The sequence below is a fragment of the Pseudophryne corroboree genome, chromosome 1, assembly GCF_028390025.1.
Source record: "Pseudophryne corroboree isolate aPseCor3 chromosome 1, aPseCor3.hap2, whole genome shotgun sequence".
Taxonomy (NCBI): domain Eukaryota; kingdom Metazoa; phylum Chordata; class Amphibia; order Anura; family Myobatrachidae; genus Pseudophryne; species Pseudophryne corroboree.
In genome coordinates, this window is record NC_086444.1 from 680949096 (window position 1) to 681010043 (window position 60948).

General features: G+C 45.8%; 1 protein-coding gene across 1 annotated transcript; it reads left to right on the forward strand.

Annotated features, from left to right (window-relative positions):
* The first annotated feature begins 52771 nt into the window (after positions 1–52771).
* On the forward strand, positions 52772–56126 carry LOC134933939 (uncharacterized). Its single transcript, XM_063929503.1, has 5 exons — positions 52772–53289; positions 53366–53905; positions 53996–54124; positions 54200–55288; positions 56039–56126. Exons 1-4 carry the CDS (start codon positions 53022–53024, stop codon positions 54886–54888), a joined length of 1626 nt encoding a protein of 541 aa, XP_063785573.1. The 5' UTR covers positions 52772–53021; the 3' UTR covers positions 54889–55288; positions 56039–56126.
* Positions 56127–60948: the final 4822 nt, after the last annotated feature.

Below are 60948 nucleotides of genomic sequence, written 5' to 3' on the forward strand. Positions count from 1 at the left end.
AAAAAGGTTAATGTCAGGTCCCGTAAATGCTATATTGTTCCGAATCAGATTTTCCACTGCTTTCAATCCTTCCACGTGAGGAATGCAGGTATATAAATTCTGAACGTCAATAGTGACCAATAAGCAATCAATGGGAACTGTAGTGATGGTTGATAATTTGTTGAGAAGAGAGGTGGTGTCCTATAAACAGTGATCAACAGCCTGGATACACGGTTGTAAATAATGATCCAAAAAGATGGATACTTTTTGAAAAAGAGATCCCCTCGCGGAGATTATAGGACGTGCAGGGGGACACTGGCTGTTTTTATGCATTTTTGGTACCGAATACAAGATTGGTACGACAGGAAATTTGGTAGTCATAGCTTCGTATTGGGAAGATGATAGTAAACCTTCCTGCAGGGCTTGTGTTAAAACAGCATCCAATTCTTTTTTGAAGGTGTTTGTTGGATCAGAATGAAGCTTACGGTAAGTTGCAGTGTCCGATAGTTGTCGATCCAATTCAGAGATATAATCAGAAACGTTCTGTATTACAATGGCACCCCCCTTATACGCCGGGCGGATGACGATGTCGTCATATTTGCTTAATTTGTTTAAAGCATGCCATTCTTCCTTCGTAAGGTTGGAATGGGGAGGTTTGTCTTGTTTAATTGCAAGTTGTACTTGATGATTAACCGTTCTTGTGAAAGCTTTAATGGATTGGTTCTGAGAAACTGGATCGAATTTGGATTTGGCTCCTAATGCCGGTGGTAATGTGGTGGTGGTAGAAAAATTGGAAGGATTTTGTATAAAGTATTCTTTTAGGCGGAGTTGCCGTTCCAGTTTATACTGTTCCACCTTCCAGGTGAAGGGGTCAAATCGTGTTGTAGGGACAAAATTGAGTCCTTTCGAAAGAACTTGCAATTCAGTGGGGTCAAATTGACGATTTGAAAGGTTAAAGATCATCTCCTTTTGGAGTAATTTGTTCTCCTTCCTTGCTGTCCTCTGGCATTGCCCGCCCCTCCTCGTGATCTTGCGCTTGGGTCGGCAATTTGTGCCCTTGTGCGTGCTCCTAAAGGGGGAGGCGTGTACTTGTATGTTGTGTATCAGTTTCATTTGCTGAAGCTGTGCCCTCAGTAGACGTGTCGGTTTCCAACTGATTTATGTTAAAACGGTTAAACTGCCGTCTTCTCGATGGTCGGTTGGTTGTTGGTGTACCCGATACCCGTGGATACACCTGTCGTTTGGCGTAATCATTATTTACAGTGTCCAGTTTGTTTCTCTTGTACGCAATGAGGTCTTTTTGATATTTATCTAGTTGAAGAGTTAATTTTTCGTACCAATTAGTAGAGGTGTCAGATTGTAAAGCTGCTTTGTGTGATTTTTCAAAGATCTCAATCTGGTTACGTGTGGTCTCGAGTTCTCGGGTGACCTCTTCAATCAGTAATAAAATTAAATCGTATGAGCATTTATTTAAAATGGACACCCATTTTTTACAAAATGCTACATTAAATCTTCCAATTGTGGGTATGTTCTTTATACGGAATCCCCGGGGTATTTTGCCTTGTCGGTGGTAATCAGATAATGTGACTCCGTGATAATAGAAGTCTTTCTCACAACGTTTTAATTTAAATAGTTCCCGAAATAAGTGGATGTTTTCAGGCACACCACTTGTAGCTGTGAGGTCTTCCTTAAAACGGATATTGGTGGCATCAATGTCAGAATAACTGAACGTTTCTCCAGGTGTTAAATCCACTGCAATACATAGCTCTTCAATGTCAGTGTCCGTGTGTATGGACATAATGGATTTAAAGAAACACACAATGCAACTAAAATATGTGCTTGTGAAACCCAATGAGTGATAAAGTGTTCCAATAAAAGATAGTCCAGACGTATGAAATTTTTCTGGGAGAGGGTGCCTGTGATTAACCACGGACTGCAACAGCCCCAATGGTCATAAATATATCAAAGCTTGTTACACGGCACTCACTGTGTCCACAGCTGGAGTTGAAGTTGATGAAGTAGCCGGTGCCTTCCGATGGTTACAGTGTGCACTGTGTCCAATAATATATTCGGCGTGTAGGCGGCACTCGTGGCATGAAATAAGACAACAGACGCAAGTCTTGGTTGCTAAATCAACGTTTCAATGTCAAGTGAACATTTTCGTCAGGATTAACAAATATAACCGTGCCACTCACCTAAATACCCCCGTCTGATGGTCCATGTCGCCAGCGGCCCGTCGCGTCTCGCTCGCTGAATGACGTAATGCTGAGGCGCCGGCTTCAGCGTCATGGAGCACCCGGACCGGAACACCTCTAAAATGTGATAAAACAGGAATTATCCAATGTGTAAAAATGAATCCACAGTATAAATCTAGACAACATTATGAAAAGTCCAATGATTAGTTTGAAATAAACATAGAGCTAAGTGCTCGATGCTAACAGGCCTTAATTGTACCATTTGTCTGACTTTAACTGTTAAATGTACCACACACTGATAGGACACATAATAAGAAACATGTATACAAAGTAACAATCATGTTGTAACAAATGCTGTCCAAATGGAATCAGCGCATCAAAGATGGAATGATAGAAAAATGTAATAAAGGGAAAGATTAATATGTAACAATGGATGTTGGAGAAAAGACAGTATTTGGAAATGTATGTATTGAAAATGATGTTGCACATTGACTAAATGAATGCTGATAACCCTGCGTGTTCATTAAGCCCACGGGGGGACAGGGTGTCTAACAAAAATATCCATTTAGCTTCTGCTTTCAATAAAAGTTGGCCACGATCACCACCTCTCTTAAGGGGTGGGATGTGGTCGATTATGCGATGTCGTAAGACTGCAATCGAATGTTTAGCTTGTGAAAAGTGTTGTGCTACGGGTTGATCGCTCCGACCTGATGTTAAGGCGGCTCGGATAGATGTACGGTGTCCTGCCATTCTCTCTTTGAACATGCAATCAGTCTTACCGACATAGTGAAGCCCGCAGGGGCAACTTAGGAGGTAGACTACAAACCGTGTGGTGCATGTCACACGATGTCTGATCTTGAATTTTTTTCCCGTGAACGGGTGACAAAAGGTGTCTCCTACTAGCATATGGCTGCATGTAGTGCAGCCTAAGCATTTAAAACATCCTGGGCATGAGGATTTGAGAAAAGTGGTGGTTTGAACTTTTTTAGTGCCTACAATCATAGTTTTAACCACCATATCACGTATATTTTTTCCTCTCTTATACGCTGGCATAATGCGTGTATTGGACAAGGTGTTTAGTTTTTTGTCTGTTTGCACTATGGGCCAAAACTGTTTGGTGGCTCTGTTGATCGCATCACTCTGTGTGTTGTACTGATTAGTCCATATCAACCTGTCCACTTTAGTAGATTTGTCGACTGGGACTAAAGTCTCACTTCTTTTAATCTTGAGCACTTTGTTTTTAATACAAAGTAATTCAGAGTAGGTGTATCCCCTTTGTTCAAATTTTGTTATCATATTATTGCAAGCTAATTCAAGTTTATCGTCATCACTGATAATTCGTTTTAAGCGAAGCATCTGGGAATACGGAAGGCCTTTACGAAGGGATATGGGGTGATGGCTGGACGCCTGTAAGAGATTATTCCTGTCTGTGTCTTTGCTATATATATCAGTTTCAATTCTCTGTTTCTCACAACCAATCCATTAAAGCTTTCACAAGAACGGTTAATTATCAAGTACAACTTGCAATTAAACAAGACAAACCTCCCCATTCCAACCTTACAAAGGAAGAATGGCATGCTTTAAACAAATTAAGCAAATATGACGACATCGTCATCCGCCCGGCGGATAAGGGGGGTGCCATTGTAATACAGAACGTTTCTGATTATATCTCTGAATTGGATCGACAACTATCGGACACTGCAACTTACCGTAAGCTTCATTCTGATCCAACAAACACCTTCAAAAAAGAATTGGATGATGTTTTAACACAAGCCCTGCAGGAAGGTTTACTATCATCTTCCCAATACGAAGCTATGACTACCAAATTTCCTGTCGTACCAATCTTGTATTCGGTACCAAAAATACATAAAAACAGCCAGTGTCCCCCTGCACGTCCTATAATCTCCGCAAGGGGATCTCTTTTTCAAAAAGTATCCATCTTTTTGGATCATTATTTACAACCGTGTATCCAGGCTGTTGATCACTGTTTAAAGGACACCACCTCTCTTCTCAACAAATTATCAACCATCACTACAGTTCCCATTGATTGCTTATTGGTCACTATTGCGTTCAGAATTTATATACCTGCATTCCTCACGTGGAAGGATTGAAAGCAGTGGAAAATCTGATTCGGAACATTATAGCATTTACGGGACATGACATTAACCTTTTTCTTTCTTTATTACAGCTTACGTTGCAGAGAAATTATTTTTTGTTCAATAATCAATTTTATTTACAGCTTGCTGGATGTTCCATGGGCAGCAACGTGTCGCCCTCCTTTGCCAACAGTTTCATGTTGCAAGTGGAGGACTCATTGTTCCTGTCCAATGAAACAGTCAAACCCTACGTCTTATTGTATCTTAGATACATAGACGATTTGCTTCTATTTTGGACAGGCCCTCGTGATTTGTTAGAATCCACATTAGAATTACACAATAAGTCCAATTCTCCCATCAAGTTTACATATTACATACATGAACAGAGTGTTAATTATTTAGATGTATTGATTAACATCAATGAACAGAGAATTGAAACTGATATATATATCAAAGACACAGACAGGAATAATCTCTTACAGGCGTCCAGCCATCACCCCATATCCCTTCGTAAAGGCCTTCCGTATTCCCAGATGCTTCGCTTAAAACGAATTATCAGTGATGACGATAAACTTGAATTAGCTTGCAATAATATGATAACAAAATTTGAACAAAGGGGATACACCTACTCTGAATTACTTTGTATTAAAAACAAAGTGCTCAAGATTAAAAGAAGTGAGACTTTAGTCCCAGTCGACAAATCTACTAAAGTGGACAGGTTGATATGGACTAATCAGTACAACACACAGAGTGATGCGATCAACAGAGCCACCAAACAGTTTTGGCCCATAGTGCAAACAGACAAAAAACTAAACACCTTGTCCAATACACGCATTATGCCAGCGTATAAGAGAGGAAAAAATATACGTGATATGGTGGTTAAAACTATGATTGTAGGCACTAAAAAAGTTCAAACCACCACTTTTCTCAAATCCTCATGCCCAGGATGTTTTAAATGCTTAGGCTGCACTACATGCAGCCATATGCTAGTAGGAGACACCTTTTGTCACCCGTTCACGGGAAAAAAATTCAAGATCAGATATCGTGTGACATGCACCACACGGTTTGTAGTCTACCTCCTAAGTTGCCCCTGCGGGCTTCACTATGTCGGTAAGACTGATTGCATTTCAAAGAGAGAATGGCAGGACACCGTACATCTATCCGAGCCGCCTTAACATCAGGTCGGAGCGATCAACCCGTAGCACGACACTTTTCACAAGCTAAACATTCGATTGCAGTCTTACGACATCGCATAATCGACCACATCCCACCCCTTAAGAGAGGTGGTGATCGTGGCCAACTTTTATTGAAAGCAGAAGCTAAATGGATATTTTTGTTAGACACCCTGTCCCCCCGTGGGCTTAATGAACACGCAGGGTTATCAGCATTCATTTAGTCAATGTGCAACATCATTTTCAATACATACATTTCCAAATACTGTCTTTTCTCCAACATCCATTGTTACATATTAATCTTTCTCTTTATTACATTTTTCTATCATTCCATCTTTGATGCGCTGATTCCATTTGGACAGCATTTGTTACAACATGATTGTTACTTTGTATACATGTTTCTTATTATGTGTCCTATCAGTGTGTGGTACATTTAACAGTTAAAGTCAGACAAATGGTACAATTAATGCCTGTTAGCATCGAGCACTTAGCTCTATGTTTATTTCAAACTAATCATTGGACTTTTCATAATGTTGTCTAGATTTATACTGTGGATTCATTTTTACACATTGGATAATTCCTGTTTTATCACATTTTAGAGGTGTTCCGGTCCGGGTGCTTCATGACGCCGAAGCCGGCGCCTCAGCATTACATCATTCAATGAGCGAGACGCGACGGGCCGCTGGCGCCATGGACCATCAGACGGGGGTATTTAGGTGAGTGGCTCGGTTATATTTGTTAATCCTGACGAAAATGTTCACTTGACATTGAAACGTTGATTTAGCAACCAAGACTTGCGTCTGTTGTCTTATTTCATGCCACGAGTGCCGCCTACACGCCGAATATATTATTGGACACAGTGCACACTATAACCATCGGAAGGCACCGGCTACTTCATCAACTTTAACTCCAGCTGTGGACACAGTGAGTGCCGTGTAACAAGCTTTGATATATATATATATACATATACATATATATATATATATATATATATATATATATACTGTATAGTTAAAGAAAATAGAATAAAGTGGGTGCTAGACCAGTGTTTACTTCAAACACTTAAAAAGTCCACATTAAAAATGAAAGCATAGGAAGATCCACTAATACGGGATGGCCAGGCTCCTCATCCAGATGCACACAAACTTCTCCAACCTAAAATATAAAAAAGAGACAGGAGGTTAGGTTGTGCAATAATGTATTAGCACCACCAAAGTGTATATCTTCCAAATATAGGTGGACCCATACCAAATTACATATTTCAAAAGGCTTATCTGAGGAAGTCAGTAGAATGAGACACAATTCCTCCTAGACAAAATGCGTTGGGTGATAACTGCTGTATGGCGCTGTTCAGATAAGCTCTTATTTCTCCAAATATATGTACAGGTATTTACTTATGTTCCTGTGTCTTGTATGTTAATTGGATTACACTATATTCGTTTTTGTATTTTATCTTTTATGTACTCTGGATCTATTTTAAAATTTTAAACTTCATATGGCTGATGAACTCATAGTATCTAAGGTTGAAAAAAAGACAATTGTCCATCGAGTTCAACCTATTTGTTGTCTCCTATGCACGATTATTTTGTATAAAATTTTGACTGAAGTTGATGACTGCCGTTACGTTTTACCCCTCTTTTTTATAATAACCCTGGATATCCTTATCCATTAGGAATTTATCAAACCCATTCTTAAAGGTGTTGACTGAGTCGGCCATTACAACTCCCTCAGGCAGGGAATTCCAAACACGTATCGTCCTTACCGTAAAAAAGCCTTTACGCCGTATTGTGCGGAGTCTCCTCTCCTCTAACCTGAGCGAGTGTCCACGAGTTCTCTGTGTTGATCTAACCAAAAACAGTAATGCGCAAGATCTGTATATTGTCCCCTTATATATTTGTAAATGTTGATCATGTCCCCTCTTAATCTCCTCTTTTCCAGTGTAAACATGCCTAGTCTTGCAAGCCTTTCCTCGTATTCCAGCGTCTCCATACCCTTAATTAGTTTGGTCGCCCGCCTTTGAACCTTTTCTAGCTCCAGGATATCCTTTTTGTAGTAAGGTGCCCAGAATTGTACACAGTATTCAAGGTGTGGCCTCACAAGTGATTTATATAACGGGAGTATAGTACTCTCGTCCCTAGCATCAATTCCCTGTTTTATGCATGCTAATATCTTATTAGCCTTCTTTGCTGCAGTCCTACTTTGGGTACTACTGCTTAGTTTGCTATCTATGAGGACACCTAAGTCCTATTCCAGTACAGAATCCCCTAATTTTACCCCATTTAGTAGGTAGGTGTTATTTTTGTTCTTGTTACCACAGTGCATTACCTTACACTTGTCTGTATTGAAGCGCATTCTCCATTTTGCTGGCCAAGCTTCTAATTTAACTAAGTAGTTCTGAAGCAACTCAGCATCCCCCTCCGCATTTATAACTATACACAATTTGGTATCATCTGCAAAAATTGACACCATGCTCGCTAGACCTTCTGTTAGGTCGTTAATGAAAATATTGAACAATAGCGGTCCTAATACTGAGCCTTGTGGCACACCACTTAGCACTTCAGTCCAAGTTGAAAAAGATCCATTAAACTCATGTGGATCATTTCAAGAACCTGAAATAAGCCTTATACACTTTGGTGGTGTTAACACATTATTGCACAAGGAGGCGCTCATGTGTCTTTTTTATATTTTTTATATATTTTTTATATTTTTATGTATATTTCCAACAAAACCCCATTGTTTCTATATTTTTGTGTATATGCATCTCTATGTATTAATATGAACTGCCATGTATTTTGATGCCATTTGCCATGTAAATGTATGTGGGGGGACCCGCCAAAATCACCTATCCAGAGCTGGTATCGCAGCACCGGTGGGGTGGTGGAGCAGCAGCGCTGGTGTATCATGGACTGCCTAGCACTGTCGGCTCATAGAAGCAGTGAAAAGAAAAAGAAAATAATAAGTTAAGTTAGAAGTGAAAAATTCAAAGCTTGGGCTGCAGTACACTGTTCAATGGTGACCAGTTCCTGTTGGCACCAAAAAACTACTGAAATGCCTAAGGCTGGGGGTGGGGTATGAAAGGAGATGGATCCCACTGCATCCTGGGAGGATCTGAAAGTTTTGCTGTTCGGTGTCAATCCACCATTCATACCCACCGTTAACCCTCTGGAGACAATTGACTCTGAAAAAGAAATTATAGTATAGTACACTGGGGTACAGCGATGGACTGGGGATGCTTTTCGGCCCCGGCATGCACGTAAATGTGCGTGCCATGAAAGGGGCACACGGACACTGCTTACGGGGTCGTGGACTCGTGGCACACCCCTACATTTCTAAGGAACAGGCACTTTGGGCAGCGGGGGGACAAACAGAGAGCTGGGAACTGCGTGCCGCCTTCCCAACTCTCTGTGACTGGACCGGCCCACCAGGCCATCAGCCCTTATGGGATTTGCCAGTAGCTCCAGATGGGCAGTCCGCCCAGCTGGAGTATAGCCCAAAGTATATATATATATATATATATATATAATATGAATAGATATATATATAGATAAATATATATATATATATATATATATATATGAATAGATATATAGATAAATACATATATATATATAATTATTATTGTTATTATTATTTTTCAATTATATATCCTTTTCTTTTCTTGTACACTGGGGTCGCACCCCTAGATTGACAGAGCACCCCTGGATGGACAATGCAGCTCACCTGAGGATGGACCACCTACAGTGCCACACAATATGTGTATGACACAATGTGGTCTGAACAGCAGTGTCACAGAAGAATAATAGTATAGTACACTGGGGGTTAGCACCAAAACCGCCCCCCAAAAAAACATTATATATATATATATATATATATATTAATACTATAGTCATCGGTTGGCACACACTAGCAACAAGTTCCAATTGCCAGGGGTGCTCCTCAATGCTGCCAGTAGATGTAGCACCCATATAAACCAGAAAAGTCAAATAAAGTGCACTCACCAGGGAATTTTTTTTCATACAAAATAACTATGTGTTCCTATGATCATGTAAATGAGAGTAGTATTTATCTTAGATAAATACTACCACTCATTATGAGGGTGAATTATTTACTTTCTGGTAGTAGACGGAGTAGTGCGTCATTGGTTGACGCGGCAGGATTCACGAGCACAGCGATTTTGGCTGCTTGAGTATGTTTTAGTTTACTGTCTGCATATTGGGCCACTCAGCGCAATTTGCTGATTACAAACAGCTATTTGGAAATCTGTGACTATAATAATAAAATAGGCACTTTAGCTTGTTCTGATTAAAACAGGAAGTGAGGAGGTAATTGATTGGGGTATATAGGGAAGTACAGTACACAGTGTTTTGCCTTGCTATGTGGTACTCCTTGGGTATGGTATCCTGATGACGGCCGCATTCTGTGGTCGAAACTTCAACATGATGATATGACCTGTATTTGTGAGTTGGGGTAAATTTTGTCAGAAAAAAAGTCCCTGGTGAGTGCACTCTATTTGACTTTTCTGGATTATATTTTTTAAATGATATATTTTTTAGCTATAACTTGTGCAGAGCACCCCTAGATTGGCAGAGGAGCCATTTACTGTATGTACAACAAAGCATGGACCACCTACAGTGACACTCACAATACATGTATGATTATAGTACACTCTACACTGATTATACAGCAGTCCCTTTGTGGACAGAGAGAGTACTCCTGAACACAGTAGCCCTAGGCCCTTGATGGAACACAGCACCCTCTCGAGAACACAGGTACCTCTTTAGCAGTCCCAGACCCTTGATGGACAAAAAAAAGCACCCCTGGAGTGATACCGCATGGACAAGTCCGTTCACTACAGCCTCCACAGCCAGAAAATGGCGCGATCACTGGGTGCCTTATATAAAATCCAAGACCTGCAAAAATCCGACAGCGGGAGGATGATGTTCTGACACATTTTGGGATCCAATTCAGGTGGGAAAACCCAAACCGGACCCGGATCTTGGCTCGGATTGCAATGTTCTCTGAGAACCGTACCCGCTCATCTCTAACCAATTTGCTAACATCTTAAAAAAATGTTTTTACAAAGCCTTCTCTTTCTGCTGAAGAAAGAATATCGACATCAATTAAGGAAAATACATGTGATCAATCCTTTGCTCAACACCGTTTCTCAGTACCCAACAACCATACCAGCTATCAATGCATTCTCCAAGCTCAAGCCCTTCCATCAGCAGCCAACAAACAACAGAGCAGGTAGATGTCAGTATGCAGCGGAGAAGCAAGAAGCCGCTGCAAGGTGCGGATCACTCAGAGGTCATGACTCGCCAAATACTAGAGTCTGCAAACAGGCTCATGGCATTGGATGAGCATGACCATCTGGCAATCTCCTATGCCAAAAAACTGAGGGACCTGGACCATGTGACCCATTTCGAGGTCGAGCATATTATTAAGGAGGCCTTTTACAGGGCAAATATTGGAACACTTCTTAGCACACCCGCCTGACAGATGACCCCGCTATGCCCCAGCCACCTATGCCACACCCCACTCCACCCCAGTTTTTTTTAGATGCATTTAACATGATTTAGAGACAGATTGAATGTGTGGAACAAAGGACAGTTCAGAGTCAAGGATGACAGTGAGCTTGTGAGGTAGGGTGGATAGTCGCATTGTCAACAGTTATGGAGATATCAGGTTGGTAAATACTCTTGGCTGGCAGGAAAATAATTAATTCTGTTTTGGGAATATTGAGTTTGAGGTGGCGAGATGACATCCAAGACGAAATGACAGACAGGCATTCAGTGACAAGGACCAATACAGATGGTGATAAATCTGGGGAGGATAGGTAGATTTGAGTATCATCAGCGTACAAGTGATACTGAAATCCAAAATTGCCATCAGTTTCCCCTTATAAATAGATAACATAGTTAACTTAGGGGGACATTCCGAGTTGATCGCTCGCTAGCTGTTTTTAGCAGCCGTGCAAACGCTATGTCGCCTCCCACTGGGAGTGTATTTTAGCTTAGCAGAAGTGTGACTGAAAGGATCGCAGAGCGGCTACAAAATAATTTTGTGCAGTTTCAGAGTAGCTTCAGACCTACTCAGCGCTTGCGATCACTTCAGACTGTTCAGTTCCTGTTTTGACGTCACGAACACGCCCTGCGTTCGCCCAGCCACGCCTGCGTTTTTCCTGGCACACCTGCATTTTTCCGAACACTCCCTGAAAACGGTCAGTTGACACCCAGAAACGCCCACTTCCTGTCAATCACTCTACGGCCAACAGTGTCACTGAAAAGCTTCGCTAGAACTTGTGTGAAACTACATCGGCCACTGTGAAAGTAGGTCGCGCGTGCGCATTGCACCACATACGCATGCGCAGAAGTGCCTTTTTTTGCATCATCGCTGCGCAGCGAACATTTTCAGCTAGCAATCAACTCGGAATGACCCCCTTAGTGTCACATAATTAATGATTCAGCAACAAATACAGAGAGCCAACAGCTGTTTCACCAATAAGGCTTTATCAAGGCATCGATGGGAAATCATTGCAAAATGGCTTACCCCGCTTGTACTCTCCTGTGGATTTGTGATGTCCGACATGCCGCCAATATTGTGAGAGCATTACAGCTGGGTGAATTCCAACAAGTAGCCTGTTTTGCTCACTCAATTAATTTGGTGGTGCAAAATGTAAAAAAAAAATTGACTGGGGCGTGCGGGAGATGATCTTTGTGACCTGATAAATTTTGGGACATTTTCACCATTCAGCAAGTGCATGTCGAAGGTTGCAGCAGCTGCAACTAATGTTGCATTTGCACTGCTATCAGCTAAAGCAAGAAGGTATAGTAACTGTAAATGCATGCTGTGCATCATGGGAGATGATGTCATGCCGAGGTGACTCATTTCCTGTTTGTCTCCTGTTATTTCCACTGTGGGTCTGGCTAATGCTGAGTAAAGACCTGTATTACATTCATGCTGCAAGTGTCGTCCTGATTTTGTTGTTACACATCCGCAGTAACTAAGTGGAATTCTACCCTTTATAAGCTTCAGCGGATGGAGGAGCAGCAGAGAGCCATCTCTAAGGCTACACAATGACTTATGACATAGGGAAAGGAGAGAGAATGGACCTTACTCAAGTGCACCAGAGAATACTTGCCATGTTCTGCGATGTTCTTAAGCCCTTTGAAGTTACCACAGGTGAAGTTAGTTCAGACACTGCCATATGTATGTCCTGACAAAATGTTACTGATTAAAATGAAATGTTGTCCTGCAGTTACCTGGACTGGAGTGTCATGCTGTGACGATGTGAAGCGATATGTGTTCCATATAACCGGATTCAGAAGCCCTGAGAGTGCCACAGAACCTCATTCATTGCTATTTACATATTTCTGAGGGCATATTCATATGATTTAATTGGGAGTGCCAGTCACCCACTGACTTTCTCTTTCTCTCTCTCTCTCTCTCTCTATATATATATATATATATATATATATATATACAGTATGTATATTAATATATATTTCTCTTACGTCCTAGAGGATGCTGGGGACTCCGTAAGGACCATGGGGATAGACGGGCTCCGCAGGAGACATGGGCACTTTAAGAAAGACTTTAGGTATGGGTGTGCACTGGCTCCTCCCTCTATGCCCCTCCTCCAGACCTCAGTTTGATACTGTGCCCAGAGGAGACTGGGTGCATTACAGGGAGCTCTCCTGAGTTTCCTGTCAGAAAGTATTTTAGTTAGGATTTTTATTTTCAGGGAGCCTGCTGGCAACAGACTCCCTGCATCGAGAGACTGAGAAGAGAGAAACAGACCTACTTCTGTGAGTTTCAAGGCTCTGTTTCTTAGGCTACTGGACACCATTAGCTCCAGAGGGATTGGTACGCAGGTCTCACCCTCGCCGTCCGTCCCAGAGCCGCGCCGCCGTCCTCCTCGCAGAGCCAGAAGATAGAAGCCGGGTGAGTATGAGGAGAAAAGAAGACTTCAGAGGCGGCAGAAGACTTCTTGATCTTCACAGAGGTAACGCACAGCAGTAAAGCTGTGCGCCATTGCTCCCATACACCTCACACACGACAGTCACTGTAAGGGGGGGGGGGGGGGGCGCCATGGGCAGCATATAAACCTCTCCTTTGGCAAAAATACATATACACAAGTACAGCTGGGCACTGTACATGTATACAAAGAGCCCCCGCCAGTTTTTTAAGATTTTTGAGCGGGACAGAAGCCCGCCGCCGAGGGGGCGGGGCTTCTCCCTCAGCACTCACCAGCGCCATTTTCTCCACAGCACAGCGCTGAGAGGAAGCTCCCCGGACTCTCCCCTGCTTACTCACGGTGACAGAGGGTTTTCAAGAGGGGGGGGGGGCACATAATTGGCGCATATACATATAAAAGGCGCTACTGGGTAAACATTTTGTGTTTCTTCCTGGGTCATATAGCGCTGGGGTGTGTGCTGGCATACTCTCTCTCTCTGTCTCTCCAAAGGGCCTGGTGGGGAAACTGTCTTCAGATAAGAGTTTCCCTGTGTGTGTGGTGTGTCGGTACGCCTGTGTCGACATGTCTGAGGTAGAAGGCTCGCCTAGGGAGGAGGGGGAGCGTATGAATGTGAGGTCTCCGTCGGCAGCGCCGACACCTGACTGGATGGATATGTGGAATGTTTTAAGTGCTAATGTAAATTTATTGCACAAAAGATTAGACAAAGCTGAAGCTAGGGAACAGTCAGGGAGTCAACCCATGTCTGTCCCTATGTCGCCGGGACCTTCGGGGTCTCAAAAGCGCCCACTATCCCAAATAGGAGACACAGATACCGACACGGATTCTGACTCCAGTGTCGACTTCGATGATGCAAAGTTACAGCCAAAAGTGGCTAAATGTATTCGTTATATGATTATTGCAATAAAAGAGGTTTTGCATATCACAGAGGAACCCCCTGTCCCTGACACGAGGGTACACATGTATAAGGGAAAGAAACCTGAGGTAACTTTCCCCTCCTCACATGAGTTGAACGAATTATGTGAAAAAGCTTGGGAATCTCCAGACAAAAAACTGCAGATTCCCAAAAGGATTCTTATGGCGTATCCTTTCCCGCCAACGGACAGGATACGGTGGGAATCCTCCCCTACGGTAGACAAAGCATTGACACGCTTATCAAAAAAGATAGCGCTGCCATCCCAAGATACGGCTACCCTCAAGGATCCTGCTGACCGAAAGCAGGAGGTTAGCTTGAAGTCCATTTGCACACATTCTGGTACGTTACTCAGACCGGCAATTGCGTCGGCCTGGGTTTGTAGCGCTGTAGCAGCATGGACAGATTCCTTATCAGCGGAAATTGAGACCCTAGATAAGGATACCATTTTATTGAGTCTAGGGCATATAAAAGATGCTGTCTTATATATGAGAGATGCTCAAAGAGACATTAGTCTACTGGGTTCCAGAATAAACGCTATGTCTATTTCTGCTAGGCGAGTCTTATGGACCCGGCAGTGGACAGGTGATGCCGACTCAAAGAGGCATATGGAGGTTTTGCCTTACAAGGGTGCGGAATTGTTTGGGGAAGGTCTCTCGGACCTCGGCTCCACAGCTACGGAAGGTAAATCGAATTTTTTGCCTTATGTTCCCTCACAGCCTAAGAAAGCGCCACATTATCAGATGCAGTCCTTTCGTTCAAATAAAAGCAAAGAGTACGTGGATCGTCCTTTCTTGCCAGAGGTAAGGGCAGAGGAAAAAAGCTGCACAACACAGCTAGTTCCCAGGAACAGAAGTCCTCCCCGGCCTCTGCAAAATATACCGCATGACGCTGGGGCTCCACTGAGGGAGTCCGCCCCAGTGGGGGTACGTCTTCGACTTTTCAGCCACATCTGGGTTCACTCACAGGTGGATCCCTGGGCAATAGAAATTGTTTCTCAGGGATACAAGCGGAATTTGAAGAGGTGCCTCCTCGCCGGTTTTTCAAATCGGTTCTACCGACTTCTCCCCTAGAAAGGGAGATAGTGTTAAATGCTATTCACGAATTGTGTCTTCAACAAGTGGTGGTCGAGGTTCCCCTGCTTCAAAGAGGGAAGGGATACTACTCAACTCTGTTTGTATTCCCGAAACCGGACGGTTCGGTCAGACCCATTTTGAATTTAAAATCCCTGAACCTATACTTAAAACAGTTCAAGTTCAAGATGGAATCGCTCAGAGCGGTCATCGCCAGCCTGGAAGGTATCTTTATGGTATCTCTGGACATAAAGGATGCATACCTTCATGTTCCCATTTATCCACCTCACCAGGCGTACCTGAGATTTGCAGTACAGGATTGTCATTACCAATTTCAGACGTTGCCGTTTGGGCTTTCCACGACCCCGAGGATTTTCACCAAGGTAATGGCGGAAATGATGGTGCTCCTGCGCAAGCAGGGTGTCACAATTATCCCATACTTGGACGATCTCCTCATAAAAGTGAGATCACGAGAGAAGTTACTGAACAGCGTGTCACTTTCACTGAAGGTGTTACAGCAACACGGCTGGATTCTCAATATCCCGAAGTCGCAGCTGGTTCCTACGACTCGTCTGACCTTCTTGGGCATGATTCTGGACACAGACCAGAAAAGGGTTTTTCTTCCGATAGAAAAAGCTCAGGAACTCATGACTCTAGTCAAGAACCTATTGAAGCCAAAACAAGTGTCAGTACATCATTGCACCCAAGTCCTGGGAAAGATGGTGGCAACATACGAAGCCATTCCCTTCGGCAGGTTCCATGCAAGGACTTTCCAATGGGACCTATTGGAAAAGTGGTCCGGGTCACATCTACAAATTCATCAGCTGATCACCCTCTCCCCCAGAGCCAGGGTATCTCTCCTGTGGAGGCTGCAGAGTGCTCACTTTTTAGAAGGCCGCAGGTTCGGCATTCAGGACTGGATCCTGGTGACCACGGACGCGAGCCTCAGAGGGTGGGGAGCAGTCACACAGGGAAGAAACTTCCAAGGACTTTGGACAAGTCAAGAGACTTGTCTTCACATCAACATCCTGGAACTGAGGGCCATATACAATGCCCTACGTCAAGCGGAGAACTTACTTCGCGACCAACCAGTTCTGATCCAGTCAGACAACATCACAGCAGTGGCTCATGTAAACCGCCAAGGCGGCACAAGGAGCAGAGTGGCAATGGCGGAAGCCACCAGGATTCTTCGCTGGGCGGAAAATCATGTAAGCGCACTGTCAGCAGTGTTCATTCCGGGAGTGGACAACTGGGAAGCAGACTTCCTCAGCAGACACGACCTGCATCCAGGAGAGTGGGGACTTCATCAGGAAGTCTTCGCACAGATTGCAAGTCAGTGGGGACTGCCCCAGATAGACATGATGGCGTCCCGCCTCAACAAAAAGCTACAGAGGTATTGTGCCAGATCAAAAGACCCTCAGACGGTAGCAGTAGACGCCCTAGTGACACCGTGGGTGTTCCAGTCGGTCTATGTGTTTCCTCCTCTTCCTCTCATACCCAAGGTGTTGAGAATAATAAGAAAAAGAGGAGTGAGAACAATTCTCATTGTTCCAGATTGGCCACGAAGGGCCTGGTATCCGGATCTGCTGGAAATGCTCACGGGAGATCCGTGGCCTCTTCCTCTGCGATAGGACCTGTTGCAACAGACTTACCACGGCTGCGTTTGACGGCATGGCGGTTGAACGCCGGTTCCTAGCGGAAAACGGCATTCCGAATGAGGTCATTCCTACTCTGATAAAGGCTAGGAAAGACGTGACAGCGAAACATTATCACCAGATATGGCGAAAATATGTTTCTTGGTGTGAGGCCAGGAATGCTCCTACGGAAGAATTCCATCTGGGCCGTTTCCTTCACTTCCTACAGACTGGAGTGGATTTGGGCCTAAAATTAGGATCCATTAAGGTTCAGATTTCGGCTTTATCCATTTTCTTTCAAAAAGAATTGGCTTCTCTCCCAGAAGTACAGACTTTTGTGAAGGGAGTGCTGCATATTCAGCCTCCTTTTATACCTCCGGTGGCGCCTTGGGACCTTAACGTGGTGTTGAGTTTCCTTCAGTCGCACTGGTTTGAACCACTTCAAACGGTGGAGTTAAAATATCTCATTTGGAAGGTCGTCATGTTATTAGCCTTGGCTTCGGCTAGGCGAGTGTCGGAATTGGCGGCTTTGTCTCATAAAAGCCCCTATCTGGTTTTCCATTATGGATAGGGCGGAATTGCGGACCCGTCCTCAGTTCTTGCCTAAGGTGGTGTCATCTTTTCATATGAACCAACCTATTGTGGTGCCTGTGGCTACGCGAGACTTGGAGAATTCCGAGTCCCTTGATGTAGTCAGGGCTTTGAAAATTTACGTGGCCAGAATGGCTAGAGTCAGAAAAACAGAAGCACTGTTTGTCCTATATGCAGCCAACAAGGTTGGCGCCCCTGCTTCAAAGCAGACTATTGCTCGCTGGATCTGTAACACGATTCAGCAGGCGCATTCTACAGCTGGATTGCCGTTACCAAAATCGGTCAAGGCTCATTCCACTAGAAAGGTGGGCTCGTCTTGGGCGGCTGCCCGAGGGGTCTCGGCACTACAACTGTGCCGAGCTGCTACTTGGTCGGGTTCAAACACCTTTGCAAAGTACTATAAGTTTGATACCCTGGCTGAGGAGGACCTCCTGTTTGCTCAATCAGTGCTGCAGAGTCATCCGCACTCTCCCGCCCGTTTGGGAGCTTTGGTATAATCCCCATGGTCCTTACGGAGTCCCCAGCATCCTCTAGGACGTAAGAGAAAATAAGATTTTAAACCTACCGGTAAATCTTTTTCTCGTAGTCCGTAGAGGATGCTGGGCGCCCGTCCCAAGTGCGGACTACTTCTGTGAGACTTGTATATAGTTTTGCTTACATAAGGGTTATGTTATAGTTTCATCAGTTTTGGACTGATGCTAAGTTGTTTTTTCATACTGTTAACTGTTTAATGGATACACAAGTTATACGGTGTGATTGGTGTGGCTGGTATGAATCTTGCCCTTGGATTAACAAAAATCCTTTCCTCGTACTGTCCGTCTCCTCTGGGCACAGTTTCTCTAACTGAGGTCTGGAGGAGGGGCATAGAGGGAGGAGCCAGTGCACACCCATACCTAAAGTCTTTCTTAAAGTGCCCATGTCTCCTGCGGAGCCCGTCTATCCCCATGGTCCTTACGGAGTCTCCAGCATCCTCTACGGACTACGAGAAAAAGATTTACCGGTAGGTTTAAAATCTTATTATATATATTTATATATATATATATATATATATATATACACACACACCTGACTTACAGAAATATATAGATAGCGCTCTCAGCCAGTCTCCAAGGACCATCATCTGCAGTGAATGGGTAGGGCTCCAGCTACACTGTGTGACAACATCCGGTAGGTCAGGGTCAGTTTAGCGAGTTTTAGCCGTCTGCAGCATGCAGAATCAGTTTTCACCAGTGGGTCCCATCTCACAGTCCAGCAGCAGTGGTGGGTGCACCATTGCTTCCTGCAGTGCAGGCTGAGCAGTACCAGACTAGAGCCATCCTGTCCCCTACTGCAGATGTTAGCAGGGCTCCAGGAGCTGATTAACATTGTAGCAGCAGCAGGTGCTCTGCAGAGCTTTGTTTGAAGAGCAACAGTCATTCTTGGATTCCGCTGTAAACCACACAGGTGTTGCTGTACATGCAGGTGCCCCTTCAGAGCTTGCAGCCCAGAGGTAAGTGTCTCCATTGCCTCTGGGAGTTACGCCCCTGGGGTATGGCCTGCAGAGTCACAGTACTTGTATGTTATGGATGCACAGTGGGATACAGAACAAAACAAAACTTTTTACTTTTTTAAACATTTCTTGACGTTTAAGGTTTTTTTTTTTCTTTTTATTAAACTATTTTCAAAGCTTTTTTAAATTTTTTTAACTTATTTTTTATACTTTTTTTGACACTGTTGCGGATGGGCACTGGACAGGTACGTTGTCAGCACTGGTCTCAGATGAGCACTGGACACGTGTGTCATAAGTACTGGAGAGGATGGACACTGGACAGGTACGTTGTCAGCACTGGTCGCAGATGAGCACTGGACACGTGTGTCATAAGTACTGGAGAGGATGGACACTGGACAGGTGCATTGGCAGCACTGGAGCAGATGGACACCAGACAGCCTCTTCTGGATGGACAAAGGACAGCAACTTAATGGACAGCCCAGCCACTAGTTTTGAGTCTTGTCTCAGCAACCACTTATTGAGTCCGGTGAGTCTGAACAAAGCACAGCCACTTAAACCAGCAGAGTACAGGGCAGCATACAGCAGCGTGTCTTGTGCAGTCTAGCGTCTGGACACAGCCACTTGAATCAGCAGAGCAGAACGCATAATACAGCAGAGTGCTGAGACAAATGAAATGGCGCCAAGTCACTGCCACGTGTCCTTTAAATAGAATCCAAATCTTGCAAGAATCTGACACCAGTGACATTTTGCCTCAATCAGTAATCCGAGTCTGACAGGAACACCCAAGCCGCGGCTCGGGTAGGCTTGGTTTCCAGAAGTATGGAGCAGTTCGCATTCTAGGGAATCCGAACCGTTCATCTCTACATCTCTACTATATATTCTATTTCCTTTCTATGTCCCATATTTGGAAGAAGAATACAAAAAAAAATATGTGAGTGCTGGCTTATCACCAGGTGTGTTGAATGTTTTCTTTACTGGATGTTCAAGATCATCATTGCACAGTTTCACTCTATGTGGGTCTCTTCCTTGTTTATGGAAAAAATATGCTTTATTATTTTTACTTTTTTTTTAGGTATTGTCACCACAGAAATATTGATTCCAAGGAGCCGTAATCCATTATATTGGCTTGCCGAATCTGTACCTGGAAGTAAAGTAAAATGCTGTAACTAGTATAAATGCAAGTTGAAATAATCATTATTGTATTGCAAATTAAGGCAAAATTATCACATTATGCAATTTGTGATAAATATGCCCCTTAGGCCGGGATGTACTAAGAAGGCAGAAACATACCGCCAAATATCTAATTAATACTAATCGCATATGTACTAAAATATGCCGTTAGTTTCACAATGCGGTAAGAGCTGTCCCTTGCGATACCTGCGCCGCCGGGTAAGAGGGTGTGCGGGGGTGTATTGTATCTCCTACCCCTGGAGGTCTGCAGGGAGCCCCAGGGTTTCTCTCCTTTTCCACCCTGGAGCTGGAAGGACAGCCGGCTGTGTTGCAGGGGAGGAGCAGGTTGGGGAATTCGGGAGCATGCTGGACGCATGCAGCACAAAGTTGAGGGAGGTGACAGGCGGCGGCGGCTGGAATGCTGCGGGATGTGAAAAGAAGCCCATAGGCTTCTATAGGGTATCACTGGATTTACACGGCAGTTCCACTGGACTTATACGGCAGTACCACTGGACTTATACGACTGCACCACTGGACTTATACGGCAGTACCACTGGACTTATACGGCAGTAGCCCTGGACTTATACGGAAGTACCACTGGACTTATACGGCAGTACCCCTGGACTTATACGGCAGTACCCCTGGACTTATACGGCAGTACCCCTAGACTTATATGGCAGTACCACTGGACATATACGGCAGTACCCCTGGACTTATACGGCTGCATCACTGGACTTATACGGCAGTACCACTGGACTTATACGGCAGTAGCCCTGGACTTATACGGCAGTACCCCTAGACTTATATGGCAGTACCACTTGACTTATACGGCAGTACCACTGGACTTATATGGCAGTATCACTGGACTTATACGGCAGTACCCCTGGACTTATACGGCAGTACCACTGGACTTATACGGCAGTACCACTGGACTTATACGGCAGTACCACTGGACTTATACGGCAGTACCCCTGGACTTATACAGCAGTACCCCATGACTTATATGGCAGTGCCACTGGACTTATATGGCAGTACCACTGGACTTATATGGCAGTATCCCTGGACTTATACGGTTGCACCACTGGACTGAACTTATACGGCAGTACCCCTGGACTTATACGGCAGCACCCCTAGACTTATACGGCAGTACCCCTGGACTTATACGGCAGTACCCCTGGACTTATACGGCAGTACCCCTAGACTTATATGGCAGTACCACTGGACATATACGGCAGTACCCCTGGACTTATACGGCTGCATCACTGGACTTATACGGCAGTACCACTGGACTTATACGGCAGTAGCCCTGGACTTATACGGCAGTACCCCTAGACTTATATGGCAGTACCACTTGACTTATACGGCAGTACCACTGGACTTATATGGCAGTATCATTGGACTTACACGGCAGTACCCCTGGACTTATACGGCAGTACCACTGGACTTATACGGCAGTACCACTGGACTTATACGGCAGTACCACTGGACTTATACGGCAGTACCCCTGGACTTATACAGCAGTACCCCATGACTTATATGGCAGTGCCACTGGACTTATATGGCAGTACCACTGGACTTATATGGCAGTATCCCTGGACTTATACGGTTGCACCACTGGACTGAACTTATACGGCAGTACCCCTGGACTTATACGGCAGCACCCCTAGACTTATATGGCAGTACCACTGGACTTATACGCCAGTACCCCTGGACTTATACGGCTGCATCCACGGGGACTTATACTACAGTACCACTGGACTTATTTGGAAATACCCCAGGACTTATACAGCAGCACCCCTGGACTTATATGGCAGTACCACTGGACTTATACGGCAGTACCAATGGACTTATACAGCAATATCCCTGAACTTATACGACTGCACCACTGGACTGGACTTATACGGCAGTACCCCTGGACTTATACGGCAGTACCCCTGGACTTATACGGCAGTACCCATGGACTTATACGGCAGTACCCCATGACTTATACGGCTGCATCACTGGACTGGACTTATACGGCAGTACCCCTGGACTTTTACGGCAGTACCACTGGACGTATATGGCAGTAGCCATGAACTTATAGAAGCACAGGACACCACCACTGGATTTATGGCAGCACAGCACACCACCACTGGACTGATGCAGCACATTACAGCACCACTGCACTGGACTTATATAGCAGCAGCACTGGACTTATGGCAGCACAAGACACCACCACTGGACTGAGGCAGCACAAGCAGGGGCATAGCCAGAACTTTGTGGGCCCGATAGCAACATTTTGAAGGGGCCCACATCCCAATGCTTCTAGAGACACTTCTCTGCAGCAGTTGTTAATTTTATGCCCTATAATAGTGCTCTAGTTAATTTTCTGAACCATAGTAGAGCCTTATTTAATGTTGTGCTCCATAGTAGTGCCCTAGTTTTTTTTATGGATCATAGTAGTGCTTAAGTTCACCCTATGTCACATTTCAGAGCTGCCATTACACATTATGGCGCACAGTATCCCCAATTCACATTACGTTATATAGTGCTCCCTGTTCATATTGTGCCACATCACAGTGCCCGGTTCATACTATATAACATTAAAATGCCCTCCAGTTCATTTTATACTACACTACAATGAGCTGGTCCAGGGGCATGCCTAGATATACTGCAGGCCCCAAGGAAAAAGTTTGAAAGGACATCTAACTTACCACTCAATGGTAACAAATGTATATAACACATGTAACTTTGACAGGGAAGGTGGGCCCCTCTCAGCTCTGGGCACGATAGTAGCTGCACTGTCTACACCTATGGTAGCTACGCCCTTGAGCACAAGAAAGCACTGGAATGACACCTAAGAGCAGGTCGCCACCCCACACGCCACAACAATTTCCCACACAGACCATGAGGAGACACATCCTCTCGCTACACTCTACAATTCTGGAGTGAAAATGGCGGCGACGCTCGGCTCCTTATATGGAATCCAAAACCTACGAGAATCCGACAGTGGGATGGTTTCCGAGCCTGGTGGGAAGTCCTGAGCCGGGCTCGGATCCAGTCTCGGGACGTGATGTTCGGGTGGGTTCGTTTCTCAGGGAACCGAACCCGCTCATCCCTAATTACAAGTTGCAAGTTTTGACAGAAGCATGAACAGATCAGTGAGATCTGTGCATGCTTCTGTCAGCAAAAGTGTTTAAATAGTTAAAAGATTTAAAAAAAAAAAGAAAAAAAAGAAGTGCAGTCCCCACAAAGCATAACCAGTTCCGGCCTCTTTGTCCTGGTTGATAAAATACAGGGGGGAAAATGGATAGGAGTCCTCACATTTTATCAACCAGCACTGGGCGCTTGGACCAGTCCTGTCTTAAAAATATAGGGGAAAAAAGACGGAGGGGTCCCCCTTATTTTTGGAACCAGCACCGGGCTCCACTAGTCAGGGAGGTAATGCCACAGACAGGGGACACATTTATATAGGTCACTGCGGCCACAGTATCACCCCCCCAACTAGTCATCCCTGGCCAGGGTTCCCCAGGAAGTGGGAACGCCACTTATTAAAGGGTTGTCCCCTCCTCCAGGCACCCAAGGGCCAGGGCTGAAGCCCAGGGCTGTCCCTGTCATTACTGGGCTACTTTTTTTTTTAAACTATTTAAACAGTTTTACAGTCAGGAACATGCACGGATCTTGCTGATCTGTGTATGCTTCTGTCAAACTTGCCAGCCAGAAGCTGGTCTATTTTTTGGAGAGATTTTGGTAATGTTTTAGGTGGAAGTTGTAAACTAGTATCCTATTACATTGCCCGAGTTGTATGGTTGATAATGGCAAAACATCTAGATGAGAGTTTTGTCATTGCGAATTTTGCATTGCAGGAAACATGCGAGTTTGCATGTTCCCACACCCCATCAAATTTGCAAGATGGTGAAAATGTGTGAGTTTTGCGCTAAACTCACATTTTTTACCAAGTCGCATCCCATTACATCCTGCCCTTTATCTACATTATCTGGAATTGATTTTTAGAGGAGAAACAACATTATCAAGGATTTTCTGTTCTACGATTTTACATGTGTCATTTTCTGTAAGCACTATTTGATAGTCACCTATGCTTATGACTGGGATGTTGTGCGTTATCCAATATTGATCTCTTGATTTATCTGAATTGTGCTGTTTGTATCTACCACTATCAGCGGCGGATTGGGACGCCGGACCAGATTCCGTTTGGCTGGTCCGGACATCCCTAAGTGGCCGCCGTCCCAACCCCCATGCTGGCCGGCTGGCCGGCGATAGCATGGCATGATGTTTGTGTCCTGTAAATTCAACTTGTTGTCAGTTTGAATTAGATGCCAATGTTTTTTGGTGATTTTGTTGGTTTCCTCTGAGGCAATATTAAAGGTGCTTTTCCAGATGAATTTAGTTGATGCAGTGGCCTTGGTCTGCTTCTGTAACAGTGTGTTTCTGTTCATCGATAGCACTTTCAATTTGGTCTCTTGCAGTTGTTTGGGATTGTATCCCCGCAAAATGAAACGACAAATAAGGTCATCTATCTGAGAGGCTGCTTTTTTTGTATCTGAATTAATTCTGTGGATTCTAATCATTTGCGAGTATGGAAGACCAAACTTAAGTCCTTTAGGGTGACAACTCGCGTTGTGTAAAAAGGTGTTCCTGTCAGTTGGTTTAGTGAACACCGTTGTATTAATGCTGGCATTCTCGATAGAAATCCTGACGTCAAGGAAATCTATGGTGTGTTGGTCCATTTTGTAGACCAATTTCACAGGGCTAGAGGATATATTATGAACATCCAGTATGTTCTGCAGTGTTGCTTGCGGGCCTTTCCATACGATAAACACATCATCTATATATCTCTTGTATAAGATGATGTTTGATGAAATGTTGACATCAGAAAAGAATATGTCTTGTTCAACGTCAAGCATGTATATGTTAGCATAGGTAGGTGCCACGGCCGATCCCATGGCACACCCCCTTTGTTGCAGGTAGAACTTGCTGTCAAACAGAAAGAAATTTTTCGTTAGTACTAATTCCAAGAGGTGAGCCAAGATTTCACTGTGTGCAGGATCATACTGTAATTCATTCAACAACACCTTTTTGACCGCGTGTAGGCCTTCGGTGTGTGGAATAATTGTATATAAGCTGGTAACGTCAGCTGTTACCAGCCATGTGCCTGGAGGAATGGGCCCTATTTCACTCAGTTGGTTAAGTAGGGCTGTTGTGTCCATCAGGGTATGGTGGTGTTGTTGCACATACGGCTGCAGTATGGAATCTAGTAGTACTGAGGTAGGTTGGAATAACGAGCCCCTAGCCGAGATAATTGGTCGGCCTGGAGGGGGATTAACCCCCTTGTGAGTTTTAGGGACTGTATATAAAATGGGGACCACTGGATGTTCTGGGAGTAACAGTTTCATGATCTCCTCTGTGATGATCCCTGCATCACAGGCCCTCAGTAGTGCTTCTTTCAAATCTTTCAGAAATGTTGACGTTGGGTTGCCGTTTAGCTTTAGATATACCCCTGGCTCCTCCAATTGACGATAAATTTCCGCCCGGTAATCGGAGATGTCTTGCAGGACGATTGCTCCGCCCTTATCCGCCGGACGGATGATAACTTGCGTGTTATTTGACAAATTGTGGAGGGCCTCTGATTCAGATTTAGAGAGATTGTGTTTGACCACCTTATTCGTTGTGATAAGATGTTGAGATTCCAAGTCCACTAAACGCATGTATGTTTTAATACTAGCGTTATTTGATAGTGGATCAAAGGTGGATGGTGGTTTAAACTGAATCAGTTTAGTGGGTATTGTACTGGGGCTTTGCGTGGATGTCTCCGAGAAGTGCTCTTTCCATTTTAGTTTACGATGAAGTTGATTTTTCGCAACTTGCCAATCTAGATCATCAATTGGAGCTGCAGGAACAAATGATAGACCTTTTGATAATAAGCTGCATTCGCTGGAAGAAAGTTCATAGTGGGATAGGTTAACAATTACCTCCGCTTGTTTGGCGCGGGTGGTTTCTTTCCACCTGCGGCTCCGCTTGTATTGGCCCCCTCTTCGGGTTGCTTTGCTCTGCGTGGTCTCGCGGTGCGGGTGCCAACTTCTAAAGGGACAACTCCCTTAGGGCGGTTAGCTGGTAAGTCCTGGTCACTGTTCGTGCTCTGACCCTCCGCCGATGTTTCTGTATCCATATCGGTTCGTGGATAACGGCGTCGTCTAAAGAACGGTTTTCTTTTTACACCCGGCTCATTGCCAGAGAGCCATCTGTATACTTGGTGGTTCTCGTAATCCTGGTCTACTTTATCGAATTTTGCCTTTTTAAATTTGATTAGATCCCTCTTGTAGATCGCTAGTTGGTTCTCAAGTTTTACCAACCAGTCGTTCTCTGTATCCGCTGTCAAGATGGGGAGATGTTTCACTTCATATTTATTATTTTTTTCTTTGGAGTTGTCAACCTCCAAATTGGCTTGTTCAATTACCAGCAGCATAAGGTCTGCTGAACATTTGTTCAAAATGGAGATCCATTTGCGGCAAAATGCCGGATTGAATCTGCCAATGGTGGGGCAATTCCTCACCCTAAATCCCCTTGGGATTTTTTTAGCCCGGTAATAATCACTTAATGTGATCGCATGGTAGGTGAAATCGATTTCTTTCTTTTTCATGCGGAGCAAGTCTCTGAATATTGCTTCTGGGGCCAGAGCCTCTGCCTGAGTCCATAGTTGTTCTTTATGCAGTATAGCTTCTGTGTCTGATTCTGAGTAGCTGAAGTGTTCCTGTAGGGGAATCAGTGCTGGATTGAATAAATTCTCCTCTCCCTGTAGTGGATGCTCCATGTCAGTGTTAGCCAGGAGTGATACAGCAGGTTCCGTGAACAGCAATTAAAATGATTATTGTTAGCACACAATAATCCGCATTGGTTTCCAGATGCAAATAGGTAAGGTGATTAATCTGAAAAAGTAGCCAGGTTGGTTGCCATGACCTGCTGAGTCCCCTGTGGTCTGAGAACACGGCTAAATATATGGTGAATGATCCGGCACTCCAAAAACGTGTGCAATGGTCCCTGGTGCCCTCACTTTCCAAAAGGTAGATACTCGTTCTAATGTGCGGCACTCAGGTTTACAGAAGTAAATTAACACCACCAGCACTGCAGTCAACGTTTCAATTTTACTCGAAAATTGTCATCAGGATGAATACAAAAGTGAAGAAGCTTACCTTATATCCCCACCAACGTGAAGTGCAGTGTGCATCGCTTCGTCCGGCGGAGACCCGCTCGGCCGCTGCGGCGCTGGATGATGACGTCATCGCGGGTTGCGCGATGCACGTCAGTGAACCCGTCACCATGGTAACCCGTTGTGACACTCCTGATGTAAACAGTACAACATATGTAACTTGATTATAGTAATAAGAGACAAAAGTATGTAACAATATGATGTAGAGGGAGTAAGCACAGCTATAATAGGAGAGAAGAGATGTTAATGTCCTGAGAAGGAGGAATAAACACTGCTATAGGTATACGGACTCATGTTGTACGAAGTGCTAATGTCAATGTTGATTAAGAGGTGTCCACATGATGTTTAATCTATATAAGGTTGCATGCTGGCTGATATAATGTGTTTCCCCGGGGCGTGCATAATAATGAGAGTCTAATTCTAGTGGCTACGCAGGCACATGCTGTAGCTGTTAAATATAAGAGACTGTTTACAGTGCTATAGGGACACTTGGTATGAGGATAGCTGTTAAATCTGTGAATGTATATAAAAGATGTACTAATTCAAATCTAATTGTGTTGCACGTTGTTGGGAAGGTCATGTGTTGAAGAAAAAGATGTGTATATACCTGGGTTGGAGAAAGAAATTGGAAGAAAGGAAAGAAGGCGGAGAAGAGAGGGCAAGAAGAAAGTGGGCAAGGAAGAGGGGGAGAGAGAAGGTGGAGAGAACGAGAGAGCAGGAGGAGACAGGAGCTGAATGATAGTAGTAAGTGATGGTCAAAAACCATAATTAGAAAAAACATGACAATGGTAATGATTCATTCAGTCCTTTTGGTGTAATTACATCCAATTTGTGTATCCACCTGGATTCGCATCTCAGCAAGGCTTTGTGCCTGTCTCCACCTCTAGTACTGGCAGGTATATGGTCAATCATGCGATATCGTAAGCTCGCTAAAGAATGTTTAAGAGTCGCAAAGTGACGTGCAACTGGCTGCTCGCTCTTCCCTTTGGTTAAGGCCAGCCTGATGGTTGATCTGTGGGCGGTCATCCTTTCTTTAAACTTCCTTATTGTCTTGCCAATATAGGACAAGCCACAAGGGCAGATGATTTGGTAAACAACGAAAGAGGACTCACATGTTAAATGATGTTTAATGGATATTTTATGTCCCAGGTGCGGATGGTGAAAACTGTCACCAGGAATGAGAAATTGGCACGTTGTGCATGAACATCTGAAGCAGCCCAACTTGATGGCTTTGAACATGGTTGGTCTATCAATTGTGGTTCTGGATGAGATGTCAGTTTTAACTAGTGAATCTTTCAAGTTTCTGGACCGGCGATAGCATGGCATGATGTTTGTGTCCTGTAAATTCAACTTGTTGTCAGTTTGAATTAGATGCCAATGTTTTTTGGTGATTTTGTTGGTTTCCTCTGAGGCAATATTAAAGGTGCTTTTCCAGATGAATTTAGTTGATGCAGTGGCCTTGGTCTGCTTCTGTAACAGTGTGTTTCTGTTCATCGATAGCACTTTCAATTTGGTCTCTTGCAGTTGTTTGGGATTGTATCCCCGCAAAATGAAACGACAAATAAGGTCATCTATCTGAGAGGCTGCTTTTTTTGTATCTGAATTAATTCTGTGGATTCTAATCATTTGCGAGTATGGAAGACCAAACTTAAGTCCTTTAGGGTGACAACTCGCGTTGTGTAAAAAGGTGTTCCTGTCAGTTGGTTTAGTGAACACCGTTGTATTAATGCTGGCATTCTCGATAGAAATCCTGACGTCAAGGAAATCTATGGTGTGTTGGTCCATTTTGTAGACCAATTTCACAGGGCTAGAGGATATATTATGAACATCCAGTATGTTCTGCAGTGTTGCTTGCGGGCCTTTCCATACGATAAACACATCATCTATATATCTCTTGTAATCTCGGTAATCGGAGATGTGGTCAAACACAATCTCTCTAAATCTGAATCAGAGGCCCTCCACAATTTGTCAAATAACACGCAAGTTATCATCCGTCCGGCGGATAAGGGCGGAGCAATCGTCCTGCAAGACATCTCCGATTACCGGGCGGAAATTTATCGTCAATTGGAGGAGCCAGGGGTATATCTAAAGCTAAACGGCAACCCAACGTCAACATTTCTGAAAGATTTGAAAGAAGCACTACTGAGGGCCTGTGATGCAGGGATCATCACAGAGGAGATCATGAAACTGTTACTCCCAGAACATCCAGTGGTCCCCATTTTATATACAGTCCCTAAAATTCACAAGGGGGTTAATCCCCCTCCAGGCCGACCAATTATCTCGGCTAGGGGCTCGTTATTCCAACCTACCTCAGTACTACTAGATTCCATACTGCAGCCGTATGTGCAACAACACCACCATACCCTGATGGACACAACAGCCCTACTTAACCAACTGAGTGAAATAGGGCCCATTCCTCCAGGCACATGGCTGGTAACAGCTGACGTTACCAGCTTATATACAATTATTCCACACACCGAAGGCCTACACGCGGTCAAAAAGGTGTTGTTGAATGAATTACAGTATGATCCTGCACACAGTGAAATCTTGGCTCACTTCTTGGAATTAGTACTAACGAAAAGTTTCTTTCTGTTTGACAGCAAGTTCTACCTGCAACAAAGGGGGTGTGCCATGGGATCGGCCGTGGCACCTACCTATGCTAACATATACATGCTTGACGTTGAACAAGACATATTCTTTTCCGATGTCAACATTTCATCAAACATCATCTTATACAAGAGATATATAGATGATGTGTTTATCGTATGGAAAGGCCCGCAAGCAACACTGCAGAACATACTGGATGTTCATAATATATCCTCTAGCCCTGTGAAATTGGTCTACAAAATGGACCAACACACCATAGATTTCCTTGACGTCAGGATTTCTATCGAGAATGCCAGCATTAATACAACGGTGTTCACTAAACCAACTGACAGGAACACCTTTTTACACAACGCGAGTTGTCACCCTAAAGGACTTAAGTTTGGTCTTCCATACTCGCAAATGATTAGAATCCACAGAATTAATTCAGATACAAAAAAAGCAGCCTCTCAGATAGATGACCTTATTTGTCGTTTCATTTTGCGGGGATACAATCCCAAACAACTGCAAGAGACCAAATTGAAAGTGCTATCGATGAACAGAAACACACTGTTACAGAAGCAGACCAAGGCCACTGCATCAACTAAATTCATCTGGAAAAGCACCTTTAATATTGCCTCAGAGGAAACCAACAAAATCACCAAAAAACATTGGCATCTAATTCAAACTGACAACAAGTTGAATTTACAGGACACAAACATCATGCCATGCTATCGCCGGTCCAGAAACTTGAAAGATTCACTAGTTAAAACTGACATCTCATCCAGAACCACAATTGATAGACCAACCATGTTCAAAGCCATCAAGTTGGGCTGCTTCAGATGTTCATGCACAACGTGCCAATTTCTCATTCCTGGTGACAGTTTTCACCATCCGCACCTGGGACATAAAATATCCATTAAACATCATTTAACATGTGAGTCCTCTTTCGTTGTTTACCAAATCATCTGCCCTTGTGGCTTGTCCTATATTGGCAAGACAATAAGGAAGTTTAAAGAAAGGATGACCGCCCACAGATCAACCATCAGGCTGGCCTTAACCAAAGGGAAGAGCGAGCAGCCAGTTGCACGTCACTTTGCGACTCTTAAACATTCTTTAGCGAGCTTACGATATCGCATGATTGACCATATACCTGCCAGTACTAGAGGTGGAGACAGGCACAAAGCCTTGCTGAGATGCGAATCCAGGTGGATACACAAATTGGATGTAATAACACCAAAAGGACTGAATGAATCATTACCATTGTCATGTTTTTTCTAATTATGGTTTTTGACCATCACTTACTACTATCATTCAGCTCCTGTCTCCTCCTGCTCTCTCGTTCTCTCCACCTTCTCTCTCCCCCTCTTCCTTGTCCACTTTCTTCTTGCCCTCTCTTCTCCGCCTTCTTTCCTTTCTTCCAATTTCTTTCTCCAACCCAGGTATATACACATCTTTTTCTTCAACACATGACCTTCCCAACAACGTGCAACACAATTAGATTTGAATTAGTACATCTTTTATATACATTCACAGATTTAACAGCTATCCTCATACCAAGTGTCCCTATAGCACTGTAAACAGTCTCTTATATTTAACAGCTACAGCATGTGCCTGCGTAGCCACTAGAATTAGACTCTCATTATTATGCACGCCCCGGGGAAACACATTATATCAGCCAGCATGCAACCTTATATAGATTAAACATCATGTGGACACCTCTTAATCAACATTGACATTAGCACTTCGTACAACATGAGTCCGTATACCTATAGCAGTGTTTATTCCTCCTTCTCAGGACATTAACATCTCTTCTCTCCTATTATAGCTGTGCTTACTCCCTCTACATCATATTGTTACATACTTTTGTCTCTTATTACTATAATCAAGTTACATATGTTGTACTGTTTACATCAGGAGTGTCACAACGGGTTACCATGGTGACGGGTTCACTGACGTGCATCGCGCAACCCGCGATGACGTCATCATCCAGCGCCGCAGCGGCCGAGCGGGTCTCCGCCGGACGAAGCGATGCACACTGCACTTCACGTTGGTGGGGATATAAGGTAAGCTTCTTCACTTTTGTATTCATCCTGATGACAATTTTCGAGTAAAATTGAAACGTTGACTGCTGGTGGTGTTAATTTACTTCTGTAAACCTGAGTGCCGCACATTAGAACGAGTATATATATATATATATATATATACACTTCTCAAAAAAATAAAGGGAACACTAAAATAACACAGCCTAGATCTGAATGAAATGAAATATTCTTATTAAATACTTTGTTCTTTACATAGTTGGATGTGCTGACAACAAAATCACACAAAAATTATCAATGGAAATCAAATTTATTAACCCATGGAGGTCTGGATTTGGAGTCACCCTCAAAATTAAAGTGGAAAAACACACTACATGCTGATCCAACTTTGATGTAATGTCCTTAAAACAAGTCAAAATGAGGCTCAGTAGTGTGTGTGGCCTCCACGTGCCTGTATGACCTCCCTACAACCCACACAAGTGGCTCAGGTAGTGCAGCTCATCCAGGATGGCACATCAATTGCGAGCTGTGGCAAGAAGGTTTGCTGTGTCTGTCAGCGTAGTGTCCAGAGCATGGAGGCGCTACCGGGAGACAGGCCAGTACATCAGGAGATGTGGAGGAGGCCGTAGGAGGGCAACAACCCAGCAGCAGGACCGCTACCTCCGCCTTTGTGCAAGGAGGAACAGGAGGAGCACTGCCAGAGCCCTGCAAAATGACCTCCAGCAAGCCACAAATGTGCATGTGTCTACTCAAACGATGAGAAACAGACTCCATGAGGGTGGTATGAGGGCCCGACGCCCACAGGTGGGGGTTGTGCTTACAGCCCAACACCGTGCAGGATGTTTGGCATTTGCCAGAGAACACCAAGATTGGCAAATTCGCCACTGGCGCCCTGTGCTCTTCACAGATGAAAGCAGGTTCTCACTGAGCACATGTGACAGACGTGATGCCAAGGAGAATGTTCTGCTGCCTGCAACATCCTCCAGCATGACCGGTTTGGCAGTGGGTCAGTAATGGTGTGGGGTGGCATTTCTTTGGGGGGCCACACAGCCCTCCATGTGCTCGCCAGAGGTAGCCTGACTGCCATTAGGTACTGAGATGAGATCCTCAGACCCCTTGTGAGACCATATGCTGGTGCGGTTGGCCCTGGGTTCCTCCTAATGCAAGACAATGCTAGACCTCATGTGGCTGGAGTGTGTCAGCAGTTCCTACAAGATGAAGGCATTGATGCTATAGACTGGCCCGCCCATTCCCCAGACCTGAATCCAATTGAGCACATCTGGGACATCATGTCTCGCTCCATCCACCAATGCCACGTTGCACCACAGACTGTCCAGGAGTTGGCGGATGCTTTAGTCCAGGTCTGGGAGGAGATCCCTCAGGAGACCATCCGCCACCTCATCAAAAGCATGCCCAGGCATTGTAGGGAGGTCATACAGGCACGAGAAGGCCACAGACACTACTGAGCCTCATTTTGACTTGTTTTAAGGACATTACATCAAAGTTGGATCAGCCTGTAGTATGTTTTTCCACTTTAATTTTGAGGGTGACTCCAAATCCAGACCACCATGGGTTAATAAATTTGATTTTCATTGATCATTTTTGTGTGATTTTGTTGTCAGCACATTCAACTATGTAAAGAACAAAGTATTTAATAAGAATATTTCATTCATTCAGATCTAGAATGTGTTATTTTAGTGTTCCCTTTATTTTTTTGAGCAGTGTATATACAGGTTGAGTATCCATTATCCAAAATGCTTGGGACCAGACGTATTTTGGATATCGGATTTTTCCGTATTTTGGAATAATTGCATATCATAATGAGATATCATGGTGATGGGACCCAAGTCTAAGCACAGAATGCATTTATGTTTCATATACACCTTATACACACAGCCTGAAGGCAATTTTAGCCAATATTTTTTATAACTTTGTGCATTAAACAAAGTGTGTCTACATTCACACAATTCATTTATGTTTCATATACACCTTATACACACAGCCTGAAGGTAATTTAATACAATATTTTTAATAACTGTGTGTATTAAACAAAGTTTGTGTACATTGAGTCATCAAAAAACAAAGGTTTCACTATCTCACTCTCATTCAAAAAAGTCCGTATTTTGGAATATTCCGTATTTCGGAATATTTGGATATGGGATACTCAACCTGTATATATATATATACATACATACACATATATATACTGTATATGTGTGTGTATATATATATATATATATATAATATACTGTATATATGTGTGTGTGTGTGTGTGTATATATATATATATATATATATACTGTATGTATGTGTATATATAGATATTTTTATAGGCTATTTGTTAGTGGCAGCACTCACTAGACTTAAGGGCCCTGCACATTGAGCGATCCGCCGCCGAGCTGCCCGACGGCGGATACGGCCAACGGGCGACCCAGCCGGGGGGGGGGAGGCGGCAGTGACAGGGTAGTGACGTTTCTTCACTCCCCCCATCACCCGGCTCCATATCAGTGCAGCAAATATGGATGAGATCGTCCATATTGGCCTGCATGCACAGGCAATAGGGCACCAGCAATGAACGAGCGCGGGGACGCGCATCGTTCATTGCTGGTGCCTCCACACTCAAAGATGTGAATGGTATCTCGTTCATTAATGAACGAGATCGTTCATATCTTTGAATATTATCGCCCAGTGTGTAGGGCCTATTACACTGCTCTGCTGCAATTTATATATATATATATATATATATATATATATATATATATAAACCGTATCACGTAATCATAGCCACTCACCACTTTGTGTTGCCATAGGGTGGGGGCACGATGCCGTGATCAGTAAAACCACACCCCTGTTCAGCCTCCTAGGACTTGCCCCACCCACTCTGATGAGTCACACTCCATGCTCTGCCCCCTGCTATGTCGACCTGGCTGACCTTTCTTTGGAAGTATCATTTGGTGTATAACAATTCTGGGCCATTATTGCTATATTGTATTTCATATTAGAACTCCATATTGTACAGTAGAGATGAGCGGGTTCGGTTCTCAGAGAACCGAACCCTACCGAACTTTGCCTTCCGAGTCCGGATCCGAGCCCGGCTCGGGTTTTCCCGCCTGACTCGGAAACCCGAACGCGGCAAAACGTCATCATCCCGCTGTCGGATTCTCGCGGGATTTGGATTCAGTATAAGGAGCCGCGAGTTGCGGCCATTTTCACTCCAGTCTGGGTGAGTGTATAGAGAGGACGTGTCCTCAGTGTTCAGTGTCTGTGTGTTGGGGCGGGAAAGTGGGGTGGCAAGTGTTGTCCAGTCCAGTGTAGTCACTCAGTGTATTGTGCTGCATCAGTCCAGGCAGTCACAGTGTTGGTGTTCTCTGCTGCTATATATTCAGTGTAGCTGTATAAAGTGGTGCTGTGTTGTGCGGACCAGTGGTAGTGTCCTGTGTCATCAGTAATTCCAGTGACGATATACGCTGCTGCTATATGGCCACTGCTGCAGTATAATAATTATAACAACAACGTGTTGTGCTGCATCAGACCAGTGGTAGTGTCCTGTGTCATCAGTAATTCCAGTGATGATATACGCTGCTGCTATATGTCCACTGCTGCAGTATCAGGGCCGGCTCGAGGCATGTTCGACTTGAGCGGCCGCGCAGGGCGCCACCCTTAAAGGGCGCCGCACGCTGACGCCGCCATGTCGGAGCCTGGAGCCGGCCCTGATCTCCCTTGCTGTCCTCCCGCTTGTTAGTGAGCTGTGTGCGCTATGCGGCGCCGGCGTCTGATGTCAGACACCGGCGCCGCACAGCGCGCACAGTTCTGTGTCAGACAGCGGCGCGCACAGCAGCACTCCCCCTCCCTCGGCACGGCAGGTACTGGGGGCATATGTGGCACTGTGGGGGGCATTTATCTGGCACTGTGGGGGGCATTTATCTGGCACAGTGGGGGCATTAATGTATCTGGCACTGTGGGGGGCATTCATTTATCTGGCACTGTGGGGGGGGGCATTTATCTTGCACTGTGGGGGCATTTATCTCTGCACTGTGAGGGGGCATTAATGTATCTGGCACTGTGGGGGCATTTCTGGCACTGTGGGGTCATGTATCTATCTGGGACTGTGGGGGCATATCTGGCACTGGGGGGGGCATTAATGTATCTGGCACTGTGGGGGACATTTATCTGGCACTGTGGGGGGCATTTATCTGGCACTGTGGGGGGTATTAATTTATCTGGCACTGGGGGGGCATTAATGTATCTGGCACTGTGGGGGGGCATTTATCTGGCACTGTGGGGGCATTTATCTGTGCACTGTGAGGGGGCATTAATGTATCTGGCACTGTGCGGGCATTTCTGGCACTGTGGGGTCATGTATCTATCTGGGACTGTGGGGGCATATCTGGCACTGGGGGGGGGGCATTAATGTATCTGGCACTGTGGGGGGCATTTATCTGGCACTGTGGGGGGCATTTATCTGGCACTGTGGGGGGCATTCATTTATCTGGCACTGTGGGGGGGCATTAATGTATCTGGCACTGTGGGGGGGCATTTATCTGGCACTGTGGGGGTATTTATCTGTGCACTGTGAGGGGGCATTAATGTATCTGGCACTGTGGGGGCATTTCTGGCACTGTGGGGTCACGTATCTATCTGGGTCTGTGGGGGCATATCTGGCACTGGGGGGGGGGCATTGATGTATCTGGCACTGTGGCGGCATTTATCTGGCACTGTGATCGGGCATTAATGTATCTGGCACTGTGGGGGTATTTATCTGGCACTGTGAGTGAGCATTAATGTATCTGGCACTGTGGGGTCATTTATCTATCTGGGACTGTGGGGGCATATCTGGCACTGTGGGGGGTATTTATGTATCTGGCACTGTGGGGGGCATTTATGTATCTGGCACTGTGGGGGGCATTTATGTATCTGGCACTGTGGGGGCAATTATGTTTCTCACACTGCTGGGGGGGCATGTCATGTGCATTTGGCACTGCTGGGGGGGCATGTCATGTGCATTTGGCACTGCTGGGGGGCATGTCATGTGCATCTGGCACGGCTGGGGGGCATATCATGTAGTGTTCCCATGTCTCAGTGCAATACCTGGCGCAAAGTGTCTAACGTGCTCTGCCTGGCGCAAAGTGTCTAACGTGCTCTGCCTGGTGCAAAGTGTCTAACGTGCTCTGCCTGGCACAAAGTGTCTTAACGTGCTCTACCTGTCGCAGTGTGTATAGAAGGTTCTACCTGGTGCAATGTGTATTAGCTGCACTACTGTGTGGTGTAATGCGAATTGCCACTATTATGTGGCCGCGCCCCTTCCCCACGAAGCAACGCCCCTAAATTTTTGATGCGCGCCTTCGGCGCGCAAGGTCCGTGATTTTGAACGGAGCAACAAGCATTACAGTATGTACATAATTTTGCCCTTCTAATTTAAATATGTGCCCTCCCAAATGCAAAATGTGTCCTCCCCGTGATCAGCACCCCTGTCCTAAAAAAATCCTAGAGTGAACACTATCATGTGTAGCTGGCACTGCTGGGGGGCATATCATGTGTAGCTGGCATTGCAGCAGGGCATGTCCTGTCTATCTGGCACTGCTGGGGGGTATATCATGTCTATCTGGCACTGCTGGGGGGCATGTCATGTGTAGCTGGCACTGCTGGGGACATGTCATGTGTAGCTGGCACTGCTGGGGGGCATGTCATGTGTAGCTGGCACTGCACTACTGTAGACATTATGTGTAGCTGGCACTATACTGGAGACATTGTGTGTAAGGAACACTACTGTAGCTGTTATGTGTAATGCTGCTAATTGTGTGCGTAGAGGGGGTGTGAAAATATATTTATTTATTTGTAGTGTGATAATATGAAGTTGTGAGGCCCCGCCCACTTTTCCAGGAGGCCACGCCCACTTTTCCAGGAGCGCGATAGAGTATGGGAGGGGGCGCTTTTACTAGAGATGAGCGCCTGAAATTTTTCGGGTTTTGTGTTTTGGTTTTGGGTTCGGTTCCGCGGCCGTGTTTTGGGTTCGAACGCGTTTTGGCAAAACCTCACCGAATTTTTTTTGTCGGATTCGGGTGTGTTTTGGATTCGGGTGTTTTTTTCAAAAAACACTAAAAAACAGCTTAAATCATAGAATTTGGGGGTCATTTTGATCCCAAAGTATTATTAACCTCAAAAACCATAATTTCCACTCATTTTCAGTCTATTCTGAATACCTCACACCTCACAATATTATTTTTAGTCCTAAAATTTGCACCGAGGTCGCTGTGTGAGTAAGATAAGCGACCCTAGTGGCCGACACAAACACCGGGCCCATCTAGGAGTGGCACTGCAGTGTCACGCAGGATGTCCCTTCCAAAAAACCCTCCCCAAACAGCACATGACGCAAAGAAAAAAAGAGGCGCAATGAGGTAGCTGTGTGAGTAAGATTAGCGACCCTAGTGGCCAACACAAACACCGGGCCCATCTAGGAGTGGCACTGCAGTGTCACGCAGGATGGCCCTTCCAAAAAACCCTCCCCAAACAGCACATGACGCAAAGAAAAAAAGAGGCACAATGAGGTAGCTGTGTGAGTAAGATTAGCGACCCTAGTGGCCGACACAAACACCGGGCCCATCTAGGAGTGGCACTGCAGTGTCACGCAGGATGTCCCTTCCAAAAAACCCTCCCCAAACAGCACATGACGCAAAGAAAAAAAGAGGCGCAATGAGGTAGCTGTGTGAGTAAGATTAGCGACCCTAGTGGCCGACACAAACACCGGGCCCATCTAGGAGTGGCACTGCAGTGTCACGCAGGATGGCCCTTCCAAAAAACCCTCCCCAAACAGCACATGACGCAAAGAAAAAAAGAGGCGCAATGAGGTAGCTGTGTGAGTAAGATTAGCGACCCTAGTGGCCGACACAAACACCGGGCCCATCTAGGAGTGGCACTGCAGTGTCACGCAGGATGTCCCTTCCAAAAAACCCTCCCCAAACAGCACATGACGCAAAGAAAAAAAGAGGCTTTTTACTGATATTTGGTGTTTTGGATTTGACATGCTCTGTACTATGACATTGGGCATCGGCCTTGGCAGACGACGTTGCTGGCATTTCATCGTCTCGGCCATGACTAGTGGCAGCAGCTTCAGCACGAGGTGGAAGTGGATCTTGATCTTTCCCTAATTTTGGAACCTCGACATTTTTGTTCTCCATATTTTAATAGGCACAACTAAAAGGCACCTCAGGTAAACAATGGAGATGGATGGATTGGATACTAGTATACAATTATGGACGGGCTGCCGAGTGCCGACACAGAGGTAGCCACAGCCGTGAACTACCGCACTGTACTGTGTCTGCTGCTAATATATAGACTGGTTGATAAAGAGATAGTATACTCGTAACTAGTATGTATGTATAAAGAAAGAAAAAAAAACCACGGTTAGGTGGTATATACAATTATGGACGGGCTGCCGAGTGCCGACACAGAGGTAGCCACAGCCGTGAACTACCGCACTGTACTGTGTCTGCTGCTAATATATAGACTGGTTGATAAAGAGATAGTATACTCGTAACTAGTATGTATGTATAAAGAAAGAAAAAAAAACCACGGTTAGGTGGTATATACAATTATGGACGGGCTGCCGAGTGCCGACACAGAGGTAGCCACAGCCGTGAACTACCGCACTGTACTGTGTCTGCTGCTAATATATAGACTGGTTGATAAAGAGATAGTATACTCGTAACTAGTATGTATGTATAAAGAAAGAAAAAAAAACCACGGTTAGGTGGTATATACAATTATGGACGGGCTGCCGAGTGCCGACACAGAGGTAGCCACAGCCGTGAACTACCGCACTGTACTGTGTCTGCTGCTAATATATAGACTGGTTGATAAAGAGATAGTATACTCGTAACTAGTATGTATGTATAAAGAAAGAAAAAAAAAACACGGTTAGGTGGTATATACAATTATGGATGGGCTGCCGAGTGCCGACACAGAGGTAGCCACAGCCATGAACTACCGCACTGTACTGTGTCTGCTGCTAATATAGACTGGTTGATAAAGAGATAGTATACTACTAATATTATATATACTGGTGGTCAGGTCACTGGTCACTAGTCACACTGGCAGTGGCACTCCTGCAGCAAAAGTGTGCACTGTTTAATTTTAATATAATATTATGTACTCCTGGCTCCTGCTATAACCTATAACTGGCACTGCAGTAGTGCTCCCCAGTCTCCCCCACAATTATAAGCTGTGTGAGCTGAGCAGTCAGACAGATATATAATATATATAGATGATGCAGCACACTGGCCTGAGCCTGAGCAGTGCACACAGATATGGTATGTGACTGACTGAGTCACTGTGTGTATCGCTTTTTTCAGGCAGAGAACGGATATATTAAATAAACTGCACTGTGTGTCTGGTGGTCACTCACTATATAATATATTATGTACTCCTGGCTCCTGCTATAACCTATAACTGGCACTGCAGTAGTGCTCCCCAGTCTCCCCCACAATTATAAGCTGTGTGAGCTGAGCAGTCAGACAGATATATATAATATTATATATAGATAATAGATGATGCAGCACACTGGCCTGAGCCTGAGCAGTGCACACAGATATGGTATGTGACTGAGTCACTGTGTGCTGTGTATCGCTTTTTTCAGGCAGAGAACGGATTATAAAGTAAACTGCACTGTCCTCACTAGTAAACTCTCTCCACTCAGTCTCTACACTTCTACAGTAACAGTACTCCTCCTAGTCAGCTCCAGTAAATCTCTCTCAGTCTCTTATAATCTAAATGGAGAGGACGCCAGCCACGTCCTCTCCCTATCAATCTCAATGCACGTGTGAAAATGGCGGCGACGCGCGGCTCCTTATATAGAATCCGAGTCTCGCGATAGAATCCGAGCCTCGCGAGAATCCGACAGCGTCATGATGACGTTCGGGCGCGCTCGGGTTAACCGAGCAAGGCGGGAAGATCCGAGTCGCTCGGACCCGTGAAAAAAAACATGAAGTTCTGGCGGGTTCGGATTCAGAGAAACCGAACCCGCTCATCTCTAGCTTTTACATCTTCTCGCACAGGGTGCTAGTAGGCCTGGAGCCGACCCTGTGCAGTATAATAATTATAACAACAACGTGTTGTGCTGCATCAGACCAGTGGTAGTGTCCTGTGTCATCAGCAATTCCAGTCATTCCTGTGACGCATATTGGGGGTAATTCCAAGTTGATCGCAGCAGGATTTTTGTTAGCAGTTGGGCAAAACCATGTGCACTGCAGGGGAGACAGATTTAACATGTGCAGAGAGAGTTAGATTTGGGTGGGGTGTGTTCAATCTGCAATCTAATTTGCAGTGTAAAAATAAAGCAGCCAGTATTTACCCTGCACAGAAACAAAATAACCTACCCAAATCTAACTCTTTCTGCACATGTTATATCTGCCTCCCCTGCAGTGCACATGGTTTTGCCCAACTGCTAAAAAAAATCCTGCTGCGATCAACTTGGATTTATCCCCATTGTCTCATATAACTCCCAAAAAATAATGGAGAACAAAAATTTTGAGGAGAAAATAGGGAAAGACCAAGAAGAACCACTTCCTCCTAGTGCTGAAGCTGCTGCCACTAGCCATGACATAGACGATGAAATGCCATCAACGTCATCTGCCAAGGCCGTGCCCAATGTGATAGTAGAGGGCATGTAAAATCCAAAAAGCCAAAGTTCAATGAAAAGAACAAAAAAAAAAAAATGTAAATCGTCTGAGGAGAAACGTAAATTTGCCAATATGCCATTTACGACACGGAGTGGTAAGGAACGGTTGAGGCCCTTGCCTATGTTCATGGCTAGTGGTTCAGCTTCACATGACGATGGAAGCCCTCATCCTCCCGCTAGAAAAATTAAGAGTTAAGGTGGAAAGAGCACAGAAAAGAACTGTGCGTTCTGAGATGGTATCACAAATCCCCAGGGAGAGTGCGATGCCCGACATTCCCAACACTGGACGGGAAGAGGTGGCTCCTTCCACCATTTGCACGCCCCCTGCAAGTGCTGGAAGGAGCACCCACAGTCCAGTTCCTGATATTCAAATTGAAGATGTCTCTGTTGAAGTACACCAGGATGAGGATATGGGTGTTGCTGGCGCTGAGGAGGAAGTTGAAGATGAGGAATCTGATGGTGATGTGGTTTGTTTAAGTCAGGCACCGGGGGAGACACCTGTTGTCCTTGGGATGAAGAAGCCCATTGTGATGCCTGGGCAAACTACCAAAAAAGCCACCTCTTTGGTGTGGAATTATTTCTCCACAAATCTGGACAACAGGTGTCAAGCCATCTCTTGCCTCTGTCAATCTGTAATAAGTAGGGGTAAGGATGTTAACCACCTAGGAACATCCTCCCTTATACGTCACCTGCTGCGCATTCATCAGAAGACACTGTCAAGTTCAGAAACTTTGGGTAAGAGCGTAAGCAGTCCACTGACATCTAAATCCCTTCCTCCTGTACCCAAGCTCCTGCAAGCCACACCATCAACTCCCTCAACGTCAACTTCCTCCTCAGTCAGGAACGTCCGTAGTCCTGCAGGCCATGTCACTGTCAAGACTGAGGAGTCCTCTCCTAACCAGGATTCCTCCATAGGATCCTTGAGTGTTACGCCTGCTGTTGCTGCCGCTGCTGTTGTTGCTGCTGGGAGTCGATCGTCATCCCACTTGTACTACTTCCAGTAAGCAATTGACTATCCAACAGTCCTTTGTGAGGAAGGTGAAAAATTACAGCAGTCATCCTTTTGCAAAGTGGATAACTGAGGCCTTGACAGCTATGTTGGTGTTAGAGGTTTGTCCCGTATCCACCATTATTTCAGTGTCACTTAGAGATTTGGTGGAGATAGTTTGTCCCGGTATCAGATCCCATCTAGGTTCTACTTCTCTAGGCAGGCGATACCGAGAATGTACACAGACGTCAGAAATAGAGTCACCAGTGTCCTACAAAATGCGGTTGTATCCAGTGTCCATTAAACCACGGACTTGTGGAACAGGGCAGACTAAGCACTATATGACTGTAACAGCCCACTGGGTAGATGTATGGCCTCCTGAAGCGGCACCAATAGCAGCATCTTGCAAACGCCAACTCGTTCCTAGGCAGGCTACGCTATGTATCACCGCTTTCCATAAGAGGCACACAGCTGACAACCTCTTACGGAAACTGAGGAACATCATCGCAGAATGGCTTACCCCAATGGGACTCTCTTTGGGATTTGTGATATCGGACAACACCACCAATATTGTTTGTGCTTTACATCTGAGCAAATTCCAGCATGTCCCATGTTTTGCACATACAATTAATTTGGTGGTGCAGAATTTTTTGAAAAATGAGAGGGGTGTGCAGGAGATACTGTTGGTGGGCCAAAAAATTGCGGGCCACTTTCGGCATTCTGCCACTGCGTGCCGAAGACTGGAGCGCCAGCAAACACTCCTGAACCTGCCCTGCGATCAACTGAAGCAAGAGGTGGTAACGAGGTGGCATTTAACACTCTATGGGGTATATGCAATCCCGGGCGAATCGCGCCTTTTTTCCGCCCGTTTAAAAATTCGCCAGCACTCGACAGCCGCAGCCCTGCCGCCGGGACCATGAATTCACCATATGCAATGCATAACGGATTCGACACACCCCTTGGCGGATAACGGCCCAATCGGCGAGTAGTGGGCGTCCCGAATTCTACTTCCCGCCGAAAGCAGCCCTTTATTAGGGCTTGTTTGCTGCGTGCTCTGCAGCCATTTTGTGAACCTGCAGAGAGGTGTGAGGAGGTGCAGAGCTAGCAAATTGGTTGTTTGCTGTGGTATCGTTTGGACACCCCAGCAGGCTTTATTCCAGGACAGACAGGAGGATACCTGTTACCCCGGAGGAGAGCCATTTTCGGAGCTTTTACAGCATTTGTAGGTAAGTACCACATGTGGGTCTGGTGTTGGTGTAGTGGGGGTTGCCATGAGGTGTACATGGGGTGTTTGGGTATGTGTATAGCTCCTGCTTGTTTTGCTGCATTTTTTTGTGGATTTTTGTGGTTTGGGGTAGTTTTTCACATTTTTCTTTTTTTTTTTTATCTTAAAATGACTTTTTGGGTCTTGCTTTTACATTGGTGTACCTCCAGCATGTGCAGGATTGATTTTTGGCTAGTTTGGGCTGATTTTAGTGTGTGTCGGTAGCAATGCGGTCGACATGTGGTGGTGTTTGTTTGTCAAACATGTTTCTTCCCTCCTATTTTAGCTCTGGTGTACCTCCTTTTGTGTGCAGGGATGCTTTTCGGTTAGTTTGGGGTGATTTGGAGCAAGTTTGGTCGGCCATGCGGCCGACATGTGGTGTCGGTTGTATGCCAAACATGTTTTTTTCCTCCTCTTTTAGCTCTGGTGTACCTCCTGAGTGTGCCGGGATGCTTTTCGGTTAGTTTGGGGTGATTTGGAGCAAGTTTGGTCGGCCATGCGGCCGACATGTGGTGTCGGTTGTATGCCAAACATGTTTTTTTCCTCCTCTTTTAGCTCTGGTGTACCTCCTGAGTGTGCAGGGATGCTTTTCGGTTAGTTTGGGGTGATTTGGAGCAAGTTTGGTCGGCCATGCGGCTGACATGTGGTGTCGGTTGTATGCCAAACATGTTTTTTTCCTCCTCTTTTAGCTCTGGTGTACCTCCTGAGTGTGCAGGGATGCTTTTCGGTTAGTTTGGGGTGATTTGGAGCAAGTTTGGTCGGCCATGCGGCCGACATGTGGTGTCGGTTGTATGCCAAACATATTTTTTCCCTCCTCTTTTAGCTCTGGTGTACCTCCTGAGTGTGCAGGGATGCTTTTCGGTTAGTTTGGGGTGATTTGGAGCAAGTTTGGTTGGCCATGCGGCCGACATGTGGTGTCGGTTGTATGCCAAACATGTGTTTTCCCTCCTCTTTTAGCTGTGGTGTACCTCCTGAGTGTGCAGGGATGCTTTTCGGCTAGTTTGGGGTGATTTGGAGCAAGTTTGGTCGGCCATGCGGCCGACATGTGGTGTCGGTCGTATGCCAAACATGTTTTTTTCCTCCTCTTTTAGCTCTGGTGTACCTCCTGAGTGTGCAGGGATGCTTTTCGGTTAGTTTGGGGTGATTTGGAGCAAGTTTGGTCGGCCATGCGGCCGACATGTGGTGTCGGTTGTATGCCAAACATGTTTTTTTCCTCCTCTTTTAGCTCTGGTGTACCTCCTGAGTGTGCAGGGATGCTTTTCGGTTAGTTTGGGGTGATTTGGAGCAAGTTTTGTCGGCCATGCGGCCGACATGTGGTGTCGGTTGTATGCCAAACATGTTTTTTTCCTCCTCTTTTAGCTCTGGTGTACCTCCTGAGTGTGCAGGGATGATTTTCGGTTAGTTTGGGGTGATTTGGAGCAAGTTTGGTCGGCCATGCGGCCGACATGTGGTGTCGGTTGTATGCCAAACATGTTTTTTTCCTCCTCTTTTAGCTCTGGTGTACCTCCTGAGTGTGCAGGGATGCTTTTCGGTTAGTTTGGGGTGATTTGGAGCAAGTTTGGTCGGCCGACATGAGTGTGCAGGGATGCTTTTTGGCTAATGTGTGTCAGCCATTTTGGGTGTGTCAGCCATTTTGGGTGTGTCAGCCATTTTGGGTGTGTCAGCCATGGTTGATTTCCAGTATGTGCAGGGATGCATGTACAGGGTTTTTAAAAAAAAAAAATTGTTTTGTTTTGTGCTTTGGTCCTGCTTGAGAACTGGGGTCCCAGCAGCATGATGTGATTGCATTTAATTATGTAATGTGTTAAATTTTTAAATATATATAATTTTTTTTTATTTTTGTCTTTTTAAAACAGAGATGTCCAGGGACAAGCAGCCCCGATCCCCCCCTTACCCCACCCACTCGGATCTATCCCTGCATAGCAACGAGGAGTGGGAGCCGACCCAGGAGGGGGATACGACCGACCAGGCATGCAGTGACCAGCCGCGGTCGTCAAGGGCCCATGAGAAGACTAAGAAAATGCCTAGTAGAAAGGTACTGACAACACCTGCAGACACAAATAGCATCCAACTTGACCCACCCTAGTTTGCGCACTGCCATGCACACCTACAGGTATTAGAGATGAGCGGGTTCGGTTTCTTTGAATCCGAACCCGCACGAACTTCACTTTTTTTTCCACGGGTCCGAGCGACTCGGATCTTCCCGCCTTGCTCGGTTAACCCGAGCGCGCCCGAACGTCATCATGACGCTGTCGGATTCTCGCGAGGCTCGGATTCTATCGCGAGACTCGGATTCTATATAAGGAGCCGCGCGTCGCCGCCATTTTCACTCGTGCATTGAGATTGATAGGGAGAGGACGTGTCTGGCGTCCTCTCCATTAGAATAGAGATAGATAGATTAGATAGAGAGAGATTGTGCAGAGTCGCAGACAGAGTTAGTTTACCACAGTCAGTGACCAGTGCAGTTGCTAGTTAACTTTTATTTAATATAATATATCCGTTCACTTCTCTCTGCTATATCCGTTCTCTGCCTGAAAACAAAAACGATACACAGCACAGTCAGTCACACAGTGTGACTCAGTCTGTGTGCACTCAGCTCAGCCCAGTGTGCTGCACAGTCATCAATGTATAAATTAAAAGCTTATAATTAATTGTGGGGGAGACTGGGGAGCACTGCAGGTTGTTAGCAGGAGCCAGGAGTACAATTATATTAATTAACAGTGCACACTTTTGCTGCAGGAGTGGTGACCAGTGCCTGACCACCAGTATAGTATTGTTGTATACTACTAATATCTCTTTAAATATCAACCAGTCTATATTAGCAGCAGACACAGTACAGTGCGGTAGTTCACGGCTGTGGCTACCTCTGTGTCGGCACACGGCAGGCAGTCCGTCCGACCAGAATTGTATTATTTATTATTATATACCTACCACCTAACCGTGGTTTTTTTTTCATTCTTTATACCGTCATAGTGTCATCCTAATTGTTACGAGTATACTACTATCTCTTTATCAACCAGTGTACAGTGCGGTAGTTCACGGCTGTGGCTACCTCTGTGTCGGCACACGGCAGGCAGTCCGTCCGACCAGAATTGTATTATTTATTATTATATACCTACCACCTAACCGTGGTTTTTTTTTCATTCTTTATACCGTCATAGTGTCATCCTAATTGTTACGAGTATACTACTATCTCTTTATCAACCAGTGTACAGTGCGGTAGTTCACGGCTGTGGCTACCTCTGTGTCGGCACACGGCAGGCAGTCCGTCCGACCAGAATTGTATTATTTATTATTATATACCTACCACCTAACCGTGGTTTTTTTTTCATTCTTTATACCGTCATAGTGTCATCCTAATTGTTACGAGTATACTACTATCTCTTTATCAACCAGTGTACAGTGCGGTAGTTCACGGCTGTGGCTACCTCTGTGTCGGCACACGGCAGGCAGTCCGTCCGACCAGAATTGTATTATTTATTATTATATACCTACCACCTAACCGTGGTTTTTTTTTCATTCTTTATACCGTCATAGTGTCATCCTAATTGTTACGAGTATACTACTATCTCTTTATCAACCAGTGTACAGTGCGGTAGTTCACGGCTGTGGCTACCTCTGTGTCGGCACACGGCAGGCAGTCCGTCCGACCAGAATTGTATTATTTATTATTATATACCTACCACCTAACCGTGGTTTTTTTTTCATTCTTTATACCGTCATAGTGTCATCCTAATTGTTACGAGTATACTACTATCTCTTTATCAACCAGTGTACAGTGCGGTAGTTCACGGCTGTGGCTACCTCTGTGTCGGCACACGGCAGGCAGTCCGTCCGACCAGAATTGTATTATTTATTATTATATACCTACCACCTAACCGTGGTTTTTTTTTCATTCTTTATACCGTCATAGTGTCATCCTAATTGTTACGAGTATACTACTATCTCTTTATCAACCAGTGTACAGTGCGGTAGTTCACGGCTGTGGCTACCTCTGTGTCGGCACACGGCAGGCAGTCCGTCCGACCAGAATTGTATTATTTATTATTATATACCTACCACCTAACCGTGGTTTTTTTTTCATTCTTTATACCGTCATAGTGTCATCCTAATTGTTACGAGTATACTACTATCTCTTTATCAACCAGTGTACAGTGCGGTAGTTCACGGCTGTGGCTACCTCTGTGTCGGCAGTCGGCAGGCAGTCCGTCCATCCATAATTGTATTATTATTATAATATATACCACCTAACCGTGGTTTTTTTTTCATTCTTTATACCGTCATAGTGTCATACTAGTTGTTACGAGTATACTACTATCTCTTTATCAACCAGTGTACAGTGCGGTAGTTCACGGCTGTGGCTACCTCTGTGTCGGCAGTCGGCAGGCAGTCCGTCCATCCATAATTGTATTATTATTATAATATATACCACCTAACCGTGGTTTTTTTATACCACCTAACCGTGGCAGTCCGTCCATAATTGTATACTAGTATCCAATCCATCCATCTCCATTGTTTACCTGAGGTGCCTTTTAGTTCTGCCTATAAAATATGGAGAACAAAAAAGTTGAGGTTCCAAAATTAGGGAAAGATCAAGATCCACTTCCACCTCGTGCTGAAGCTGCTGCCACTAGTCATGGCCGAGACGATGAAATGCCAGCAACGTCGTCTGCCAAGGCCGATGCCCAATGTCATAGTACAGAGCATGTCAAATCCAAAACACCAAATATCAGAAAAAAAAGGACTCCAAAACCTAAAATAAAATTGTCGGAGGAGAAGCGTAAACTTGCCAATATGCCATTTACCACACGGAGTGGCAAGGAACGGCTGAGGCCCTGGCCTATGTTCATGGCTAGTGGTTCAGCTTCACATGAGGATGGAAGCACTCAGCCTCTCGCTAGAAAACTGAAAAGACTCAAGCTGGCAAAAGCACCGCAAAGAACTGTGCGTTCTTTGAAATCCCAAATCCACAAGGAGAGTCCAATTGTGTCGTTTGCGATGCCTGACCTTCCCAACACTGGACGTGAAGAGCATGCGCCTTCCACTATTTGCATGCCCCCTGCAAGTGCTGGAAGGAGCACCCGCAGTCCAGTTCCTGATAGTCAGATTGAAGATGTCAGTGTTGAAGTACACCAGGATGAGGAGGATATGGGTGTTGCTGGCGCTGGGGAGGAAATTGACCAGGAGGATTCTGATGGTGAGGTGGTTTGTTTAAGTCAGGCACCCGGGGAGACACCTGTTGTCCGTGGGAGGAATATGGCCGTTGACATGCCAGGTGAAAATACCAAAAAAATCAGCTCTTCGGTGTGGAGGTATTTCACCAGAAATGCGGACAACAGGTGTCAAGCCGTGTGTTCCCTTTGTCAAGCTGTAATAAGTAGGGGTAAGGACGTTAACCACCTCGGAACATCCTCCCTTATACGTCACCTGCAGCGCATTCATAATAAGTCAGTGACAAGTTCAAAAACTTTGGGTGACAGCGGAAGCAGTCCACTGACCAGTAAATCCCTTCCTCTTGTAACCAAGCTCACGCAAACCACCCCACCAACTCCCTCAGTGTCAATTTCCTCCTTCCCCAGGAATGCCAATAGTCCTGCAGGCCATGTCACTGGCAAGTCTGACGAGTCCTTTCCTGCCTGGGATTCCTCCGATGCATCCTTGCGTGTAACGCCTACTGCTGCTGGCGCTGCTGTTGTTGCCGCTGGGAGTCGATGGTCATCCCAGAGGGGAAGTCGTAAGCCCACTTGTACTACTTCCAGTAAGCAATTGACTGTTCAACAGTCCTTTGCGAGGAAGATGAAATATCACAGCAGTCATCCTACTGCAAAGCGGATAACTGAGTCCTTGACAACTATGTTGGTGTTAGACGTGCGTCCGGTATCCGCCGTTAGTTCACAGGGAACTAGACAATTTATTGAGGCAGTGTGCCCCCGTTACCAAATACCATCTAGGTTCCACTTCTCTAGGCAGGCGATACCGAGAATGTACACGGACGTCAGAAAAAGACTCACCAGTGTCCTAAAAAATGCAGTTGTACCCAATGTCCACTTAACCACGGACATGTGGACAAGTGGAGCAGGGCAGGGTCAGGACTATATGACTGTGACAGCCCACTGGGTAGATGTATGGACTCCCGCCGCAAGAACAGCAGCGGCGGCACCAGTAGCAGCATCTCGCAAACGCCAACTCTTTCCTAGGCAGGCTACGCTTTGTATCACCGCTTTCCAGAATACGCACACAGCTGAAAACCTCTTACGGCAACTGAGGAAGATCATCGCGGAATGGCTTACCCCAATTGGACTCTCCTGTGGATTTGTGGCATCGGACAACGCCAGCAATATTGTGTGTGCATTAAATATGGGCAAATTCCAGCACGTCCCATGTTTTGCACATACCTTGAATTTGGTGGTGCAGAATTTTTAAAAAAACGACAGGGGCGTGCAAGAGATGCTGTCGGTGGCCAGAAAAATTGCGGGACACTTTCGGCGTACAGGCACCACGTACAGAAGACTGGAGCACCACCAAAAACTACTGAACCTGCCCTGCCATCATCTGAAGCAAGAAGTGGTAACGAGGTGGAATTCAACCCTCTATATGCTTCAGAGGTTGGAGGAGCAGCAAAAGGCCATTCAAGCCTATACAATTGAGCACGATATAGGAGATGGAATGCACCTGTCTCAAGTGCAGTGGAGAATGATTTCAACGTTGTGCAAGGTTCTGATGCCCTTTGAACTTGCCACACGTGAAGTCAGTTCAGACACTGCCAGCCTGAGTCAGGTCATTCCCCTCATCAGGCTTTTGCAGAAGAAGCTGGAGGCATTGAAGAAGGAGCTAACACGGAGCGATTCCGCTAGGCATGTGGGACTTGTGGATGCAGCCCTTAATTCGCTTAACAAGGATTCACGGGTGGTCAATCTGTTGAAATCAGAGCACTACATTTTGGCCACCGTGCTCGATCCTAGATTTAAAGCCTACCTTGGATCTCTCTTTCCGGCAGACACAGGTCTGCTGGGGTTGAAAGACCTGCTGGTGACAAAATTGTCAAGTCAAGCGGAACGCGACCTGTCAACATCTCCTCCTTCACATTCTCCCGCAACTGGGGGTGCGAGGAAAAGGCTCAGAATTCCGAGCCCACCCGCTGGCGGTGATGCAGGGCAGTCTGGAGCGACTGCTGATGCTGACATCTGGTCCGGACTGAAGGACCTGACAACGATTACGGACATGTCGTCTACTGTCACTGCATATGATTCTCTCAACATTGATAGAATGGTGGAGGATTATATGAGTGACCGCATCCAAGTAGGCACGTCACACAGTCCGTACTTATACTGGCAGGAAAAAGAGGCAATTTGGAGGCCCTTGCACAAACTGGCTTTATTCTACCTAAGTTGCCCTCCCACAAGTGTGTACTCCGAAAGAGTGTTTAGTGCCGCCGCTCACCTTGTCAGCAATCGGCGTACGAGGTTACATCCAGAAAATGTGGAGAAGATGATGTTCATTAAAATGAATTATAATCAATTCCTCCGCGGAGACATTGACCAGCAGCAATTGCCTCCACAAAGTACACAGGGAGCTGAGATGGTGGATTCCAGTGGGGACGAATTGATAATCTGTGAGGAGGGGGATGTACACGGTGATATATCGGAGGGTGAAGATGAGGTGGACATCTTGCCTCTGTAGAGACAGTTTGTGCAAGGAGAGATTAATTGCTTCTTTTTTGGGGGGGGTCCAAACCAACCCGTCATATCAGTCACAGTCGTGTGGCAGACCCTGTCACTGAAATGATGGGTTGGTTAAAGTGTGCATGTCCTGTTTTGTTTATACAACATAAGGGTGGGTGGGAGGGCCCAAGGATAATTCCATCTTGCACCTCTTTTTTCTTTTCTTTTTCTTTGCATCATGTGCTGATTGGGGAGGGTTTTTTGGAAGGGACATCCTGCGTGACACTGCAGTGCCACTCCTAGATGGGCCCGGTGTTTGTGTCGGCCACTAGGGTCGCTAATCTTACTCACACAGCTACCTCATTGCGCCTCTTTTTTTCTTTGCGTCATGTGCTGTTTGGGGAGGGTTTTTTGGAAGGGACATCCTGCGTGACACTGCAGTGCCACTCCTAGATGTGCCCGGTGTTTGTGTCGGCCACTAGGGTCGCTAATCTTACTCACACAGTCAGCTACCTCATTGCGCCTCTTTTTTTCTTTGCGTCATGTGCTGTTTGGGGAGGGTTTTTTGGAAGGGCCATCCTGCGTGACACTGCAGTGCCACTCCTAGATGGGCCCGGTGTTTGTGTCGGCCACTAGGGTCGCTTATCTTACTCACACAGCGACCTCGGTGCAAATTTTAGGACTAAAAATAATATTGTGAGGTGTGATGTGTTCAGAATAGGCTGAAAATGAGTGTAAATTATGTTTTTTGAGGTTAATAATACTTTGGGATCAAAATTACCCCCAAATTCTATGATTTAAGCTGTTTTTTAGGGTTTTTTTAAAAAAACACCCGAATCCAAAACACACCCGAATCCGACAAAAAAAATTCGGTGAGGTTTTGCCAAAACGCGGTCGAACCCAAAACACGGCCGCGGAACCGAACCCAAAACCAAAACACAAAACCCGAAAAATTTCCGGCGCTCATCTCTAAGTCAGGTATATGTGCGCAATGCCAGGGATACTGACACTCACAGGTACATACCGATCTTATTAAATGCATGGTTTTTTTTTTTCAATCCCTAAAGGCAAGAAGCCAGCCAGAGGAGCAGTCGGAGGAGGAAGCCTCTGGTGAAGATGCAGGACCGAAAAAGCCGCGTGGCCCCAGATACACTGAGGCGGAAAACTGTGCTCTAGTGGATGGCGTCGACAGGTCCTACGACGTTCTGTATGGACCAAGGGCACAGACCACAGCAGCTAGGACAAAGCGAAACATCTGGGATGCCATCGCAAGCCAAGTCACTGCAGTATCTGGAAACCGCCGGAGCACCAGAAACTGCATGAAGCGGTACCGTGATTGCCGCAGACAGACCAAAAAGAAGATGGGGATTCAGCGCCGACATGAGACCGCTACGGGAGGTGGACCGGCTCTCAATCTGAAGTGGCTACCCTGGGAGAATGTTATTAGAAGGCGCATGAACCCTGCTATGGTCGAAGGAGTTCGCGGAGGTGTGGACTCTAGCCGTCCTGCTGGCTTTCCCGAGGAGGAAGAACCGCCCAGAAGACGGAAGAAGGCGGGAGATAAGCAGTCCAAAAGGAGGCCTGATGGTAAGAATAAATTCAGATGAGCTGTATTAACGAAAAAATTGTTTTGTACTTGCTAATGTGATTATTTTTTTTTCAGACAGGCCTGCCCAGAGGTCATCACCTGCGCGCAGGACATCGCCAGCGCGCGGACCGACACCTGCGCAGCAGGCATCGACAGCAGCGCGTGGGCCGACACCTGCGCAGCAAGCATCAGGAGCGCGCAGATCTTCACCTGTGCGCCACAGATCGTCATCGCACAGTTTGTCACCTGTGCACCAGACGACGTCGGCGCGCAGACTATCACCTGTGCGCCAGACATCAGCGCACAGAACTTCACCTGTGCGCCATACACCGTCGGCGACCACACCACAAGATGGGCGCCAAACTACAGCTCCTGCGCGCAGGTCATCACCAGATCGTCGTATCTCCAGGAGCTCTGGGACTGTGACTGAAGAGCCTCAAGACACAACCCTTGTGGACCCATCACCGGATCTGTTTGAGTCTACAGGGTTAACAGACGAGACTTTTCTTGGGTTTGAGGACAGCCGTGCAGACGTATCCAGCCAGACCCTTGAAAAGTCTTCAGATACGAGGACAAGTGAAGCTCCTGGAGCAGCGGCACCACAGGATGGAGAAGGTTTGTATTTAATTTTTGGGGGTGTGGGGGAGGAGGTTCAGCAGTTTTGTATAGTTTATTAACTTAAACAAAAATTTATTTTGCAAACAGTGGTGCCACGGACCAGCAGCGGACTAGCTTCGGGAATTGGTTCCTACTACAGGCCGGATCTCCTCCTACAGGAGTCGTCAGAGGATGACGAGGTGGAAGTGCAGCAGGCTGCAGTTGCTACATCCCTGTGTGAGTAAATAGAATTGTGAGCCTTCAAACAAATGTATGATGAATGTGTATTACATTTTCTAATTTTCTTTTCAGCTGCCCAAATGCAAGTGGTGGCAGACGTCCAGGAAGGGCAGAATCCCTCAACTGTTCAGAGGGTTCACACCCTGGCATCGGAGATTACTTCCCGCCAGGATACGTACACAAATGTCGTTGGAAGCAGACTGGACAACATTGAGAGGACAATGGAGAAGATGTCAAACAGTCTGCTTGAAATGCAGAAGGCTCTTGCCGACAGCACGGCCACAATGCTACAGGTCAGAATGGAAGATCATAGGGAGACTATGGACGTCCTTCACATTCTGGCCGAATCCATGAGCCGGCTCGTGGAGAACACAACATGTCTGGCACACAGCAATACCAACATGTCGGAGAGCCATCGACAATCCTCATCCAGCCAACAGCTCATCGCAACCACACTGCAGATGATCTATGACAAGCTCCCAGAACCAGCTCATCAACACGCTGGTGATCCACCATTTCCGCCGTCACAAGCCACAAGGACGCCTCGTACCCTTCCTCAACTACCATCCAAGTACAGACAGTCACAGATGTACCAGGGATATACAGGGATGTACCCCACCCACCAGATGCCTCCACCACCGGCCGCCACATCTACAGCCGCATGGGCACAGAGGCCCAGTCAACGTACTACCCAGCCTCCCAGGACATCGACACCCCACCCTCAGGAGGAACACCAGGATCCGGACAGACTTCCACCATAAGCCCGGTCGTATTGTTTTATTTACTTCTATTATGTTTTTCATGTATCCCTTTCTTCCCCTCCCATTAGTTTTTTTTTTTTTCTTACTATTGTTTTTTCTTTGTTGGGCTTCCCCACCCGTGACCGGGTACTACCAAGGAGCTTTGTGTAGGCATACATGCGCGGGCATGTATGCGGGCGCGTGTGGTAACGGATGAAAGCTCCTTGTGGCTACATGTATGATGGGCCAAAGAGCAATTCTGATACCACTCTTTTACCCAAAAAATCCTTTTTGTAATGGTGTACAATAGGCTTTCACTGTTGTGTGAATTTACTATTCACTAGTGTGTGTTTTTGGCTTATTCATAGGATTGGGTGGAAAATTGAAGTGGACGGCATAAGTTCGTGTTGTGCGTACCAAGGTGAGTAGAGCAATGTTTCAATGTATATATTCTAGAAACTTTGGACCGCCTGCCTTTGTGGAACCACACAGCCCAGCAATGGGTCATGCTGGGCTGTGTGGTTCCACAAATGTTAGCGTGTCAAAGTGCTGACCACTGACGCCACTATTCCACTTTGGACCGCCTGCCTTTGTGGAACCACACAGCCCAGCAATGGGTCATGCTGGGCTGTGTGGTTCCACAAATGTTAGCGTGTCAAAGTGCTGACCACTGACGACACTATTCCACTTTGGACCGCCTGCCTTTGTGGAGCCACACAGCCCAGCAATGGGTCATGCTGGGCTGTGTGGTTCCACAAATGTTAGCGTGTCAAAGTGCTGACCACTGACGCCACTATTCCACTTTGGACCGCCTGCCTTTGTGGAACCACACAGCCCAGCAATGGGTCATGCTGGGCTATGTGGTTCCACAACTGTTAGCGTGTCAAAGTGCTGACCACTGACGACACTATTCCACTTTGGACCGCCTGCCTTTGTGGAACCACACAGCCCAGCAATGGGTCATGCTGGGCTGTGTGGTTCCACAAATGTTCGCGTGTCAAAGTGCTGACCACTGACGCCACTATTCCACTTTGGACCGCCTGCCTTTGTGGAACCACACAGCCCAGCAATGGGTCATGCTGGGCTGTGTGGTTCCACAAATGTTCTTGGGAAAGAAATGAACATGACTTTAGTGTCTTTACTTAATATACTTTTTTTCTTTTCCCCACAGATATCTATCTACACAAGAAAAGAATATAAAGAATAACAAACTACTTTTTTGTTTTATTACCTTTCAATTTTTATTTCAATAATCAAATACAATTTTTAGCCAATAAATTTTTAAAAAGAGAAGTTTTCTGTGGTTTTTATTAAAAAATATTTGATATGAAATTGAATTGTACAGAAGTAGGTCGCACATGGAACATCAGGGGAACTGTGTTGTCTCTTCACATCCACGCCACTTGGGAAGGAAACACAGCAAGACCTGTGGAAGAGAACAGTATGAGGTTCCAGCTAATGGTAAAGTGTCACCCTGGTACTGAAAAGAAGAGGTACAATCAACACGACACAAGCAGGTTACAGTGGGCCCAAATGCAATCCCCCGGCACTTGCGTCACTACACATCCAAACATTCCCTTGACCAGTATTGGTGTATCAGGGAATGATTGGATGTGCAGTTTTGCTAATGCCGGAGGGCTGCACTTTGGACATGTCGGGGTGACTTGGACAAGAGGGAGTTTAGGGAAATACATCTCACCTGAGGGGGGGTTGTCTGCTACATGGCGGAGGGTCAGGTCCACATCACAAGTTGGTAGCCCATGGAACATCAGGGGAACTGTGTGTCTCTTCACATCCACGCCACTTGGGAAGGAAACACCGCAAGACCTGTGGAAGAGAATAGTATGAGGTTCCAGCTAATGGTAAAGTGTCACCCTGGTACTGAAAAGAAGAGGTACAATCAACACGACACAAGCAGGTTACAGTGGGCCCAAATGCAATCCCCCGGCACTTGCGTCACTACACATCCAAACATTCCCTTGACCAGTATTGGTGTATCAGGGAATGATTGGATGTGCAGTTTTGCTAATGCCGGAGGGCTGCACTTTGGACATGTCGGGGTGACTTGGACAAGAGGGAGTTTAGGGAAATACATCTCACCTGAGGGGGGGTTGTCTGCTACATGGCGGAGGGTCAGGTCCACATCACAAGTAGGTCGCCCATGGAACATCAGGGGAACTGTGTGTCTCTTCACATCCACGCCACTTGGGAAGGAAACACCGCAAGACCTGTGGAAGAGAACAGTATGAGGTTCCAGCTAATGGTAAAGTGTCACCCTGCTACTGAAAAGAAGAGGTACAATCAACACGACACAAGCAGGTTACAGTGGGCCCAAATGCAATCCTCCGGCACTTGCGTCACTACACATCCAAACATTCCCGGACAAGCATTGCTGTATCAGGGCATGATTGGATGTGCAGTTTTGCAAATACCGGAGGGCTGCACTTTGGACATGCCGGGGTGATTTTGGACAAGAGGGAGTTTAGGGAAATACATCTCACCTGAGGGGGGTTGTCTGCTACATGGCGGAGGGTCAGGTCCACATCACAAGTAGGTCGCCCATGGTAGAGTTGGATAAAATGGTTCCAAAATTTGCAGCAAACCAACAACAGGAGAAAACAGGGGGTAACGATTCTTCAACAGGACAAAACAGGCCTGGGAATGCACATCAACAGGACGTAAAACTCTGAAATACATAAATAAAGAAGTTTTTTTTAGAATATTACAATGTCAGTTTACACAATAATACAAATGTTATAAGTATACTCACAGGCAACCGAAAAAAAGTTTTGTATCACTGTCCGCCGGGAATCATCTCCTTCATCCATACCCACCGGTACAGCAGAAGAACGGTTCCCGCGTCGGAAAGCACTGCGACGAAGAGTCACCGGCAAACGGTGATATGTTGTGTAAAATACAACATGCATTTACCATGCCGCAAACCTTCGCCGGTGAGTACAAAAGAGCACCGCCGGAAGTGTCTAAACATCGAAACCGGCTTTTAAGTACACCGAAGGCACGTTCAATTATTTGCCTCGATGCAATGTGTGTCTCTTGGTAACGTTTTTCTGCTCTACCAACAGGATTAGACAATGGGGTCAAGAGCCACAATTTGTTTGGATAACCCGCATCACCTATATAGAAAAGGAAAAAAATGGTAGTTAATCTAAAAAATAATAAAAAAATAATAAAATAATATAAAATAAAAACAATTTAAATACATACCTAACAGCCAGCCACCAGGCATGTTTCCTGTTTCGAACTTGTCAAACAGCGATGACTGGCTTAGGATGAAGGAGTCGTGAGACGATCCAGGAAATCCCACAAAAATGTTCAAAAATCTCATGTTGACATCACAGACCGCCAGTACATACAGGGAATGGAAACGTTTTCGGTTCCGAAAACATTCTTCTGAATTCCGTGGCGGTCTGATCTGCACGTGGGTACAGTCAATCGCGCCCAGCACATTGGGAAATTTGTATTTGGTGAAAAAGCCTAATTTGATCTCACGACATTCGCTGTCCGTCTCTGGAAATGTGATGTACTGGATCGTCAATTTGCGGAAAGCCCTAATGGCCTGGGTTATACAGCGCGACAGTGTCGACTGTGAAAAACCGCATGTTTGAGACAGTGTAGGCTGGAATGTGCCTGACGCCAAAAAATGTAACGTACCCAGCAGTTTCTGGAAACCGCTGACTGCACGGTCGGACCGTGCCCGAGGTTCCAGGTCGGCCTCCAACAGAGCGTACAGCGAATATATGTCGCGAGTCGATAAGCGATAATTTTGTATCACCTCGAACTCGCTGAGATCCCCCAGTTCACGCCTAGTGCGATACTGGCGTGGACGTGGAAATGAAACCCGCAATACTGGCTCACCCAATGCAGACATTTGCTGATCTTGATCCTGATGTTCAGCAGCACTCTCTTAATCCATGCTTGCAGCCAGCATGAACATCACAATCTGGTCAGAGAATGGCTCCATTATTGTAGTCAGTACAAAAATAGGAATGTGTTTTAAAACGCAGGAATTTTCCTAAAAAAACGATTCCACAACAGAGCTGACTGTAATGGCTCCTTCTCCCTGAATGTCTCACACCGGGAGTGAGGAGATAGGAGGTGCTTTGCAGAAGTGTATCCTGGGTAAAACTGTGGAATCATGGGTACATTTTCCTCAGGAGAGTGAAGAAAAAAATATTCTTTTAAAAAATCAATTAAATAATACTTGTGCCTCCAAAAAAGACAAACCAAGTACCTAATCCCTCCTAATATAAATAGATATGCTATTACCAAAAAAAAAAACACCAAAAAAAACGTGTTTTACATTTTTTTTATTAGTTTCACCCACCAAAGTGTGGCGGATTGAAAATGTTGAATTTGCTGTCTAAAAGCACTGTTGTCGAATTTCCAAACTTCCATTGAATAGACTTTGGTCGAATTGCAGCATTTGTACCATTGCAAAAAAAGTCGAATTTGACAAAAGTCGAATTTCCAAAAGTCGAATTTTGAATGTCCGTTTTTTGGCGTAAAGTACTGGATTGCATTGTCGATTTTTTTTTTTGGGCGAAAAAGTCCCGAAATTCGACAATTTCAGTAATTCGACAGCAATTGCATATACCCCTATATGCTTCAGGGGATGGAGAATCAGCAAAATGCCATTCAAGCCTATACATCCACCGACGATACAGGCAAAGGAGGGGTAATGCACCTGACTCAAGCGCAGTGGAGAATGATTTCCGTCTTGTGCAAGGTTCTCCAACCCTTCGAACTTGCCACACGTGAAGTCATTTCAGACACTGCCAGCTTGAGTCAGGTCATTCCCCTCATCAGGCATTTTGCAGAAGCAGCTGGAGAAACTGAAGGAGGAGCTAAGATGGAGCGATTCCGCAAAGTATGTTGGACTTGTGGATGGAGCCCTTCATTTGCTTTGGAAGGATTCAAGGGTGCTCAATCTGTTGAAATCAGAGCACTACATTTTGGCCACCGAGCTCGATCCTAGGTTTAAAGCCTACGTTGTATCTCTCCAGTAGACACAAGTGTGCAGAGGTGCAAAGACCCGCTGGTTAGTAAATTGTCAACTCAAGCGTAACGTGACCCGTCAACAGCTCCTCCTTCAATTTCTCCTGCCACTGGGGCTGCAAGGAAAAGAATAACATTTCCTAGCCCACCTGCTGGCAGTGATGCAGGGCAGTCAGTAGCGAAAGCTGACATCTGGTCCGGACTGAAGGACCTGCCAACGATTACTGACATGTCTACTGTTACTGCATATGATTCTGTCACCGCTGAAAGAATGGTGGAGGATCATATGTGTGACAGCATCCAAGTAGGCATGTCAGACAGTCCGTACTTATACTGGCAGGAAAAAGAGGCAATTTGGAGGCCCTTGCACAAACTGGCTTTATTTCTTTTACGTCCTAGATGATTCTGGGATCCATATTAGTACCATGGGGTATAGACGGGTCCACCAGGAGCCATTGGCACTTTAAGAGTTCAATAGTGTAGGCTGGCTCCTCCCTCTATGCCCCTCCTACCAAACTCATTTTAGAAAATGTGCCCGAAGGAGCCGGTCACAGCTAGGGGAGCTCTACTGAGTTCTCTTGGTAAAAGAGTTTTATTTCTTTTTTTCAGGATTTTGTGTTTTACAGGGAGGCTGTTGGTGACAGCCTCCCTGCAGCGTGGGACTGGGGGGGGGGGAGCAATGTCCGCACTGCGGGGTCCTAAGCCACTGCTACCGCTGACTGGACGTTAGCTCCGAGGGGCCCGATCGCGCCCCGCCACAGGGGAACGCTCGCCCCAACAGCCGGCCGCCACCCCCCCAGATGCTGAACATGGCGAGTTAGTCACTATCCCCCCTTGCAAGCAGGGGGACAGTGTGAAGAGGGCGGCTATTAGGGTGGTAGCGCAGCCTTGATCGCGTTCCTGGGTGGCTCAGTGTACCTTGGTGCGGCGCTGGGGGGAGCGTCCTCTGCCTGCTCCAGACCCCACGCTGGTCATCTCCTGATGGGGTCTGCGGATTCGGGTCAGCCACTGTTCCTCCAGGCCAGTATAATCTCTGTACAGAGCGGGAAGCCGGCGCCATTGAAG

What these genes read in the sequence shown, in the direction of transcription:
- LOC134933939 (XM_063929503.1), top strand. Translation starts at nt 53,022, where the DNA reads ATGAAGCGGTACCGTGATTGCCGCAGACAGACCAAAAAGAAGATGGGG. An exon ending in GGCACCACAGGATGGAGAAG is followed by an intron (nt 53,906 to 53,995) that starts GTTTGTATTTAA and finishes TTTTGCAAACAG; the next exon opens with TGGTGCCACGGACCAGCAGC. An exon ending in TGCAGTTGCTACATCCCTGT is followed by an intron (nt 54,125 to 54,199) that starts GTGAGTAAATAG and finishes TTTTCTTTTCAG; the next exon opens with CTGCCCAAATGCAAGTGGTG.